We start from the raw sequence: 72,089 nt of genomic DNA on the forward strand, positions 1-72,089 counted from the left end.
ACAACCTCCGCCAGATAAATGACAAACACACACTAGCAACACACACTTGATCACACATGCACCAGTACGATAAACAGACAGAAGGCGGAGGATCCTGGCTACACTTTACTAAACAAGCGGGAGATTATTAACAGGAACCCAAACCGGCTGCGCGCGTGTGCCATCGTGCATAAATGTATTTTGTCCCCCCACACCAAACGTGATCACGACAGGCAGGTTAAAATATCAAAACAAACTCTGAACCAATTATATTAATTTGGGGACAGGTCGAAAAAGCATTAAACATTTATGGAAATTTAGCTAGCTAGTTGCACTTGCTAGCTAATTTGTCCTATTTAGCTAGCTAATTTGTCCTGGGATATAAACATTGAGTTTTATTTTTACCTGAAATGCACAAGATCCTCTACTCCGCTTATTAATCCACACATAAAATGGTCAACCAAATCGTTTCTAGTCATCACTCCACCTTCCAGGAGTTTTATTCTCTTGACTTTATATTGTGATGATCAACTTTCATAAATTAGGTGTATTACCGCTATTGACCTCGTTTGTCTTTCAGTCACCCACGTGGGTATAACCAATGAGGAGATGGCACGTGGGTACCTGCTTCTATAAACCAATGAGGAGATGGGAGAGACAGGACTTGCAGAGCGAACTGCGTCACAAATAGAACTGACTTCTATTTTAGCCCTTAGCAATGCAATAATTGAATCATATAGATTTCTACCTTTATTTTGCAATGCTTGCACACGTGACCTGAGCGGTGTGGTCAGCCTGTAACTCGCAAATAAGTGCTGTGGATACACCAGTCAAAGATGCTTTGGAGAGTCAGTGGTAGGAGCATTCGCTTACCCATGGAATGAGCAGCATAAACGAATAAAGCATTGCATCATATCATCGCATTTGTGGAAAAATGTACCCTTATATAAATGCATTTCATGTAATTCTACGTCATTTTCCATGACTGGAGACTTGGGTATCATCTTTTTTCATACCGCACAAATTATGGAAAGGACAGGCTACTTCGACACTGACAAACTGAAAATCTGAACATCAATAAAAACGACCCTGTCTTGAATTCATCAATAGCCTAGGCCGAGGTTTGTGAAGACACATGTTGTAAGCTACAATATGAGAAGGAAATTATAGTCCTAAAAATGCTTTCCAGTTTCCCAATGATGCACAGCTCACTTTGTGGTGATGGCCAATGCACTTGTGCCAAAACTCTCTCTCTCTCTCTCTTGTTTTACTTTGTAAAATAGTATTTTGAAATGTATCAAATATGCTGGTAGCCTACAGCAGACAGATTAGAGTCTTCTCTCTTCAGCAGGAGCCATTTTCTTTCCAACCTGTGTATTCCCATGATTGTATTCGAAATATTGAGAAAGGCCTGTTTTGTCAACTTGCTGTTTGTTCACTGACAGATTTACTGCACATTCCCAACTGTAGGCTTGTTATTGGGCTACACAGCTAGGCTATTATTTTTTAAAGAAACTATTGATCATCTGTGGCTAAATTATAGGTCTTGTGGTGTAGTAGGCTATTCAGAATGATTTCATTTATTTCTGAACACACAGCACTAATTCTATAACTTTGGCATATGTATTTGTTCTTCCAGAACCCTAAGTGTGCAGCTATGATTCTGTAAGGAAATAAATGATCAAGTGTAACGCTGGAGAGATTAAAGTTGCAGGCTCATGTCTATCAGAGCAGCGAGAGGGAGAGATAACATAGAAAACACATCTCATTCAAGTTCTGTGAGAGATACAGGCACGCTTCTCACACAGCCATGGTCTCAAACCTAGGTTACAACCGCAGACCACTTGTAACCACGCCAGCCCAGGACCTCCACATCTGGCTTCTTCCCCTGCGGGATTGTCTGAGACCAGCCACCCGGACTGATGATGAAACTGTGGATTTGCACAAGCGAATCATTTCTGCACAAATTGTCAGAAACCATCTCAGGGAAGCTCATCTGCCTGCTCGTCGTCCTCACCAGGGTCTTGACCTGACTCCAATTCGTCATTGTAACCGTGTGCAAATGCTCACCTTCGATGGCCACTGGGACGCTGGAGAAGTGTGCTCTTCATGGATGAATCCCGGGTTCAACTGTAATAGGCAGATGGCAGACACCGTGTATGGTGTCATGTGGGTGAGTGGTTTGTTGATGTCAACATTGTGAACAGAGTGCCCCATGGTGGCAGTGGGGTTATGGTATGGGCAGGCTTCCTTTTACGGATGCTGTACCTGTACAGGAACCAAATCAGCGGAAATTCCAGAGCGCCAACTAATTGTACTCGATACAACTCAAACTTTCATTAAAACTCACATGCAAGGTACTCAATTAAAGCCACACTCGTTGTGAATATAGCCAACATGTCAGATTTGTAAAATGCTTTTCGGCGAAAGCATGAGAAGCTATTATCTGATAGCATGCAGCCCCCAGAAACACACAAAGGGGACAAAAACAAAGAAATTAGCGTAGCAGGTGCTACCCAAAATGCAGAAATAAAATATAAAACATTCATTACCTTTGACGAGCTTCTTTGTTGGCACTCCTATATGTCCCATAAACATCACAATTGGGTCTTTTTGTCGATTAAATCGGTCCATATATACAAAAAATGTACATTTATGAACACTGAGAAATCCATGGAAAAAGTCACGTTTCCGAACGCGACGTCATTTTATAAAATTCATAAAGTTGCCTATAAACTTTGACAAAACACTTCAACCTACTTCTGTAATCCAAGTTTAGGTATTAGCAAACGTTAATAAACGATCAAATTGATCACGGAGAGATCTGTATTCAATAGCTAGAAGTTTTCAAAACAAAGTCCATTTTTTCACCGACATTATTTCCGGGTGCGCACCTGAAGACAGGATGTGCTATTCAGCGATCTGACCAAGGATAAAGGGAACTGGAAATCACAACACTGGTGACATCGTGTGGAAGCTGTAGGAATTGCAAGCACAGTTCCATCATTTATGGAAAGCCATAGACAATACCGAGACTGGCGGATGGATTTTTTCTTTGTCGATTTTGTGATCAGGTTTCCTTGCGATTTTGACCACGGAACTCGTTCTGTTATAGTCACAGACACCATTGAACCAGTTCTAGAAACTTCAGAGTGTTTTCTATGCACACATACTAATCACATGCATATACTATATTCCTGGCATGAGTAGCAGGACGTTGAAATGTTGCGCGATTTTTAACAGAATGTTGAAAAAAGTAGCCCGATCTCCAAGAGGTTTTAAGCTATGGATAACGAACACAATTGTATTTTATCGATGGCAATTTGAATGCACAGATACTGTGACGAGATCCTGAGGCCCATTGTTGTGCCATTCATCCACCGCCATCACCTCATGTTTCAGCATGATAATGCATGGCACCATGTCGCAAGAATCTGTACACAATTCCTTGAAGCTGAAAATGTCCCAGTTTTTCATGGCCTGCATATTCACCAGACATGTCACCCATTGAGCACGTTTGGGATGCTCTGGATTGGCGTGTACGACAGGGTGTTCCAGTTCCTGCCAATATCCAGCAACTTGTGTCGAGGAGAATCTTAACAAAATGTAACACTTACAAGAACTTGTGAATTCGATATAGGCTTTTAATACAAACATATCAGAAGCCTAGATGGTCCGCGGAACACACACTTGTCCAGAGCACTGGCTCTGATTTATACACATTCAACATATGAGTCCATCCCACATGCAAATGAAGTTCCCTCAGTCTATCTGCCACCATTATATCCCAATCTGTGCATCCTGCTTGTTCAGCTCGATAACGCCCATATCTGCTTTCAGTCAAGTTATAATGGTGACAGGACCTATTCATGTCCCAAAAATAATACATGCCCATCTTATGCTATGGGCCCCCTTACGTTCAGCCTGGTGTGTTCTTTGGTATGTCTGTCCATATTAGGACTCGTAGACTATGTGTCTCTTCTGACATTCCTTCAGCATCTTCATGTCCTAAAAATATATGGCCTATGTCTATAGTCCATCAGTTGGTCATTTGGCTGACCCCCTCCTGTGTATGTCCCTCTGACCTTGGTTTGTCCAGCTGTCCTATGCTCTGATGGCCTTACTCTGTCCTCCTGTCCTATACAATAGACAATGCATTTTACCAGAATGGCAAATGCACTCTAAGTGTATCTTTCTCTTGTGTTACAGTATTATGTTTCTCCCTATATGTACATCTTTCTCCCACACTTGGCACAGCCATTTAAGAGAAGTGGGACAACATTCCACAGGCCACAATCAACAGCCTGATCAACTCTATGCGAAGGAGATGTGTCGCACTGCCCGAGGCAAATGGTGGTCACACCAGATATTGACTGGTTTTCTGATCCATGTCCCTACCTTTTTTTTAAAGGTATCTGTGACCAAAAGATGCATATATGTATTCCCAGTCATGTGAAATCCATAGATTAGGGCCTAATGAATTTATTTCCTTATGTGAAATGTAACTCAGTAGAATCTTTGAAATTGATGCGCAAAGAATTTTAACAAAGAACAGAAATGTCACAGCAGTGGGTTAGTAATAGATGGTCAGTCGCGGAAAAACTGTCATACTTGAGTAAAAGATACCTGAATAGAAAATGACTCAAGTAAAAGTCAACTAGTAAAATACTACTTAAGTAAAAGTATTTGGGTTAAAATATACTTAAGTATAAAAAGCAGAGTTAATTGTTATAATATACTTAACTATCAAAAGTAAAAATATAAATCATTTTAAATTCCTTATATTAAGCAAATAAGGGGCACACTCAGACATCATTTACAAATGACGCAAGTGTGTTTAGTGAGTCCGCCAGATCAGAGGCAGTCTGAGATTTCCCATTTCCGAGTTTCTAGGTTTTTTGAACATGGCAGAAGTCATGCTAGATTGATAACATGGCCAATGTATTCAACTTTTTCTGGTCCATGGTTTTGCGTGTGAATGTTTATCCTTTAAAGCTCAGAAAAGAGACCCTTTCAGACAATTTTTTTTAAAATCCTTTAAGCCAGACTTGGACCACACATCCTCTCCACCTAATATCAGGCAGGGAAAGCAAAACAGTGATTGCTTTGCGGCGCTACAGTTAGCCATCGATTCCTTCCAAACCACTCGTTGAACTTGCGATTTCCGACTTGTGTAATGTTTATGTCCTATGGCCGGTGAACACTGATACGTGTTATCTATAATTTCTCTTCATATAGTACCAAGGATTGAAAAGCATTTGACAGTAGATTGTCGACGTGATTCATGATGACTGCTTGAGCCTATCACGGCGCAAATAGAGAAGATTACCAATGCCCACCCTTGTATTTTCGCTTGCTGCACCGAGCTAGGCTGAAACACCTGCATTTTGGAGCTGCCTTACTCAGGAAAGAGATCATGTTTGTATGCAGCTTTATTCATTCAATTAATATATATATATATATATATATTACATTGTTTGCAAACTGATATGTGACACGAATTAATACCAAATCAACATGAAAAACAGGCAAAAAGAAAATGGTCATATATATTTTTAAGCTCTGCCCCACCTGCCCTGAATGACAGGTCACCACTGCTTAGAACTATTCCTATTTGGCTATGACTGCAACGTTGTGCAGTTTGGTTTTACTGCTTCTTCACATCGAACTGATAAATGACTCACTTCAGATTGTCTAAGAAAATGACTTTTCTTGGGAGCCAGACTGACATAATTCTGGGACAGATGCATGAGTGCTTCCATGAAATAGGACTCCCGAGAAGGTAGAGGGCTGATGGAGAGAAGAGCTGCCCGTTACACTGAGAGAATAACATGTCATTTTTTCAATTAACCGTATTAAGGCATCCATTTATATTCAGATTTGTTCTTATAGCTACACTGACCTAACATAGAAAGAGAAGAGTATGCCATTTTTTATTTTATATAAACCATATGTACATTGACTTGCTGTTGCTCTGCATGTAAGAATGCATTTGCATCTGTTTACAGATTGCATCTATTAAAAGTGTGGACCAATGTGATTTAATACCAATTATTGATCATCATGGATGCACTTACAAACCAATAGTATGACACCAAAGTAAACATTATTTTATTTGAAATGAGTTCCAATGTAACTCTGGCACAAAACGTTTGTACCACTACAGTCGATATGGTTACAAAACAAACATTTACTGAATAAATGAATGTACTTTAGTACCTCATAACAACAAGACAAGTAAACATAAAAACCCAAAATGGGGGAAGAAGTATATTGCATTAAAAATAAATGAGTAGATTCTATTATACAAAAGTTCTGGCATTTACAAAGGCAGCCTTATTTGTTGCTTGTGTCTATATAAATATAAATCTCTAGATAAAGCGTGGATATACGCTGATATGGTCCCTCTATTTTAGCAGACATGCGACGAGGGGTGGGGCTTCAGCCTGAGTCGATAACCTTCTCTAATCTCCGTGACAACCCCATGCCGCTCCAAGACAACCAGAACAATACTAGTTCTCAACTCGACAATGGAGTCCAAACCCCACCCAAGCTAGTATACATTTCAGTTCAGCTTAACTTTCTTATTACAATGTGGTTCAATGCTAAGGATCCCTTTAGTGTGACCTTAATCCTTATCATTAATTTTATTTACTTTAAGTAAAAGTAGATAAAGTGCATGCAGCACATGCTTGGGGTTCTGAATGCTTCTGAAGCTTGCTACAGTTGAAAGATAGTTACATATGATTCTGTACAGTACGTAGAGGTCTACTGGCTTCCCTTACTAAAGAAAGATGCCTTCTGAGACCCTCAACTAAAACCCAACATCTCTTCATAACATACACTTTGATACAGGGAAAAGAGAGCTTCCGTTAGACTTGATGATTCCTGCCAACTACACCAGACTTCTACTAGTGAGGACTGGCACTACCATTGACTTACAGCGGCCCACCTGGGATATCTAGTTGCTGTCTATAGGTGTCAGGCTGCCTTGGTACAGAGCTATTGCAAGCTGATGCTACAACGTCCACTTAGCTAGGTACTAGCCTATACTTGTCTGAAGCCTTATCACTGATGTTACTATATTACTACTCAGGCCTAGGACAGACAAAAACTAATAAATGGCTACTCAAGCTATAGGATGATGGGCTTGCTAATGCTTCAACATTATCCCCAAGCATGGCGTAACAACATCTACACTCTTCTTCCTAACACGATCCATAATGCTGTACTTCTGTGGACAGGCTGGCTGCTGTAGAACCGATGCTCTGGGTGTACCTGAGAGTTGTGATTGACCAGACCTGATGGGCTTGTGTGTTATTGTAATTATTGTGCACTGAGCTTAGTTACTGCTGATGATTTGACAGGATTGTACAGAGGTGATATTATAGTGCTGAAGGTTAGTGGTTGTGGATGTAGACAATGGGTTTTTGAAATATTTATGTTTGAAAAATCTCTCCTGCTTTTTGTACAGAAACCTCTCTACATCCTTTAAATTGTCTACATAAGTACATGCAACAATTTGGTGATCTACTACTGTTGCTACTAGACAAGACAAGATAACATGTCATCACTAGATCCCCAACATTTACACAACATCAAAGTTATTAGTTCTAAACACAACATGGCAGGATCAACTCACAGCAATTTAACCATTATTTTACATTCTAATATTATTGCTGTAACCCTTCACTTACTGTACTTTATAGAGGCATGAGGCAAGTATACAGGGTGATGTCATGTGACATCCCTAAGAGGGGTCAGAGGTTGATGGCTAGTGTTTACATAACAATGGCGATGTCATAATAAGTGTCCACACACTGCTGGCAGTAAAAAGTCCCTCATCTCTCCAAAACTACAGAAAAATAAAAAGCTGTACAAGTTTGTTCTTTGTTACCTTCTTACTAACTTCTGTCATTTTTTCCCTTTAAAAAAAAAAGTTCCATCTGTGCAATTTCACATTGTAGTATACAAACAATGCTTTATAATATTTGACCGATGTAGCTCCCTAATCCTATGTAGCAGCATGCAAAGACGTGCACAACCTTTAAGGGGGTTTATGAAACATAAAACCTAAGAGATGGTGAAAACAAGGCTTCTGAACCCCACTAATCCCATGGTCTGTCAATCATTAATTGCTCTGAACCAATAGCTCTCTGATAAAGTGGCGAGCTCCCATTGGACTGATCCCGCCCTAGTTAGACTGGTTCAAGAAGCCTTATTTCCCCATCCCTCCTATATATACACACACAGAGGGAATTAGCCAGTTTAACAGAGAAAAGCTGCATCCCAATTGTCAAGTGACTTCTTCTCCTTGTCTCCTCACCCTAACCTTTAATGATGTGAAAAGGCAGGCAGGTGAACGTAGAGGAATTTGTTTTCCATCTCCAGTTCCTTCACATCAGTGCAAACGGAGGATAAAAGATGAGAACAGCAAGCCACTTTAGACAATGGAGAGTAATACTGCTAACATGCAGAGAAGACATTAAAACGAATGTGAGATATTATCATTACAACATTAAAAAACATTTAAGATTACACGTAAAAGGTGAGAAGATAAGGTAAAACAGGCATTAAAATGTGAATCTCAAAAGGTTGCGGGAAAAGTTGTTGTGGGGAAAATAAATACTCCATCAGGAAGAGTCCACCTTATTAGGGGGGTGGGTGACTCCTTCCATTGGTATGTTCAAGAACTCTGCAGCTCCTGAGCGCAGGGCCAGCTTTAGCCTTTTGGGGGCTCTAAGACCGGCAAATTTGTTTCATGGGACCCCTCTTGATGACAGTCAGAAAAATGCATGTTTTAAAGATAATTTCCTGCAGTTCTACACATTTTGCCATGGGACAGAGAGAACATTTAGCAATTTTCAACGAAAAATTCATGCAATTCTAGTTCTGACATGGGGCAGAGACTTTATTGCATTTCTACCCATTTTACCATGAGGTGAATCATTTCCTACAATTCATCACATTTTACCATGGCTTATGCCATGTTATTGATATCTGAGTGAGAGTGACTAACAAAATCAATGAGGGCCCCCTGGAGGTCAGGGACAGTAAGTTGAGTTCCTAAAAAATAAAAAAGTGCTTATGCCTTGAGTGTGTTCAGAGTGTTGTAGAACAGGTGGCTCCTCCACTGGGTTTATGTGGGACACAGCACTGTAGGGACAAGAAGAACACCCAGAAAACAGCTGTCAACCTAAAATGATCTACCACATGGAAGAGAGCAATTAAGAACGGATGGGGGGGGGGGTGAGCAAGAGCGTGTGTCTGAGTAAGAGGAGGGAGTGTGTGTAAGATAGAGGGTAAGTAAAGTAGGTACACCATAATCACAATCACAGCACAGGTACACTTCACTACAGCACAGAGCCAGGGAAGGGGGCTGTCTCTGAGGTGTGTGAGAGCGGGCTCTCCACACATTGCGTGTGTGTGCGTTTCCTGTATGCATGTCATTGTGTGTGTGTGGCTCACAAACCTCCACTTCCACCTTTCTCATACTAGAACTAGCGACAGAGCAGCGCAGCAGAGGCGAGAAACAAGGAGGGTAAAGGTCAAGATGAAAGGCTCCAAAAAACCCTGCAGGCCTTCAGTGAACAAAGAACACATTGGAAGTAGACCCTCCTAATAACATGTGTCCTAACTGGACCCTTGTGTCTTGCAGCATCTTTCTCAGGCACTAGGTCATAGTGAGACTGTCAATCTAGACAAAAGCTCTGTTTTGAACGGGAGCAATGTTTCCTCAAAGTAATTGAGTACCTTTGAGAATGTACACCTTGTGTGGTAATGTGTGGTGTTTTGAACGGGAGTAAGAGTTTTGTAACTGGTAGGGAGGGAGTACCTTTGAGAATGTAGTCTGTTAGGAGGCTGGGTACCTTCTCACTGTCCTCCCGCATGGCATGCAGAACTGCATGGAGGGAAGAGCAAAAAATCAAAAAAATCAAAAAAGATTTGGGATGAGTTACTATCATGGTCATAATAGGACATTTCGGTCTTCACATTACAGCTTTCATCAGTTGGCCTACAGTGACTTAAAAAGTTAACAGACAAAGTGTGGTTTGTAAAATAAATAATACAACGTTGTAATAAACAGGAACATGTCAGTACTCACTCTTGGTGAGGATCTGAAGGTCTTCCACAGAGGGGGAGCCAGAGTTCTTCTCATAGGGGATAACTGTGGTCAGATACTGAGAGCGAGAAACACACGTCACAACCACAGAATGAGAGGAGAGAGAGAACACGACACAGGAGAGAGGGAAGGCAAAGGATGGAGGGGGATACAAAAATAAGAAAAATGTTGAACAGAAAAGAAAAAGAAAAACTGCACCATGATAAAAGAGAAAGTTAAGAATTTTGATGCAAAACTCGTCTGTAGTTCTGCCTGCTTGAACGACAAATAGCTCAGATACACATAAAAACATTAAATGACCCCAGGATTCGATAGAACGTCACTCAGTGATGCACAAATACAATATAACATTCAAAATGGGTGAATCTTAGCTTTCAACTGGAACAACCAGCATTTTAACTACTTTGCAGACAACCATAATATCCATAAAAAATAAAAAATTCCAAGTTTACGCTACAAAACCAACTTAGAGGTTTTAAAAATAGGTTAGATTTGACTCAGAATTCTATGACAGAGTAAGGCAATGTTGGCAGAATAGATGGATGCATATCAATGTATGAAGAATATAATTCACCAATATTTTTCTTGGTAGTCCAACAAATATTGCTCTCAGATTGTAAAAATCACAGCTAGCCTGGTACATTGTTTGTTGTCTCCAGCCATTCGAGATGCGCTGTTTCAGTTTCAATTACTCAATATAGTAATGAACGTGCAGGGACGAGACAGACAGGCAGCTTTTCTCGGCCAGTCAGAATCATGAATCAGCTGGCATAATTTGTATGGATATATACAAAGAAATGTAAATTGAAAAAAGGTCAAACGAAACGAAGTGCAGCTAGTTTGCAGTCTTTCTAGTTTCAGTTTGAAGTGACTCTGTTAGCTGTGTTGTTGGCTCCCCTGAACAACAGTTTCCTGGTGAGAGAGCACATTCTCCATACCAGGCGAAATCACGCCTCATTAGCTCATTGTTACGGATGTATCCAAATAAATGTCACTGGAAAACAGCTTAAACAAATGCAGCTACATTGCTGTTATTCTGGCTGCACTTTTTGACATGATTGTAAGTTACCTGTAGTTGGCTAGCTAGCTAGCAAGCAAGGGATAACATTTAGAAGCACCGACTGGGTCGCGTCCATAGATACAGAACAGAAAGACTGAACGACTGGGTCACGTCTCTGGAAACCGAACCGATAGAGCGAACGACCAGCCGGCTTGGGTAGCAACCCTAGATGTGTGTCGGGACTATATCTTGTGGAAGGATGAAATAGTATGAATAAATTCATCAAAATAAAGTTAATGAAAATATGTCAAATCATTATTTGAATATGTTGGTAATCCGATGCAAAAAAGTGAGAACAGCCTCGAAGCCGGTGTTTGGAGGATATATTGGCACAGTTTTCTGCCCCCGACTTGTCTCGGACCTAACAACACACGTACCAATATATCCTCCAAACACCGGCTTCTAGGGCATTATCACTTAAGTCATTTTATTTTTACGGCGTGCGGCTGGGATCTTTCATCTCAGCACTTTACATTTATATCTCTGTTCAGTGTATGTTTGCTGACGGAATGTAATTTATGTCAGTAGATTTTCTGTATTCCTCAGAGGGGACACTAATTCAGAGAAGTTTAGGCAGTTAGACAAATTCCCTAAATTTGCCGTTGTTCCCCTGTTAATGAAGTGTTCAAGCAATGTCAGTTGAGTTGAATCAAAAGAAGACAGCACATATTGATCATTGACATAAATGCGGAGGCCCGTTCTTTTCATTCTATTTATATGGCAGCACATGCGATCAGGCGCAAAGGAGGGGAGAAAATGTGCTATTCAAACGGTTATTAAACGAGACCTCGTCATTACGCTGGCCAATTATAGTCATCCAAAATTCTATGACTGTCACAATCCTAAACCTTACCATCACCCTTTGTATGAATTGTTGGAAGTCAAGAAACTGATTATTTGAGAGTGAGAGAGTCATTGGTCAACTCTGAGCCAATAATGAGTGAAAGTAAGTTGTGATTGGTTTGTGAGTGGCTGTAGGTGAGGTTTAAGGCCATTGGTTGGTTTTAGCTTGGTGGGAGACAACTGGGCATTAGTAATAGGAGGATGCTTGTTTGCAGGAAATAAGCAGTGCACACTACTGGATGATTCAGCATCCAGTTACAGCCAATCTCAAGGCTAAATGCTCAGTCAACAAGACCGGAAAAGAATAAGGGAAGAAAAGAACAAGTCATAAAAAGAGAAGGATATGAAAGCTGAGAAGGAGCTGCTTAATTTGTGTTTGATGGACAGAGAGAATGAGCCACAGGACGAGAGAGCAGAAAGGAGGGCTTGAGTTAAATTGAAAATGAAAGATGGTAAAATAAAGAGGACATGTGGTAAACACAGCAGCGGCAAAAGCTGTAGAGAAAAGAACTGTAAAGAAAAATGTCAAAAAAGATGAGAAGATAGCTAGAGAGAGAGGGGCACCTGTTTGTCCCCTCCTGTGATGCCGAAAGTTTGACGGAGGCCGTTCTGAATGACAGTGGACAGCCCTTCCATAGTGAAGAGCTAGAGGAAGGGAGAGGAGGGAGAGAACGCAAGAGAGATAAAACTACCAGAGAAAGAATGAGAAACCCTCCAAAAAGACATGAGAGCTCTAGAGAGCAGGAGAATAAGAAGAGGGGTTCAGAACTGGATTCAACCTGCCATCGTTTCTGGTTCCGAAAAGGACAAATTATCCACACGGAAGTCCAACAGTTCAGATTGGACAAAAACAATGGCAAGGTGAATTCAGACCTACAGGGTCGTTTATTTTACTGTCCAGTTTTCAGCTGGTATTTACAAAGACATATGACAAAGCCCAATAATTACAATGTAATGATGTAAATAAATACATTTTCACTATGTAAATAGAAGGCTAATAGTGGACTGTAGAATAAAGCAGAAGGAGAGACAGAAAGAGAGACCCAACAGGGTCTGCAGGGTGAGTGCAGAAGTTAGTACAGGACTACCACAGGGTGTTGTTTTGTACTTCCAGGCATGTCTCTCATGCATTTCTTCTGTTTCCAGTGCATGCATCTAACCTGGTTTGTGCCTGTATAAATGGGCGTGTGCACAATACACAACAGTGGGGTACAAAATTATTGACACCCTTGATAAAGATGAGCATTAATGACGATATAAAATAAATAATTCAAGTACTGAACTATATTGTATGCTCAAAAAATGTGGGAAATTATGTTATTTTATACTAATACAATTGCCCAGAGAAAGATTTTGTTTAGCAAATCAATATTTTTCCTGAAAAAGGTAGGGGTCAAAATGATTGACCACCCAAAGATTCTTATAAAGTAGTCAAAAGTTTAGTATTTGGTTCCATATTCCTAGCAAACGACTACATCAAGTTTGTAACTCTACAGACTTGTTGGATGCATTTGCAGTTTGTTTTGGGTTTATTTTATTCTGATTATTTTGTGCCCAATAGAAATGAATGGTAAATAGACATGCTAAGATATCATTATCATTCATGATTCATTCAGGATTATGCGTAATCATGGTAGCATCTACATTAATGTAGAGGTGTTTAGAAACATATACTATTCTTATTTACTATACAATTGACTCCAAAATGACACATTACATTATTTACCATTAATTTAGGGGCGGTAGGTAGCCTCGAGGTTAGAGCGTTGGACTAGTAACCGAAAGGTTGCAAGATTGAATCCCCGAGCTGACAAGGTACTGTTCCTAGGCCATCATTGAAAATAAGAATTTGTTCTTAACTGACTTGCTTAGTTAAATAAAGTTCAAATATTGATGTAGTCATTGTGTGATAGAAATATGGGACCAAATACTAAACTTGTGACTACTTTATTTCGTCTTTGGGGAGTCATTTTGACCACTACATTTTAGTTAAAAAATTATGACTTGTTAAACAAAATCTACTTCTCTGAGCAATTGTATTAGCTCAGTACTTGCATTATTTATTTTATACAGTCAGTACTGCTCATCTTAATTGAGGGTGTCAATAATTTCAGACGCCACTGTATCTAGGCACGTATGTGCATCACAACGTGTATTATATGCATTTCAAATCATACAATACTATGTGTACGAATCTGTGTCTATCGGTGTCCATCTCGCTCACCGTCCCAGGGACATGTGTCCTGTCTGCCCTCTGAACGCTGCCTGTGGGCCTGATCTTCTTCTTCTTGCGGAGCAGCTCACGGTGCTCCTTCTGCCGATTCTGCACGTCGATGAGCAGTGAGATGAAGCTGTTCTTCACCTCCTTCTCAAAGTCCAGCTCGTCCCTCAGGGCCAGGGCCTGGATCAGCTCCTCACTGTAGCGCCTGATGGCCGTCTCCACCTCCTCCAAGGCCTCGCTCAGCTCTGAGACTGAAAGACGACGCAAGCCTGGGAGGAGGTAGGGATTAGAACATAAACATACTAACACATACTTATATAGAGCTTGACAAATTCCATGAACACATGGCAGGATAACACATCACATACTAACACATACTTACATGGTCAGTCCCAAACGTTTGCATTACAGCTTGATATGTTTTGCATTTAAAGTTACATAACAAGTAAGCAGTAATTGCTGTCCAGTTGTATGTAGTGTCTATTATGTAACAATGCTACTGTGAGCCTGTATCTGCAGTCCAGTTGTATATACACTAAATATACAAAACATTTAAGAACACTTGCTCTTTCCCTGACAGACTGACGAGGTGAATCCAGGTGAAAGCTATGATCCCTATATCCTTCCTGTTTGGCCATGTCCGGGGGTATCATCGGATGGGGCCACAATGTCTCCTGACCCCTCCTGTCTCAGCCTCCAGTATTTATGCTGTAGTAGTTTGTGTGTCGGGGGGCTAGGGTCAGTTTGTTATATCTGTAGTACTTCTCCTGTCTTATCCAGTGTCCTGTGAGAATTTAAGTATGCTCGCTCTAATTCTCTCTTTCTCTCCTTTCTTTCTCTCGTAGGACCTGAGCCCTAGGACCATGCCTCAGGACTACCTGGCATGATGACTCCTTGCTGTCCCCAGTCCACCTGGCCGTGCTGCTGCTCCAGTTTCAACTGTTCTGGCTGCGGCTATGGAACCCTGACCTGTTCACCGGGCGTGCTACCTGTCCCAGACCTGCTGTTTTCAACTCTCTAGAGACAGCAGGAGCGGTAGAGATACTCTTAATGATCGGCTATGAAAAGCCAACTGACATTTACTCCTGAGGTGCTGACTTGCTGCACCCTCGACAACTACTATGATTTTCATTTGACCATGCTGGTCATTTATGAACATTTGAACATCCTGATCATGTTCTGTTATAATCTCCACCCGGCACAGCCAGAAGAGGACTGGCCACTCCTCATAGCCTGGCTCCTCTCTAGGTTTCTTCCTAGGTATTGGCCTTTCTAGGGAGTTTTTCCTAGCCACCATGCTTCTACACCTGCATTGCCTGCTATTTGGGGTTTTAGGCTGGGTGTCGGTACAGCACTTTGAGATATCAGCTGATGTAAGAAAGGCTACATAAATACATTTGATTTTGATTTGATCCCTTATTGATGTCACCTGCTAAATCCACTTCAATCAGTGTAGATGAAGGGGAGGAGACACGTTAAAGAAGGATGTTTAAGCCTTGAGACATGGATTGTGTATGTGTGCCATTCAGAGGGTGAATGGACAAGACAAAATACTTAAGTGCCTTTGAACAGGTATGGTAGCAGGTGTCAAGAACTGCAACACTGCTGCGTTTTTTGGGCTCAACAGTTTCCTGTGTATATCAAGAACGGCCCACCACCCAAAAGACATACAGCCAACTTGACAACTGTGGGAAGCATTGGAGTCAACATGGGCCAGCATCCCTTTTGGAACTTAAAGTTTGGTATACTCAGTATGTATGTATGGGATGGGGTTGTGTAATACAGCTGCAGGGAGCTGTTTATACTTGAGCTGTTAGTGATTTGATGCGAGTTAGGAGTCACTCACGGTCCTCATAGCTGGTGTTGGAGCTGGAGCGTTTGAGGTTGCTGAGATCTTGGGAGAGCAGGGACAGGTCTGACTGGGACGGGCTCTTATCATCCTCTGGGTCTGGAGACTCCTGCATCATCTCCTCAATCTCCTCGATCACCTGCAACACACACACACACACATAGCTTGTGTTAAGAGGGTGGCTTTGTAAGTAGTAGAGTGTGGTGAATTTGAGACGTGATAGAAAGAGAGCGAGTGTGTGTGTGTTGTCTATCAAGTGTGTGTGTGTGTGTGTGTGTACCTGTTCGGCAGTGAAGAGCGGCTCATCGTTGATGCAGGACACAATAATGGAGTGCATGTCCATCTGTTCCCTCAGCTCCTCATCATCAGACAGGTCCAGAGGCATGTTGTCCAGCTTCTGTCCATCAGAGGAAGAGAGAGAGAAGAGGGCGAGAAGAGGGACAAAGAGAGATAGGGAGAGAGCAAAAAGGGAGATGAGAGTCAGCTTGGCTGAGCTAATGAACAGGTGTGCTGAGCGGGGGAATGTGTACAGTGTGGAGGTGCAGACCATGTGTGTAAGTGTTTGCCTATGGGTGTGGGCGTTAGCCTGTGGGTGTGTGTGTGTGTCTTACCCCCTGCTTGCAGAGGTTGAGTGTGGGGAGATGCAGGGAGCGAATGTGAGATGTCTTCCAGTCCACTGGCATCACGTTGCCATAGTTATCTGTCAGAGCATTCCACACCCTGAGGGGGAGAACGAGAGAAAGAACGTGGAAGAGAAATGGTGAGAGGAATGAAGAGAAAGGGGGTGAGAAAGGAGAGAAAAAGAAGGAAGACAGAAAATGTTACACTGCACTTGAAACATTTCCCCAGTGACACAGCATTAGTTGGCAGTAGTGTGTCATCCTCTTTCCTCACCACCCACACACCCCTCTGTCCCTGACGCAGCTCGCCTCTGACTGATAAGAGAGCAGGAATCTGGCATGTTAATAGCCTAGACATTTTTTTTTATGCCAAATGTATTTTTTATGTCAATTCTCTCTCAAAAGGGTTTTGCGCTATACTATAGGAAATACAGAATACATTTTGTACATAGATCACGCTACACAATGGGAGTGATCATGTGTAATGTGAGGATGAGTGTGTGTGTCTGACCAGGACTGCTGCGAGCGATGCGAGGATGGGCACTGTGAACCCAAGTGTCAGAAAGGTTTTGCATCAGAGAGTTTGTCACACACGTGTTCTTCATATAACTCCAGTCTCTCCATCCCTCTCTTACTAACAAAGCATCATTATCATCAACAACACACAGTTCAAGGACAGGTTCTCTAAATTGGGCAATGCTGGCAGGAAATGCTTTGGCCCTGCGGCTGTCACCCTGTAATTCAGGCATTACTATATTTTTAGGCCGTCAACAACAGACACGCACGCACACATGCAAGCCCTGAATAAACAAGAACAAGCACACAAAAGCCTCTATGTGGCCAGTGGCTCTCTGTGCATCTCCATGGGTAGTCCTTCACCAAGGAAAGTTGATCATGAAACTTTTCCCTAAAGCACACCGATATATGAACACACACACATTACTTCCTGTCTCCATGTCATCCTCGCTGTGCGTCTCTGCTTGGAGGTAGGTCATTAGCCAGCTACAGTAGAGCTTGTTAGTAGGCAAGGCACGTCCTCCAAAAAGGGCAGTCAATCATGAAAGGACTCCGCTGCCCTCAGTGCACTGCTCTTTCAGCCCTGCTAAAGGCTTCTCTCCAAACTACCCCCTCCACCTTCCTCTCACCATCCTGAGCTCATTTTACTGTAAAAGAGTGCAGTGTTTCCCCAAGATTATTTGGATGTGACTCAAGAGCAACTGAAGCAACAAAGACGACTGTACATTTCAACTGACAATCTTTGTGTGTGCATCTGACTGTGTGTGTGTGTGCTGAGCGATTAAGCAATGCTTTTTATTTTTAAAGTTGTTTGTGCGGTTTGTTCTTCAGCTGCCCGAAATGTGAGAGAAAATATCCACAGGAACGTATTGTTTACCACTTGGTAGGAGGGACATCCCAGCTTCATTTCATTTGCTCTTCCAACTGCCCAACTCCTGGCAGAACCCTACATCACAGCCACTGACATCGTTACATCGTAGCACAGCAGGAGAGTGGTTTTATCACGGTAGCACATTGAGGTCAATTCACAGCAATTAATCTAAAATAATTAATAGATTTTAAAATAAAAAAAAACACTGTCATAGACAGACAAAATTAATATAGATGAAAGGAGAGTTCCTAACAAGTTCAGGAAGCCAATAAAGTGCTCTGTGAGACGTTCACAGCGATGGGGGCAGACATTTTGATCAAGCGAGACCTTCAGAAAAAATGCACATTTATGTATTTTACAGATATAAGGAAGGTGAAATCTTATAGTTAGTTGTGTTTATAATTTCAATATACTATATTTAGAAAGCAAATAAGTCATTTCAAGCCTTATCGATACAGTTTTGTTGAAAAGGAAATGCATAATATAAAATGTAATTTTCTTATTTGTATCATACTTGTACTGTGTACTTCAGCTTGTGTCCTCAAAAGTCAGTACACCTCAGCCTTTTATAACATTTTTTTTTACCAGAAAGGTGAGATTTTAACCGTCCTGAGTATGCAGCATTACTAGGTATTGTTTATGGCCCTCTCATAATAAATCATTATTTGGGGGATTACATAGATTATATTTTTCATTACAATTAACTGGTTAATGGCTGTGATAGCAAAAAAACTGAGGATGGATCTAGAACATTGTAGTTACTCCACAATACCAACCTAATTGACAGACTGAAAAGGAAGTCTGTAGAGAAAAATAATATTCCAAAACATGCATTCTGTTTGCAACAAGGCACTAAAGTAATGCAACAAAAATGTGGCCAAGCAATTACCTTTGCCCTTAATACAAAGTGTTATGTTTGAGGCAAATCCAATACAACACAATACAGAGTATCACTCTCCATATTTTCAAGCATAGTGGTGGCTGCATCATGCTGTGCGTATGCTTTTAATCGTTAAGGACAGAGGTTTTTCAGGATACATTTTTTTATGGAATAGAGCTAAGTACAGGCAAAATCCTAGAGGAAAACCTGGTTCAGTCTGCTTTCCACCTTTCAGCAGACCAATAACCTAAAACACACTGGAGTTGCTTACCAAGAAGACAGTGAATGTTACCAAGTGGCCTATTTACAGCATTGACTTCAATCTACTTGAAAATCTATGGCAACACTTGAAAATGGTTGACAAGCAATGATCAACAACCAATTTGAAAGAGCTTGAAGAATTATGAAAATAATAAATGGGTAAATGTTGCGCAATCCAGATGTGAAAAGTTTAGAGACTTACCCAGAAAGACTTTTAGCTGTAATTGCTGCCAAAGGTGCTTCTACAAAGTACCGACTCAGGGGTGTGAACACTTATGTAAATGAGATATTTCTGTATTTCATTTTCAATAAACTTGCTACAATTTAAAAAAAAAACATGGTTTCACTTTGTTATTATGGGGTATTATGTGTAGATTGGTAAGAAGAAAAATATATTTGTAATCCATTTTGGATTCAGGCTGTAGTAACAAAATGTGTAATCTATGGTCAAGGGGTATGAGTCATTTCTGAAGGCACTGTATATATTAATGTTAGTTTTATATTGGATGTTCAGTTCTCTCTCTTCAAAGGATTTGAACCAAGCATGCCATGACAATGAAAAATAATGTTATTTGGATTCAGTTAATTAACTAAGGCTATGCACAATACTGCCCCCTTTGGAGGAATTGCGTGCCCATAGTAAACAGAAAAAAATATGTCCAAAATTGCTAATATATGCATATAATAATTATTATTGAATAGAAAACACTTCTAAAACGGTTCGAATTATGTCTGTATGTAAAGCAGAATTCACAGGGCAGCCATTCTACCAAACTCTCTCTCTCATCAGGAAAGTTGTCCCAACTTTGACGTCATCGCCCCCACCCTTCCCAACCAGTAACGGATCTGGGAACAGTTTCTGTGTCTTCAGCGTGATGTGTTGTTTCAATAGGGCGAGTAATGGAGAAAATCCCGCGAGCTTTGGCCCGTTGGCGGGCAAAATACTGTAGTGTCACGAGAATTTAGCTGCGCGTCCTGGCGCAATTGTACATAGGGCATTCATTGTTCTAGCTCGTCGGAGAAGAGTTGCGTTCTTTCGGTTGAATCGCCAATTGTTTTGTACGTTAATAACATCCTAAAGCTTGATTCTGCACTTAGTTTGACCAGTTTAGTCGACATATAATATGTAATTTTGAAGTTTTGATGCGCAACTGTCATTTTGGGTGCATTTCAGCTGAAGCTGTTAGCATATGCTAATACAAAGACACACAAACTGAAACCAAACGATGTATTGGGTAAGTATGACTCATTCCACTACATTCTGATCGAAGACCATCAAAGGTAAGGGAATATTTATGTTGTAATTTTGTATTTCTGTTGACTCCAACATAGCGCAGAAATATTGCTTACGTCTGAGCGCCGCCTCAGATTATTGCCTAGTGAACGAATTCTGTAACGTTAAAAATAAATGTAACACAGCGGTTGCATTAAGAAGCAGTGTATCTTTCTAACTATATGTAGAACATGTATATTTAGTCAAAGTTTATGATGTGTATTGCTGTTATCTGGCGTTATCTGGCGGAGCTATCTATAATTTCTCCGTACATTTCTGTAGCATTTTTTGAACATGGCTCAATGTAAACTGAGATTTATGGATATAAATTGCATATTATTGAAAAAAACATAAATGTACTGTGTAACATGTCCTATTACTGTCATCTGATGAAGATTTTCAAAAGGTTAGTGAATTATTTTTCTTTTAATCCTGTGTTTGTGATTGCATCTTTTGCTTGACAAAATGGCTGCATATCGTCTGTGTGTCTGTGGTGGTTTGACATAAATATGTGCTATGTTTTCGCCGTAAAACATTTTAGAAATCTGACTCGCTGGGTAGATGAACAAGGTGTTTATCTTTCATTTGTGCTATTGGACTTGTTAATGTGTGGAGGTTAAATATTTCTAAGAATATTTTTGCATTCTGTGCGCCACGGTTTGAGTTGAGCGGGGGGGGGGGGGGCGTGGTTCTTCTTGGGGAACCTGTACCGTTAACAAGTTTTAATTGTGATGGCATGCTTGGTTCAATAGCTATTAACTAGAGAAAACCGGATATCCAACATAAAACAAATTTTATCTCGCTGCAAACAACCAAGCTTGGTCTCATAGGCTAGATGTAACATAGTACATGTAAATCCTGGACACTCAAATTAGGTTATGTTTTGTTACATAACACAGAAGGTTACTTAATAACCCTTTTAGCTAACTCTTCCCCTAACCCAGCTAACGTTAGCCACCTAACTAACGTTAGCCACCTAACTAACGTTAGCCACCTAACTAACGTTAGCCACCTAACTAACGTTAGCCACCTAACTAACGTTAGTAATAGCAAATTGTAATTTGTAAAATATAAGTTTTGCACATTTGTAACAGATTGTAGGTTTTGGAAATTCATAACATAAGAATTATTATTCGTAACATATTATACGAAATGGATGATGGACATCCACATACTAAATTGAGTCTCTCAAATTTACATACAGAATAATAAGAAATGCTCTGAGAGCAGGTTGAAGTACCACATACACACCATCGATCTAAACAGTAGGGTAAACAATACTTTCCTGGAGATATTTTGTCTCAACCAGTAGTTTAAATGTAATTCTATTCAAAATTCTGCCTTCTAGGGTACATTTACACGATTTTTCAGAGATTCGTTTCAGGCTGTATATACCCATTAATTGTGTATTACTGCCAGATTAAATCAGACTAAGCTGAAGCGTGCCCTTTCAAAAACAATTACAAAGATTTACCTCTGTGTACCTCTGTCGAGAGCTTCAAGTTCTTGTGTCCAAATCACTAAAGCCTTAAAATGGTCCAAACACACACGCACAGTTGTGAAGAAGGTGTGAAAGTGCCTCTTCCCCCTCTGGAGGTTGAAAAAGTTAGCCATGGGCCCTCAAATCCTCAAAAAGCTCCACATCTTGACTGGCTGCATCACTGCCTGGTATGGTAATAGTACCGCCCTCGATCGCAAGGCGTGGACAGCCCAGTAGATCACTGGGGCCGAGCTCCCTGCCATCCAGGATAAAGGGCCAATTTCAAGTTTTCATAGCAATCGGTAACCGGCATTTTTGGACGCCGATTACATTGCATTCCAAGAGGAACTGTGTGGCAGGCTGACCACCTGTTACGCGAGTGCAGCAAGGAGCCAAGTTAAGTTGCTAGCTAGCATTAAACTTATCTTATAAAAAACAATCAATCTTCACATAATCACTAGTTAACTACACATGGTTTATGATATTACTAGGTTAACCAGCTTGTCCTGCGTTGCATATAATCAATGCGGTGCCTGTTAATTTATCATCGAATCACAGCCTACTTCACCAAACAGGTGATGATTTAACAAAAGCACAATCGTTGCACGAATGTACCTAACCATAAACATCAATGCCTTTCTTAAAATCAATACACAGAAGTATATATTTTTAACCTGCATATTTAGTTAAAAGAAATTCATGTTAGCAGGCAATATTAACTTGGGAAATTGTGTCACTTCTCTTGCGTTCATTGCACGCAGAGTCAGGGTATAATGCAACAGTTTGGGCCACCTGGCTTGTTGCGAACAATTTGCCAGAATCTTACGTAATTATGACACAACATTGAAGGCTGTGCAATGTAACAGCAATATTTAGACTTAGGGTTTGCCACCAGTTCGATAAAATACGGAAGTATGTCACTGAAAGAATAAATGTTTTGTTTTGAAATGACAGTTTCCGGATATGACCATATTAATGACCAAAGGCTCGTATTTATGTGTTTATTATATTATAATTAAGTCTCTGATTTCATATTTGATAGAGCAGTCTCACTGAGCGGTGGTAGGCAGCAGCAGGCTCGTAAGCATTCATTTAAACTTTACTGCATTTGCCAGCAGCTCTTAGCAATGCTTGAGGCACAGCACTGTTTATGACTTAAAGCCTATCAACTCCTGAGATTAGGCTGGCAATACTAAAGTGCCTACTAGAACATCCAATAGTCAAAGGTATATGAAATACAAAAATGGTATAGAGATAAATAGTTGACGCGTCATAATTCCTATAATTAACTACAACCTAAAACTTCTTAACTGCGAATATTGAAGAACTGGGAATACTGAACGACCAGCTTTCATATTTTCTGAGCAAGGAACTTAAATGTTAGCTTTTTTACAAGGCACATATTGCACTTTTACTTTCTTCTCCAACAATGTGTTTTTTCATTATTTAAACCAAATTGAGCACGTTTCATTATTTATTTGAGACTAAATAGATCTTATGTATTATATTAAGTTAAAATAAATGTATTCATTCAGTATTGTTGTAATTGTCATTATCACACACACACACACACACACACACACACACACACATATATATATATATAAAAAAATATATTTTAAAAAGTAATAACATCAGCCGATTATTCTGTATCGGCTTGTTTTGGTCCTCCAATAATCGGTATTGGTTGAAAAATCATAATCTGTCAACCTCTAATCCAGGACATCTATATCAGGCATACCGGTATGGCTCTTGAACGGCTTTCATCCCCAATCAACAAGACTGCTAAATAGCTACACAAACTATCGGAGTTAACTTTCTATCTTTATCGACGTTTTAATTTTGCACTGTGTCTATGCACAATCACCAGGGCCCTACACACGCACTCACACATAATATGCACATTAGTCTACACACACGCACCCACTCACATAGATGCTGCTGCTACTCTGTTTATATCCTGTCACCAGTCACCTTATATCATATCCAACTCCATCACGCCATGTATATAATGGGTATGTATATAATGTTAGTATGCTTACTTTTGCGTTCTTCATATTTCTCGTGTGTTTTTTCTAGTATTACATTGTTATTAATGATTGTATTGTTGAGTTTTGAGTTTGCAAGAAAGTAGTGTCACTGTGCATGTGACATGTGAAACTTTAACTATCAAGTTATTTACAAACTTGGGTAGCTAGCTGCTAGGTAACTTAGCTAGCTACTTTGAAAACACAGCTCAGCTAATGCATTATAACTAACGTTACCTGCTAACAAACAACAAAACACTTAAGCTTATCTTGAAGGCTCTTCTCTTGAAGTCCTTATTTCCTAAGTTATTTTTACAGGTTTACATGCATTCCAAATAACATTGGCTAACTAGCTAACACTAACAACCCTTTTGTAAAATGGCTAGCTAGCTAGCTAGCAGCAGGTTCATATTAGCAATGGTATGCTAACTAACTAGCTTGAGATTGTAGACAAACTATAAATGCTTAACTGATAAAACAAGTAGTAGCTACACAATTCACACTCACTCGTCGTCTTTGAGGAAAGTATCTTCTGTGATAGGTTTAATAGGGGCTATGTTTTCAGTCTTGGTGTTGTAATTTCGAAAGCAAACTGTCAGCTTCTCATCGAAGTCGTGGACAAGGTCCTCCATTGATGTGAAGCTGCATATATCCCCCGAGAAGCTGTCGAGGTCTGAGAAATCATCCACCAGTCCCGAATCAGCCATGTTCGAGTTCAGCTGGTCCAGTCGGTTCGGCGACTCGGAGGCCGCCTTGAATTCATTGAAATCCTGCCAGTCTTCGTCGAAGTGGGCTAACGGCGCCGCCATGACTGATGCAGGGACTCGGTTCGGCTGCGCAAACCCTGGATGGTATTCTATCCTCCGCGATATGGCAATGATGAACCCGGAGACTAGAATGTGGAAGCTCTCTGACTCTGCTGACGTCACGCGTGGTGGGACTCGATTCTCTACGAAGGAAGATCAAAACAAACATGGTTTTGAACGTGTTTCAGAGTTTTTTTAAATTGAGCAATTGTACTATTTCATCTTCGAGTATGTGTGACTGTGGTCAGTAGTGCCCACGATTCTCAGTTAAAATGCACATTTGGCATATTTTCCCTATTGTTGCAAACTGCAGGTAAAGGTCAAACAAGGGAATAATTGTTGGATATTGTATTGACTTGGGTATTTAGGCTTTGAACCATAGACTGGGTTCTTGTATGTAGGCTATGTTATGTAAAAAATTAAAAAATACTGTGGAAAATGTTATTGCAAGCATATAATTTCCCACCTGGGGGCGGTGGTGAGCTAATGTAAAGTGGAATTGAGACATTTGGGTCTATAGATGGAGGTTCTGAAATTAGTCTATGACCTGTATAATAACAGGCCGATAAAATGGCTTCAACACAAATGCATCTCAAATTAGAAATGTATTTCAAACAAGATGGTTTAGTCAAAATAGTCACATTTTTATTGGCAACATCTCTTGTTTACCCCTACATTTGGCATTTGATCCCCTCTGATGCACATTTTGCCTCTTTCCTGCCATGTGGCTTCTCTGAATTACACCAAATGTCATCAAATTTTCAAGTGACTCAATCAACAATACAAAGTTAAACACGGGAAAATTGAGAGCTCTTTTCAGTCTGGGAACTCAAGCTTTCCTCTAAAGTCTGATGAGACGTGTTGTCCCTTCACACTGATCGAAGGTCAGTTTAGCTCTGTACCCCCTCATGATTATATGGGACTGTGGATAGGATTGGCTAGGGTAAACTGATCCTGTATCTGTGCTTAGGGAGTGACTATGTTCCAGCCCCTTGATATTCCGGGCCACAGCTCTTTCAAAACCCTGAATGTTTATTGAAAATATGCATACATAACACTTCTCCTACACAACAATACAAAACAGTACAATCACTTTTGTAATAACACATTAAAAACGCAAACAGGTCCCCATCCCACAATAACTATTTTAATCTGCTACCAAAAACCCTTACTCCCCCCAAAAGCCCTACCACCTCCAGAGAGAAATAGTTATTAGCATCATCAAATCATTAAAATTCCTAGGAACTCAAAAGAACAGAGTAGACACCAAGTTGCATACAGACATAGAATGTCACCAGCAGGTGAATTATAACTTTGTGAAAGCGTTTGTGTTCTTCACTTTTGATTTGCCTCAAATTTTCAGACATGACATAAGGTGTGGATGGAGAGTTCAAGTCCATTCAGTGGTCCAGGAGATGGAAGGGTCAAGAATGGGAGAAACACCATTCCAGACTAACCTTAGACCATGAAATTACACACACACACACACACAACCACTTTTGGGTCTCAAGCGTTTTGGTAAGGGCAGAAATGGCAACCGCAACCAACAGTGGCACAAAAATAGATCCCCCCCTGGTCTTATTCCACAGACATGCAAGTATTGAATCACCGTACAGTCTCTCTTTTTAAAGGCGAGGGGTAGACAGTTTAAACTCTTTAGACTCTTATAAGGTAACACACTCCCAAAGCATAACCCACCACACTCATATTATATTGGCATGAGTGTTAGTGCGCATATTCACTGATTACATGTAAGAAGTGGTGGATATGGTAAACATTTTACCCAAAAGACAAAAAGGCAAAATTAATTATAAGCAGGATTTAAATTTTAAAAAAAGGAGGACACCAGTTGTCTGGTTATATTTTAATATGATAATACAGGGAGGGGTCAACCCAAAAAATGAAAGTAACAAAATATTCAGTTCTTTTTAAACATGTAATATCAGTTCACAGAAAATAGTCATTACATACCCCAAATCTGGAGGAAGAAAGCTCTGTATGGTGCTTTCACCACTGATAAGGAGGTCTGGAGAGAAGGGGTGTTGTGCAGAAGTCGGTTTTGCTCCATATGGGCTGTACGTACGTAAGAGCGCAGCTATATGCCTGTGTGCGTTTGAATGTGGGAGGTTGTTTGGGTCTGTGACTTTAACTTCAATAATGCTGTACTACTGTGTAGGGTTCATGGAATTGTGGCAGGTGATCATATTGAAATTGAGTGTTTTTTTAGGTGCGACTTGGGGTAGACCTCAAAGCGCAGCGTTGTGTATACATGTGGGTTTGTGGAGTGTTTGTGTTAGGGGGTAGAACGCTCTAAAAAAAAAATTTGTCATTCTACACATGGAACATTAAACCTCTGTCTCCAACACTACAATCGTTAATTCCTCCTCGTTTGAAATTACCCTTTTCTCACAACACAGTTTACAGCTCGTTGAAATGCATGTCATTCACTTTTTTTTCTCTCCACAAAGCAGACTTAATTCTGATACCTCAGTGCCTTTCCAATGGTAGGTGGTGGTAAGGAGAAATATAAAAAGCTAAGTCAAATGTAAAAAGAAAAGCCCCAGCTAAAAAAATGATTTTTCAAAAATGGCTCTAAAGTATTCTTTGTTCCACAGATAGATGTTGGTATGGGGCTTTGGATTAATTCTGAATGGGTTTAAAAGCCTCTAAAATTTCACGGGGGTGGGGGGGAGCATGATCTTCTGCTGGTGTGACTAAAAACACAGGTCTGCATGCACCTGCATTCACTCAAACAAACAAACCACACGGAAGCGCACCCAGACACACATTGACACAGAAGGGCACGCACACATACACAAAGAGGAAGGACAGATGCAGTCCTCAGTGTACCGCAAAAGTTGCATGTACAGACCTCTACAGCCAACAGTATGTCCTTCTTAGAGAGATACTCAACACAAGGGTTGCTTCACATGAGACCAGCTACCACTGACCCCTCACCTTTGACAGTTCACCTTTCCCCCCTCCCCACAGGTAGATCTTGTGGAACTATGTGCTGTGCTGTTAACAGCCGAAGTGGGAGGGGGGAGATGGGGGAGTCAGAGGGTGAGACTGTAGCGAGTTTGTTCGTGTTAGACTTTAAACAAGGGATAAAAATAGCTTTTCCTAATTGAGAGCGTATTGTTCACACTGAAGCACTCTACAGCCACTACTCCTAGTTCAAACCTAGGATTCACCTGTTAAATGCTTACTATCGTTAAAAAAAGAAAATCAAAATAAGCATAGCGTTTTACTTTGCCGGTTGGTTGGTTTTGTGCATATTTTCAGCCTTCATCCAACAACTCAAGTGCAAAGAAAAGAGCTAGTCAGAAGGAGAAGATAAAAAACAAATAGAAGGAAGAGTTGCAATATCCCCCCCCTTCCCACAGACACATGATAGAGCGACAGACGCGGTCCAATTAGTGCGGCTGGTCTGTAATGGCTGTCTGGAGAGATCTGTGAGCCAGACAGGAGGTGGGCTTCCAGGGGAAGATTCAGGGGAGAGCCCCTGGTTTGGCTGTGGCCTTGTTTGGGAGAGGGGTGGAGGAAGCCACAGGGAGTACCAGTGGATCGGATTTTCCGGGTCACTGGTTCTGGATGAAGACCTGGTTTTCTAAGAGTGTGTTCATCCTCACATCCACAGTTTTGCCAGGTCATGAGACGCAACTGATTTACTTTTATTTCTGTTTTGTTAGGTCTAGGATTCGTTTTGATGTTTATTTGTTGTCGGTTGGTAAAAGAGAAAAAAAGTCTTCCATTCCAAAGTCACCATCAACTGTCCATGTTGGTGCAGTTCTCTGGGGAAAGATGAGGAACATGAATTACTTGTAACACCTTTTGCTGTTTTACAGCCACTGTGCTAACAAAATGCTAGTGGTAGTTACCGTTGAGCCCATCCACCTCCTGTGTGTCGAGGAAGGGTGCGGGGCCCCAGACACGCACAGTGCCGTCGTCCGAGGCGGAGGCCATGAGGCCTGGGATGACGGGGTTCCAGCTAACGCAGTTGACTGTGCGAGTGTGCCCTGTCAGCTCAGCGATGGGCAGCTCACTGCGGCGGTGCCAGATATACACCTTATGGTCTGAGGGGGTAAAGTGAGGAGGAAGGGTAAGAGAGGGAGAGGAAAGGTGGAGGACGTAAGAGAGGAGAGGAAGAGGGGGAACAATGGTATTAATATAAAAAAAAAAGTGGCAAGGTCAACCTCCCTATTATATGCTGCAAGGCAAAGTCTCTGCATGTGTTTGTGTTTGAGAGATAATTGGAATGAAACCATAGTGAGGGACACAGAGGTGAACATGTTTGTTCTAGGGCTCAATATCAGTCATTTCCCCAATCCTGAGCATAAGGAGTAGTTGATGCCTAAAATGGTTGCTGTTGGGTTTGTGGGTATACCTTCGCTGCCGCTGGCGATGAAGTCTTCATTGTGTCCTCCGAAGCAGGAGTGGATGGTGTAGAAGCCCTGGGTCACACCCTGGTACTTCCGAACCAACACCCGGTCCTGCAGGTCCCAAAGATGCACTCCCTGTAGGGTGGGGGGTAAATGGGAGCAGTTAGACACTAAAGACAACCATTAGCATTGCCACAAACTCCTTAATCTCCCACCCAGACACTAGTCCAATGCCTCCACACACACACTTCAGTGTTCAAGTATGGCACCATATCCCCACTCACCTGAGTTGCTACATTTAGCAAAGCTAATCTTCCGTTCTTGGAAACAGTGAAAGACATGATAGGATGGTCCTCCTGAACTCTGTAAGAGAAATTCACAACAAAGATGATCAATTACTAGTCTGTGTTCTGTTCAATATCTGCATAGGTAAATTCTATATGTAAGATTAGTAATTCAGAGCGCATTAAGTGCTCCAGCATTGCTTAATTTGTATTAATAAAACTAATTATAAAACAATAAACAGCAGGAAACACTGAGTAACTCATGTATCATTTGTTAATATATAAATCATGCATTTATTATTAATACGTCTGTCAACGTGCCCTTTACATATTTTCAGTTATCTACTCATTAATACAGCCCTCACATGTTTCTGTCCGTTAGGTCCTCAAAGTTGTAACCCCGGATCCGCTGGTGTGTGTCAGACGCTAGCACTGTCCTGCCGTCCCCCACACACCAGAGGCACTGCACACGCACGCCCTCCCATGAGTCCAACAGGTTACCGTCCAGGTCCTACCATAACACAATCAATACATAGGTCCAAATGGATATAGTCCAGATTCTGGGAATCAATCAAATCTCACACAGGCCAGTCCATAACGGTATCGCCCATGCCCCTAGAAAATCAGACACACATTTTGGCAATTGCACAAATAGAAACACAGACACATTAGATCCTGACAATCTTTTTGGAGGTCAGCAGGTTCCTGTCTAGTCAGCTAATCAATAAAGGTGTCAAGCTGCAAATCTAAAAGTAGCCTGTCCATATTCAATGCTGTATTAGTCCCTCCCCACTGTCCTGTATCCTCCTCACAGATCACCCTGTACTCTCCCCACTACTCACACGCTGGCAGGACAAACTGGAAGAACCAACTGGTATATCTGGTGGATAGATCTCACACACACCAATACTTACACACTGGTAGAATTGTCCCCTCTGTCCCCCGGTGACGAACCGTTTCCCATCAGGGTTCCAAGCCACACTGGTCAGACTGTCCTCGTGGGACTGGCTCATCTTGGTCCGCAACTCTCCCGTCTACCCAGCAGGGGACAAAAACCACTCAGTCAGTACACAGACACGGAAGAGTTCCCAGCCTGGAGGTCCACTGCACAGCTGTTTTTATCAGTCCCAATAAAATCAGGAACTATCTGGCCAAAAGTTACATGAATTGACGTTTCTATATATCTAATTAACTCCAATCAATCCTCGTCCTGGACAGTTGCAGTGTATGCCTGCACCAATTTCATACCAGCAATAACAGACAGCGTTGCCGGGCGGTGTGTGTGTGGGTTGCAATACCTGGCTGTTCCAGTGTGTGTGGGCACGCAGGGATTGTCCATATAGGGATGTCCCAGTGTGTATGTATGTGTGTATAAGTGTGGGGATTGCCATACCGGGACATTCCAGAGCCAGAGTTCAGAGCAGTCATCAGGCCCGCAGGCGATCAGGTAGGTGTCATCAGGGCTCCAGGCTAGGTAGGACACACCGTAGGCATGGCCCTCTAGGGTCCGCAGCAGCTTCAACTGGTGGCTCTCCTAGACACCACACAGACCAGGCTCTGGGTTAGCGTAAAGCACGAATGGGAAGACAGTGGATCAGGGGTCTGCAAGAGGCTTAGTTGCGGTCAATTTGCAGTGTGCAAATTATAATTATGTTCACTCCAACAAAAATCATCCTGTGGCTGAATCTAGTTGCCTACACCTGCAGTGGCCATATTTACCATTAATGCAGGAGATGACTCATCCTATATGGCATATAGTGGGAATGTACACAGCAGGTGGTGTGGGGGAAATGGGCTCAGCGTGGTACTCACAGGGTCCACCTGCCAGATGATGACGGTAGTGTCTTTGGAGCCGGTGGCCAGCTTGGTGCCGTCGTTGGAGAATTTACAGAACCACACCTCGTTACAATGCTCTGTGAGGATCTGCTGTGTGTAGCACGGAAACTGCTTCCTGTGGGTATGGTCAACCAGGAGAGAGAGAGAGGTCATCCAAGGTCCAAGGTTTAAATAAAAAGGCGAGAGAAAATGGGGAGGATGAGAAGAAAATACAAGAGGATAGTGGAGAAAGAAAGGTATAGAATGAAGAGGACAGTGGAGGATAGAGGCGCTACGGGTGAGAGGGAGTTGGTAAACGATTGAGGGTGATATTTTATGTCCACTAAACTCCTGTAGTGCGCAAAAGTGACAGAAAAAAAACATACCATTCCAAACACACAGGACACTGGCGTACAAAACGAGTTCAGAAAATTGCAGCTCGTTATTGCATTACATGCAATGGTTATACATAGGTTCTGAGCTTTTCCTGACCATGTGGGCCCTGAGTTCCCCCAAGTCAGGTCAAGGGGTCAGGAAAACTCTATAATACACAAAAACCCTATATTAAAAACACATGCTTTTCTTTATATCTGCATAGATTATTGCCACCATCTTTACCGATGTGTACTGTAAAAACCGCAGGAAGAAAAGGGTGGTCAGGTTAAGTTTTTTTTGCACATTTCATCTGTGTTTGGCAGAAACTGTCACCCTGAGTGTGTTGCTGACCGGCTGCAGACGTGGTCCAGGAGCAAGGTGACAGAGTCCAAGCTGCTGTCCAGTTTGGTATTATGGTAGAGGCAGCGGTCCCTCTGCAGCTCCACAGCCTGTCTCAGCAGGGTCTGCAGCCGGCGTGGCGGCAGCATCACCGACGGGGGCAAGTATGCTGGAGAGGGTTGGAGAAAAGGACCAGAGGCAGGAGTTAAACTATAGTCCAGTCTGAAGTACATCCCTAGACCCCTGCGAAGCCATGTGAGTGTGTATAAGGCTAACATGATTTTTGAATGACTACCTCAAATCTCTGTAACCCACACATAGCAGACATTGAATATCCCTTTGAGCATGGTAAAGTTATTAATTACACAACAAATGCGGCACAACAATTCACTTTTGTCCTGAATACAAAGTGTTATGTTTGGGGCAAATCCAATAAAACACGTTAATTGTTAAGGACTGGAGAGTTTCAGGATAAAATAAAACAGCATGGAGCTAAGTACAGGCAAATCCTAGAAGAAAACCTGCTTCAGTCTGCTTTCCACCAGACACTGGGAGATTAATTCACCTTTCAGCAGACCAATAACCTAAAAACACACAGGAGTTGCTTACCAAGAAGCCAGTGAATGTTCCAAAGTGGGCAAGTTACAAATTTGACTTCAATCTACTTGAATTTTATATGGCAACACTTGAAAATGGTTTACTAGCAATGTTCAACAACCAATTTGACAGATCATTAAACATGGGCAACTTTTACACAATCCAGGATGGGAAAACTCTTAGATATACTTAACCAAAAATAATTGGTGCCAAGGTGATTCTAACAAGTATTGACTCAGGGGGTTGAAAACCAAGATGTGTTCTCTTGTCAGAAGAGCCTGGTTAGATGAAAATGTGTTTTCTTGTATGTCGAATAAGTCAGATATTGTTGTTGTGGGAGGAGACCAGAAGGAAGTGCTGATTTTGGAAGTGGGCTGCTCATTCCATTGTTATATGGAGCAGGCCTTTTGTGAAAAGTTCCTTCAATGCAAGTTGGTGGCGATTATATTTGGCAGTTTGGGCCACGTACAATACATGTCAAAGGTTTGGACACCTACTCATTCAAGGGTTTTTCTATATTTTTTTACTATTTTCTACATTGTCTTCACTATTCTACACAGTAGTGAAGACATCAAAACTACAAAATAACACATAAAATCATGTAGTAAGCAAAAAGTGTTAAACAAATCAAAATATATTTTAAGTAGCCTCCCTTTGCCTTGATGAAAGCTTTGCACACTTGGCATTCTCTCAACCAGCTTCATGAGGTAGTCATCTGGAATGCATTTCCATTAACAGTTGTGCCTTGTTATATAGACTTGTTTATAATGTATTATTGACTGTGTGTTTGTTTTACTCCAGGTGTAACTCTGTGTCGTTGTATGTGTCGAACTGCTTTGCTTTATCTTGGCCAGGTCGCAATTGTAAACAAGAACTTGTTCTCAACTTGCCTACCTGGTTAAATAAAGGTGAAATAAATAAAAGTTAATTTGTAGAATTTCTTTCCTTCTTAACGCATTTGAGCCAATTTGGTAAAAGACCAAGTCCATATTATGGCAAGAACAGCTCAAATAAGCAAAGAGAAATGACAATGCATCATTACTTTAGGACATAAAAGGTCAGTCAATGTGGAAAATTTCAAGAACTTTGAAAGTTTCTTCAAGTGTAGTCGCAAAAACCATCAAGCTGAAACTGGCTGTCATGAGAATCACCACAGGAAAGGAAGATGCAGAGTTACCTCTGCTGCAGAGGATAAGTTCATTAGAGTTAACAGCCTCAGAAATTGCAGCCCAAATAAATGCTTCCGAGTTCAAGTCACAGACGCATCTCAGCATCAACTGTTCAGACGAGACTGCATGAATCAGGCCCTCAGCGTCGAATTGATGCAAAGAAACCACTACTAAAAGGACACCAATAATAATAAGATACTTGTTTGGGCCAAGAAACACGAGCAGTGGACATTAGACCAGTGGAAATCTGTCCTTTGGTCTGAGTCCAACTGCCATGTCTTTTTGAGAGGCAGAGTAGGTGAACGGATGATCTCCGCATGCGTGGTTCCCACCGTGAAGCATGGAGGAGGTGGTGTGATGGTGCCTTGCTGGTGACACCGTCTGATTTATTAAGAATTCAAGGCACACTTAACCAGCATGGCTACCACAGCATTCTGCAGCGATAGTCCAACTAAGCTCAAACCAGATGGGATGGTGTATCATTTGCTTTTCATCAAGACAATGACCCAACATACCTCCAGGCTGTGTTAGGGCTATTTGACCAAGAAGGAGAGTGATGATTGCTGCATCAGAGGACCTGGCCTCCACAATCCCCCGAACTCAACCCAATTGAGATGGTTTGGGATGAGATGGGAGTAAAGGAAAAGCAGCCAACAAGTGCTCAGAATATTTGGGAACTCCTTCAAGACTGTTTAGAAAAGCATTCCATGTGAAGCTGGTTGAGAGACTGCCAAGAGTGTGCAAAGCTGTCATCAAAAGGGTGTCTACTTTGAAGAATCTATGTTTCAATTTGTTTAACACTTTTTTGGTTACTACATGATTCCATGTGTGTAATTTCAGTTTTGATGTCTTCTTAAATCCCCGAGCTGACAAGGTAAAAAAAAAAAAAAAAAAGTAATTCTGCAAGGCAGTTAACCCACTGTTCCCCGGGCGTCGAAGACGCGGATATCGATTAAGGCAGAGGGGTTGGGTTAAATGCGGAAGACACATTTCAGTTGAAGGCATTCAGTTGTACAACTGACAAGGTATCACCTTTCCCTATTGCTCTACAATGTAGAAAATAGTAAAAATGAAGAAAAACCCTTGAATGAGTAGGTGTCCAAACTTTTGACTGGTTCTGTACGTAGGCTTATGGTACATGGCCTTCAGATTACAGGCCTACATAAGAGTAGAGCAAAACAACTGGCTAGGTAGTCTGCTCTGTTCCAGCTGTTATGGGCAGCCTAACTGTGTGGAGGAAAAGGTGCTTTTTGTTTCCTTAAGCGTCCTTGCATCAACGACCTTTGAAATATTTGAATATTTTATTACGTAATGTGATTTGTGGATTCAAATATTTTACTATGTAATGTGATTTGTGGATTCAAATAAAGTATTTAAAATGTGAGTGTTCTCACTCTGTAGCTTGTCCAGTAGTCGGCAGCGGGAATTTGTGCCTTTGCCCTCCCACTCAGTCTTGGCGCGCAGGTCCTCTGCATGGCTACACATCAGATACCTACACAACACAATGTGAATCAGACTACAACACACACCTCTGGATACATCACTGTTATGCATAACCCGTAATAACAGTATCACTAACCTGTATTTACTGTAGTAACACTGTATAACCTGGTTATTACTCCAAAGACACAGATTGAACTAGGACAATGTGATGAATGATCAACCACTGATGCAAAGTTGGTTGTTAGTTTGCCCTTATAATCCATGTCTTCAATAACTGCCTAATGGACAGACTGATATACCTACTGAGTATCTTTATGCAGCAATTGGCATTATTGTTTTATTTTCATGCTGATTATTTGGATGCTGTCCACGTTGTACTTGACAGCGTAAAAGTTGATGATTAACATAAGTCATGTAGTCAACGCAAGTCAATCAAGTGATAGATGAACTGAGTATGTGAATCCTGTTTGCGATAGTTGTTTGATGTGATCAGAAGGGACTACAACGGCATACTGACCGTGCACGTGTGTGTGGGGGGGGGGGACTGTTATGTGATGACGTACCCGCTGAGAACATGGATGCGGTCTGTGTTATACTTGAGCGGTGTGAGCTCTCCCCTGAGCACCTGCAACGCCTCGAGAACCTTCCCGTCCTCCAGGTACTCCAGATACTTCTGCTGCAGGAGCAGGAACTTCATACGCTATAGAGAGAGGGAGGGAAAGGGGTAGAGATGGATGGAGAGGGTTGAAGAAGTATGAGAAAATGAGTGGGAGGAGGGGTGTTGATAGATTCAAAACAACCCGACGACTAATCCTGTGCTCCAAAGGAGGCAGGCACTCATACCGACATTGTTTGTGTGACAGGCAGCATTGCCATGGTAAGAGTAAACAAGTGCCTATGGTTGGCCTTGGGGGCACATGGTGGGCGTTGGCTTAACCCCAGAGACCTCACTGTGCTAGTTGTAACTGGCCACTTCCATGCCAAGTTAATACTTGTAACAACAAACAAGAGTGTTAACCAGTCTGGATATTTTGGTCAGTTGTGATAATTCTGGTATTAATAAAGGGGAGTCCGTCTTATCATGGGCCTGCAGTGTCTATCACAGCCCAATAAACGAGGTAACGCACCGTAAAACAGACATGTTTTCAATTATATCTATGACTCTGGTATATAAATTACCATCGTCAAGTGCCAACCATAATCATACGAGCAGCCATTCCAGGTTGACATACACTACATGACCAAAATCATGGGCATTAGAGTTGGTGTTGGGTGATTAGGCCTGGCTCACAGTCGGCGTTCCAATTCATTCCAAAGGTGTTCGACGGGGTTGAGGGCTGGGCTCTGTGCAGGCCAGTCTAGTTATTCCACACCAATTCTGTATGGACCTCGCTCAGTGCACAGGGTTATTGTCATGCAGAAACAGGAAAGGCATAATCATTTAGAATGTCATTGTATGCTGTAACACTAAGATTTCCCTTCACTGAAACCAAGGGGTCTAGCCGAACCATGAAAAACAACCCCAGGGTTATTATTCCTCATTCACCAAACCTTACAGTTGCCACTAGGCATTGGAGCAGGTAGCGTTCTCCTGGCATCTACCAAACCCAGATTCATATGTCGGACTGCCAGACAGTGAGGAGTGATTCATCACTCCAGAGAACGTGTTTCCACTGCTCCAGGGTCCGATGGCGGCAAGCTTTACACCAGTCCAGCCAACGCCTGGCATTGTGATCTTAGACTTGTGTGAGGCTGCTCAGCCATGGTAACCCATATCCTGAAGCTCCCGACAAACAGTTGACGTTGCTTCCAGGGGCAGTCTGGAACTCTGTAGTGTGTGTTGCAACCGAGGAGAGACGATTTTTACTCGCTACGCGCTTCAGCCGTCGAGTTCTTTGAGTGAGTACCCCTTTGTGGATGAGCTGTTGTTGCTCCGAGACATTGTCACTGCCAAATAACAGCAATTTTGCTGTTGACCGGGGCAGCTTTAGCAGGGCAGAAATTTGACAAACTAACTTTATGGAAAGGTGGCATCCTATGACAGTGCTACACTACAATTCACTGAGCTCTTCAGTAAGGCCATTCTACGGACATTTGTCCATGGCTGTGTCATGACTGTCCTGATCAGGTAAGGTTACAGGAGACCACAACCCTACCGATTATCTCTCAACCCCAACAGAGGAGGAGAGATCTAGGGGTCTGAAGATGTGGGGGTTTTATGACCCCTCATACCCCTGGTAAATCTCAGGCCACAGACACATTCCTTTGTCCTGTTACTATGGAGAACCAGCCTCAGAACATTAAAACATGAAATAAATGGACTTTGGAACAATGGTTTCCGTCAGCCACAATGTTGGTCATGACAATAGAAGGAATATGAAAATGTATGTCATTTTTGTTATGTTATTAAAAGGTTAATAGATGACGTTATTACGAAAACATTGTAACGCGAAGGGTTTTTCTAGTATATGTTTGATGTTTATACATTGTAAGTTGTATGGAAAATATCCAAATCAAAGAGAATGTTTTGGGGAAGATGAAATGTTTAGTTAGTTGTCTAAAATTGGATTTGAATAAAATCTAGACCATGCCTCATTAACTTGGTAGGCCCAGAGAATTGCCCTAAAGGTGGTTACACCCACTTCTGACCCAAGGGTATAAAACCTGTGAGTAAAGAATTCACAGGAGACTACGCGACCCAAGCTGCAGCAAAGGTCTAAAAAGTCAACAAACCCAGAACGCAGCGCAAGTTTGAAGACAAAGAAATCCCTTTCTACCCAAGCTACGGATGAGTAGCTGTGTCTAAGCGGGTGAATTCAAGTCGAATCACCTAGCCTCCATCTCCCATCAAATCATGGTATCTAAAGGGTTTCATTCCTATGCTGTGAGCTCTGAGCTGCAGAACTGTCTATCCTCAGAAGACCCCTTCCAGAGCAAAGGGTGAGGGAACAGACTCCTAAGCCAAAAGGACACTGACATTGGGAGGACGACCAGAGAGGTGCGCCGGAGTAGTGCGTCATCGAGCAGCCTGACCGGTCCACGCAGAGAATCCTCGGAGATCATCCCCACGTAATTGCATCATTATATTCTGACCCATAAGAGCTGCAGTTTGGGGCAAGGCTCGTGTTAGAATAGCATAGCTGACAAATTCACCCAAATGTATATTTCTCGTGTACTTTCTTATTTTTCTCTCTCTTTGAAATCCCCATTTTGGGTAACATGCGCCATAGTGTGTTGGCCCGTTATACTAAGTTCTAATCAATAGCCTATAATCTTTTATCATCATTTCAGCTTTTTAGTAAATAAATATTCAACTAAGATCGGTGTGGTACGAACTCCTGTGTCCTAATGAGCTAGCTAGGTCTGATAAGTATAATTTAGTCTAGCTGCAGTCCTCAGTGTTCTTTAGTTGACATATGGACGTGCTGTACCCATGGGAGAGGAAACTCCTATAATTTACAAATCACAGAAGCGCTGAATGATATACAGTACCAGTCAAAAGTTGACACACCAACTCATTCAAGGGTTGTTCTTTATTTTTACTATTTGCTACACTTTAGAATAATAGTGAAGACAACAAAACTGTGAAAAAAAAACATATGGAATCATGCAGAAACCAAGTGTTAAACAAACAAAACTGTTTTTATATTCTTCAAAGTAGCCAGCCTTTGCACTCCTGGCATTATCTTAACCAGCTTCACCTAGAATGCTTTACCAACAGTCTTGAAGGAGTTCTCACATATGCTGAACATCTGTTGGCTTCTTTTTCTTGACTCTGCGGTTCAACTGTGGAGGTCAGGTCATCTGATGCAGCACTCCATCACTCTCCCTTTTGGTCAAATAGCCCTAACACAGCCTGGAGGCGTGTTGGGTTATTGTACTGTTGAAAACAAATGATAGTCCCACTAAGCCCAAAACAGATGGTATGGCGTATTGTTGTGGTAGCCATGCTGGTTAAGTGTGCCTTAAATTCTAAATAAATCACTGACAGTGTCACCAGCAAGGCACCATCACACCACCACCTCCATGCTTCATGGTGGGAACCACATGCGGAGATCATCCATTCACCTACTTTAGTAGGAACCAAAAATCTTAAAGTTGGACTCATCAGACAAAAGGACAGATATCCAACGGTCTAATGTCCTTTGCTTGGATTTCTTGGCCCAAGCAAGTCTCTCCTCCTTATTGGTGTCCTTTAGTAGTGGTTTCTTTGCAGCAATTCGACAGCGAAGGCCTGATTCATGCAGTCTCCTCTGAACAGTTGATATTGAGATGTGTCTGTTACTTGAACTCATTTATTTGGGCTGCAATCTGAGGTACAGTTAACTCTAATGAACTTATCCTCTGCAGCAGAGGTAACTCTGGGGCTTCTTTCCTGTGGCGGTCCTCATGAGAGTCAGTTAAATCACAGTGCTTGATGTTTTTTGAGATTGCACTTGAAGAAACCTGCAAAGGTCTTGAAATGTTCCGCATTGACTGACCTTCTTCGTGTCCTGTCGTCTCTCTTTGCTAATTTGAGCTGTTCTTGCCATAATATGGATTGGTCTTTTACCAAATAGGGCTTGGTCTTTTACCAAATAGGGCTATCTTCTGTATACCACCCCTACACTGTCACAACACAACTGATTGGCTCATAAGCATTAAGGAAAGAAATTCCACAAATTCACTTTAACAAGGCACACCTATTAACTGAAATGAATTCCAGGTGACTACCTCATGAAGCTGGTTAACAGAATGCCAAGAGTGTGCAAAGCTGTCACCAAGGTGGCTACTTTGAAAAATCTCAAATATAAAATACATTTTGATTGGTTTAACACCTTTTGGGTTACTACATGATTCTATGTGTGTTACTTCATAGTTGTTGTCTTCACTAATATTCTACAACGTAGAAAATAGTATAAATAAAGAAAAACGCTTGAATGAGTAGGTGTCCAAACTTTTGACTGGTACTGTATATGAACTCCATTTCAGGGCTCCATCAGAATATGCATGGATATTTTTTGTTGTTGTCAAATAATACTAGTGGTGGCAAAATGTAATTGAGAAACATTCCCTACACTTACCATCTGACAAACAAATTACTAAATGCAGGATATTATACCCCCATGTATGAGGATATCTGTTATAAACATTCCAGTCAGTCCCTTCAAGGCATTCCAGGAAACACTTGAAATTCCACAGCCAGAAAGGATATTCCTCACAAAGGGGGGACTATATACAGACATTGCTCCTGTATGTTGCTCTAGGTAGGAACAATTAGTGTTAAGTGGCTTGCTCAAGGGCATACAGGCACCTAGGTCGGCTTGAGGATTCTAACCAGCGACCTTTTGCAGTTACTAGCCTAACGCTCTTAACCGCTAGGCTCCCTGCCACCAACTTTCTAATCTAGAACAGTCAGGTTTGGGACAGAACCGTTCTAGAACCTGTGTATACCCTTTCACTGCATGGCTGAATGTCTATGAGGTCAGGTTTGGGCTTACCACAATAGCGTTCGGAGAATGCATCAGTGCTCTCAGCTCGTTGAGATCATTCTCAGCCTGGACCAAAACAAAGAGAGGGGCAGGGGGAGACAAATAGTTGGCTCAGCACTTCCTCTCCACAAAAACAGCAAATCAAAACAGTTTACCACTACAAGGCACCACCAGTAACAACACTTTCTCAGTGTAGGAAGTCAAAAACTGTCATTTCCATGGAGTGTGAAGCCATTTTATATCTGTACATTTATGGGATAAAAAATAAAATATGATGTACATTTTTCCCAAGAGCCTTCTGTTTGTAATGAGAGCATTTTGTGTCAATGTAGAAGAGAAAGTTCAGCCAAAGGAGCTAGTTTTATAATCAAATAACACATTCCTAAAGACCCCTTACTAGGAACGTACATATATATTTGTTTCACAGAGTTCCAATCTTTTATTGATTGGCACCTATGTTTATTAATAGCACTGTTCATTTACTCCATATGTAAACTAACGTTGGTGTTGTATATGTGATAGATACTTACACTTAGTAACAGAACCATGTTATCGGTACTGTCTCTAAACTTAAGCGTAGCATTATAGGTGCATGTGTAACTATGGTAACCAGGGACCCACCTTGTCCCACTCCCCCTCCATGACGTGGTTGCGGAACTTCGTGGCTGAGGTATGTTCCAGTCTGCAGCCCGACTCCTGCATCAGCAGGTCCACTGTTTGACTGCGGAGAAGAGAGGGGGGAAACATTACCTCAATGTTTCCTGCAAAGTTAACTGAACATTAGAACAACAAGACAGACAGAATGTAAAGGAACTGAAATGTCAGCCCAAAATCCGATTGATCACAGAGGTGGATTAAACACTGTCTTAAATGTTTGTTTATAGCAAACGTTTGCTTAATGTTGGCCAACAAGACAGACAATGGACCTGATATGTTATACCAGACAGACAAAGGAAAGAATGAGGGAGAAAAAACAAACATAACATCTAAACCAATAAGAGAAGTGGCATTTGTTATCATTCTAGACCAGACAACTGTGAGTGCTATAAGTGTGCTGAAAAGGTGTCTGTGCTAAAATGGAGTGGAGGGAGGGGAGGTGTACTGACGCCAAGGCATGATGACATCATCCTCAGGTATCAAAGAAGAGTGGCGCAGCAGAGTGTTATCAGCTTCACCCTGCTGAGTCCGACATGGTTCTCACTTGCCTTTCCACATTTGAAACGTTGGGTCGTCAGTTCCATAGCAGACAATGCATATTTCCCATATAAAGACGCCGTGTAATGTCAGTCCCACTACCACACAGGCAGTGGCGAGCATTAGGAGCCTGGGTCTATCGAACACTGCATTAAGAGTTCATTATGGTGACAGGGGCCGACTTAGCCATGGAGGGCTCAAAATATCGTTTTCCTGCCGAGTCCTGATGGGTTCAGCTTGCGCCATCTATTATTAGATTCAACCAACGTTTCTAATCTAAAACTGCTGGTTGGACGCGAATTCAAGCTCCGCCATGAAACCATACCCCAATGGGGAAGCCGTTCTGACTACTTCACCAGCCACCAATAAATTATAAAACGGGGTAAATATCACTGACTTAAAGCGCGATGTCCTTATTTGCACTAGTGACATCGTTGACATGAGTGATACAGACTTATTTGCAGACAAATACATATGACAACGTCAGATCACATAAGTAGTTCGAAAGAAACGCAACAGTGCAGTGGTATGATATGGGGGCTGTAGATAGATAATGGTTGTTGTCGTTGAAGACGACCGCCACTCATAAGAACCACTGAGTGGATACAAAATGACCCGTCCGGTTTTCTACTTTACAACAATTTATCACCAAGCAAAACTTATACCGACGTTCCCTTTGTAAACACCAAATGTCAATGTAATAATAAAACCAAAGCATCGAAAGGGATAACATACAACGAAAAACGAATCGCCGCTCTATTGTTGTTCTCCCTACGCACTTTTGCGCAATCCTCTAAATGCAGACATTTCGTTGCAGAAAACTACTTTACGTGGTGCCACAGTATAAATAACAGGCCAAATTTAATCGGCCCTCGTGACAGGCTATGGTTAAATATCTCCTACGGTTATACGTAATTTGTAGTCACACAAGTCATTATGGATGTTTCGCTGGATTACAAAGTGATGTAATGCGATTTCAATCCGTGTAAAAAAAATATATCGCTAGATAACGTCAATACAACCCACAACACGCATAGTTCAACTAACTAGCTAGCCTAGCTACTCACGGAAGAAAGTTGGTTCGAGGTAAATAGAGCCAAACAAATTGTTTTTATTCTGTATAAACGTGATAATAACCCCCATAACGAAGGCTAGGTAACATTTAGTTGCGCTATCTAGCTACCACTCTGTATTGTGCAAGATGGACCCCTTTTCCTCCATCTAACGTTAGCCTGCTAGCTAACTACCCCCTCCCCCATGTTTATCCGTCAACCGCAGAATTCAGTTAAACTGCCCCAATGCAGTTTCGCTCAAAACACGTACAAATATTTAATGTGCTTGTATACTTCAGGAACTTTTCGTTCGAATGACACATCGTGTAAACTTACTTTAGCCCTAACCCGTCGAGATGTTGTCCTATTAATCGAATGACATCTTCCTCAGACTGCGAAAGTCGTTTCTTCTTTTTCATGGAGCCAACCTCCGACCCCGAGGATGTGGAGGCAACACAGGTCCCAGACCCCAGTCCGGCTCCAACACCATTGTTTGTGCTGGTTAGAACCCCATTGGAGTGCGTTCCCACAGCCGAGGATGACTCCCCGTTTTGTGCGCTGTTCAGGCAGGAAAGCTCCGAATCCTGTCCTTGTCCTTCCCCGTTTGATTGCATGTTATTGCCGCTAAGATTGTTGACAGGGGTTATGTTAAAGTGAATAGCAGAGGTGGCTTGGTGATGCGGAGAAGTAGTAGTAAATCCCAAAACAACTCCAGAAAGGCCTGTCGCAACTGTTGAAGCCCCGGGCTCTCCTGCTCCCTCCGCCGCCGAGGCTCGGTGTTTCTTCCGCGGGGGCGGCGACGCTCCGTCGGTGTCCGAGCCGGAGGAGAAGGAAGCGGAGGCCAGAGTTTCCTCACCGAGAGCGGCCGTGATTAGAAGCCGGCGAAGCCCCAGGTGGGAAAGGAGGTCTTAGCTCCCAGGATTCAGCCCTCGTAACCGGCTGAGAACGCACTGACTCTGTGGTAACTAGTCCCCTCAGTCGCTCCGTTTTTGTTGTTGTTTCTCTCAAAACAGCTGCAACCCCCTAATGGAGTCCAGACACACATCATTGGTCCAGACACGCTAACATTACCGGAAATTCATATATTACCCTGCTTCCGGGTAGAATTATATAACCAATAGGTGGCGCATGAGAACCAATTTCGCATATTGATTGTTTTTATGATAACAATAAATACATTGTTTGTGTTTTTATTAGAGGGGTCACTATGGTTTAAATTCTGAGGAAACAGCCAGGATAATCGATCCGTGTACGGCTGAATCTGAAATCTGAATTTAAACAACGAAGACAGATAATCAAATGAATTCATGTTTCTGGCGTAGGCTATTGGTTTAACGGTACACGACACGTCATCCCACCAATAAATTATTGGTAACATCCTACAGTCTCACGGTGTGTTGCAGTGCTTCCAAAACCAAAACAATTGCAAATATGTGATATTCTGAAAACCAACAATTACCATAGTTTTCTGAAAACATTGCGAAGTAATACGACACACATCCGTTTTTAGTCTTCTCAGTGGATCTGTGGATCTGTTACACGTCTTCCTCTTAAAGTTGAATCCGAACTGAATGTTTGAGAGCTTTACAATGGGGTGAAAAACAGTCACATAGTCATAGTCACATCCTCATACTGTCTCATAGTCCCTTCCTGTGAGGCATAATGCTTCAAGGAGAAAATATGCAGTCTGCCAGATTTTCAGTTCGTTGAGTATGGGATGCAAACTGCATACATGGTGCAACAATGTCCCCCAGAGGCCAGAAATAATACTGCAATTTACGGTCATTTCACTGTGCTGAGGATTGCAGAAATACTGTACGGTAGTAGGTTGAAATACAGACAATGGCAACCCATAATTCAGGGCTGTTTTGAGCACCACATTTTTTTTGCATATATATATACACACACTACCGTTCAAAAGTTTGGCGTCACTTAGAAATGTCCTTGTTTTCGAAAGAAAAGCAAAAAAAATTGTCCATTAAAATAACATAAAATTGATCAGAAATACAGTGTAGACATTGTTAATGTTGTAAATTACTATTGTAGATGGAAACGTCTGATTGTAATGGAATATCTACATAGGCGTACAGAGGCCCATTATCAGCAACCATCACGCCTGTGTTCCAATGGCACGTTGTGTTAGATAATCCAAGTATATAATTTTAAAAGGCTAATTAATAATAAAAAAAACCTTTTGCAATTATGTTAGCACAGCTGAAAACTGTTGTCCTGATTAAAGAAGCAATACAACTGGCCTTATTTAGACTAGTTTGTGGGTTCGATTACAGGCCATTTTTAGCAGTAGTGTATATTTCAATATGTATTTTTTGGGGGCTTGCCTAGTTGGCATTAATACGTGTCACATATCAGTTTGCAAACAATGTAAAAAAATAAATAATGTATAATTCAGTTAATAAAGCTGCATGGTCTGTTTTAGCCGAGCTCAGTGCTTTCTGTGGTGGTGGGGCGAGCCAGCAGAAAATAGGAGCATTGCACCATGATTGGCTCAGTGTTCTGTCACTCATGGGGACAGTACGTCATCACCAAGTTTAAGTGCTTAGTAAGGGTAGACATCCAAAATTTCAGCCCTTTAATTCGTGCCATAGAGTTATAATACAATAATATAATAATAATAACAAAAAGTCTATATACAGTGAGTGTAAATGATGTAAGTTAAGGAAATAAATAGGCCATGGTGGCAAAGTAATTACAATATAGCAATTAAACACTGGAATGGTAGATCGGCAGAAGATGAATGTGCAGGTAGAGATACTGGGGTGCAAAGGAGAAAAATAAATAAATACCAGTATGGGGATGAGGTAGGTAGATAGATGGGCTGTTTACAGATTGCCTATGTACAGGTGCAGTGATCTGTAAACTGCTCTGACAGCTGGTGCTTAAAGCTAGTGAGGGAGATGTGAGTCTCCAGCTTCAGAGATTTTTGCAATTTGTTCCAGTCATGGGCAGCAGAGAACTGGAAGGAAAGACAACCAAGGGAGGAATTGGCTTTGGGGGTGACCAGTGAGATATACCTGCTGGAGCGCGTGCTACGAGTGGGTGCTGCTATGGTGATCAGTGAGCTGAGATAAGACGGGGCTTTACCTAGCAGAGACTTGTAGATAACCTGTAGCCAGTGGGTTTGGCGACGAGTATGAAGCGAGGGCCAACCAACGAGAGCGTACAGGTTGAAATGGTGGGTAGTGTATGGGGCTTTGGTGACAAAGCGGATGGCACTGTGATAGACTGCATCCAGTTTGTTGAGTAGAGTGTTGGAGGCTATTTTATAGATGACATCACCAAAGTCGAGGATCGGTAGGATGGTCAGTTTTACGAGGGTATGTTTGGCAGCATGAGTGAAGGATGCTTTGTTGCGATATAGGAAGCCAATTCTAGATTACATTTTTGGATTGGAGATGCTTAATGTGAGTCTGGAAGGAGAGTTTACAGTCTAACCAGACACCCAGGTATTTGTAGTTGTCCACGTATTCTAAGTCAGAGCCGTCCAAGTATACAGAATGGTGTCGTCTGCGTAGAGGTGGATCAGAGAATCACCAGCAGCAAGAGCAAATAGTGTTATATGACATGCATCTTTTTTGACACACAACGACCCAAACAGTGTTCAATGTGCCTCCCCCTAATCATTTGTGCTATTTTCACCTCTTCAGTTCTCCTACTGTTCTAATTTGGTGGTGCACATGTAGCCTATAACAATGTAATCATCTAATATTGTAAGAGCTTTCATTGTCTGTTTATATGCCCCTTTTATTTATCCCACGGTTCTGATTTGTTGTACAGGGAGTACACTGTAAGAACGGCCCATGTTCTGAATTCTGTCTCTGTACATTTCGAAAGTGCTGAAAAAAATAGTTATGTTGACTATTTCTGCCGTCGCTCGCTCATTAATGTCTTAATTGAAATTACGGATAGCTTCTTATCCGCTTGTCATCCCCTTATGCCATAGTTTGTTCATCTCAATTGTCAGTAGAAACCACATTTGTTTAAGCAAGTCAACCATATTAGCTATGTTTTTTTAAAGGCAGTAAATGAGGCTGAATGAACTGTTTTGCTGCCAGACAAGGCTCCGCTGATAGCCAGGTGTAGCAGTGGTAAGGTGTTGGGACTCTTCTGTTGGGACAGCTTTATGTAGGCCTTAACAGTTTGTGGGCACTGATTGTCACATTTGTCACCGTTATAGTGCAAATCATGTATTGTTTAGTGTTGTGGCTTAGCTGGCAAGCAGCCCACAATTTTTTGCTTGCCCCACCAAGACATTACATGTAAAAGAAATCGCCATACAAACCTCGTAAAAAGTTAATGAAAACATTTTTTTATCACATTATAAATACAAAATCTTTCAAGCGGCATTATCTTACAAAACCCGAGCTTGACTGTTTAAAAACAATAAAAGAACATAGATGATAATCATACTGAAGGCAAACTGTCACACTAGTGAGTTTAGTTGATGTCAATATGGACTTAGGGTGTAGTGATATGTTGTTCTATGAAGTAGTTGCCTATATCTAAATATATACACAAAAGCTCATTTTGTACATGTACCCACCCATCAAAAGGTGTGATTTTATATTTTTCACTTGAACTATCAGTTACCATAGAATCCAGAAGTGGCTAGTACAGAATTGAGTGTGTTTTTGTTTTCTTAGCCTGTCGAAACAGTATGCTTGCCTATGCATTAACTGTACACTTGTCTATGATTTTTAAGTTTGATCTGTCATAGCATTTCTAGAGTATGTTACATAAGAATGATGAATCCGTGTGTAATCTCTACTGTCTGTTGTTTCAGCAGGTGTGGGTCAGGATCAGGAATGGTCCACTACTTGGTGAGGAAGGGTAGTAGTAGTGGTGGGACCAGTGCCGTTGCTACTAGTTTTGTCTTTCCCTTTCATGAAGAAGGTTAGTAGCTCCCCCTTCCCCTTGACAAAGATGGGGCCTCTCCTGACGAAGCGGAATCCGTACTCCTTTAGGATGTCATAACAGTCCTCCACCACCTGGGGGAAGCACATCATAGGGTAATGACGGATAACAATGGGACATTATAGGACATAGAAGGAAAACTGTTTATCAAGATTAAAGAGAGGAGAAGATGGGAAAAGACTGAGGTGGGAAAATAAGGGGGAAAGAGAGGAGGGTAGTAGACATGTGAGGAAATGTGTGTTACCTGGATGTTGCCCATCACCCCTGTAGACTCCATTCTGCTGGCTACGTTGACTGTGTTGCCCCAGATGTCATAATGAGGTTTACGAGCACCAATCACTCCAGCCAAAACCGAGCCCTTATTCAGACCTAAGAGGAAGGGACATGTCACTCAAACACACACGCACGCTCGCAGGCACACGCACACACACACACTTACCGATGCGTAGCATGAAGTTGTTGAAGGACTGGTCGTTGAGTTTGGTGAGAGTGACCTTCATGGCCAGAGCAAAGTCTGCCAGGTCAGCTAAGTGCTGCCAACGTTCTAACAATGACTGTTCCTCTATCTGAAGGGGAGAAATAGAGCCTTCATCATTATCATCATCATCAACGCCATTAGTCATGCTGATATACATTGAGCTTGATGATGTATTCTGTGTTGTCAGTTGCTGTGGTTACCGGGCGGTTGCAGTATCCGTTGGTGTTGCTCTCAGGTGTGACTCCAGATGCAGCCATGTAGGTGCTTCCTATAGTCTTAATCTTAGTGATGAAGCGGAACTCATTCCTGCCCAACAGCTGGCAGGGGAGCAAGGAAATGAATTATCCCGTTACTGTACTAAAACACACACACACACACACACACACACACACACACACACACACACACACACACACACACACACACACACACACACACACACACACACACACACACACACACACACACACACACACAGCGAGATATCACTCACACTGTCAAAGTCAGAGATAATCTCATTGAGGATCCTCAGACACTCTATGCCCCCATTGTTGATGCCCTCCTCTGTGTAGAAGTCTGAGAAGTTGGGGATGGAGGCAAACATCACTCCTATCTCATCGTATGACTGGCTGTACAGCTCCTACAGAGGAGAAACAAAATTGACGGGTAAGAAAAACACTCAAGCTCATCATACATCCTTTTACAATTTCCTGTATTTTTTGAATGCCCTTTCTTTGAGTCTCTCTCCCTTTTTGTTTGTATTTTAATTGTCCCTCTCTCACCTCGTCTCTCTTCTTAGAACCAAGGAAGTGTTTGGCTACATGTTCAGGCAGCATGTTGGTGACCAGCGCTTCATTCCAGCGCCTCATCTCAAACACCCTCTCCTTCTGGTCATGCACCTCAATCTTCCACAGGAAAAGCTTCCGCGACTGCCTCTCCACCTGGTGAAAAAGAGGAGGGTGGAGTGAAAGAGAGGGAGTGTTTCAAGCAAGCTCACACAGACTAGTGCTGTCAGGGGGATCTGTAACAACAGCAAGTCTTTCTCAGTTTGTATGATTGACGAGTTCGAGGCTAATGCTCATGGACGTCTGACTCAATGTGAATAGGAGGTGTGATTGTGAGGATGTTCAGGAGGAGGTAACCCACATGTCTGGCAAAGTAGTAGAAGCAGATCATCATGATCATGATCATCACTGTCATAAGGTACTTGGAAGGGACTATAGACATCCTGAGGATGCGAGAGGGAGAGAGAACACATTGAGTATCCACGGCTTCCTACTTTACCTGCCAATATAACTACCTTGTAAGTACATGTTTTTGGCACCACTCGAGGGATTATAGTTCCTCACCTGTAGCTGGTGAATCGTATGAAGTCATACGGGTCGTAGATATCCCTCCAGCTGTAGATGTTGACGGCGCCCGTTGCCACAATGACCAGCAGCATGAGCCCCAGCTTGACCAGGTGGCTCACCTGCACCAGCATGGTGGTCGCCACAAGCGACAGCACCGCCATATAGCTGTAGTGTTTAGGGTTTTCTGCACAACCTCCGTCACCTAGCGACTCCCTGCTGAGGCCAGCACTGGTGTTGAGGAACAGGAAAGGAGGCTGGACACAGCTCAGCTACAATGACAATGTCAAGAGGGGTTGGGGTGAGAAATGTTCAATCCATAAACTAAGGCAATACTCCAGTAGTGGCATGCACTATAACTCCCCTAATGCTATGTTAACATGTAATGTTACAAAAAACGTCAGTGTAACATTTAAACAAAAACAAACTAAAGCAATATTTTAACTCAAGCATAATTTGGGCAACATTGCAGTGGCCGCACATTCTCTATGCTCCACACTCCACTAGACATCTCTGCACCACTGATAATTCCTCTCTTGACATTTGGGAGTCCTGTTCCTGCCTAACAGAAAAAGCAGTAAAGTGTGGAACAGGCTGTCCCTGTTGGGCCTTCCAAATGAGCGTGCAGGCAGTGAGAGACAGCTAACTCTCTGTAATGGACCCCTATGGGGATGGGTAGGTTTTGACTACGTGGGATCAGAAACCTGTATATAATGATGAGATGCTCATGTCTCCGCCCTAACAATGGGAGTTGTTGTTTCAAAGGCGAGAAGACAGCGACAAGCTTAAGTCCAAAATAAGCCCATAGAAACGCATTGGGTTTAGTTTGGACAGATTTTGGTGAGAGGGAAACCTGTCGCTTTGCCTCTTCATCTCTGGTGGTATACAGCTACGACTGAAAGTCATTTTTCCGCAGCAGATTAGGAGAATTAACATAGAAGGTTAAGGTTAGGAAAATGTTTAGGGTTAGCTAAAATGCTCTCCTAACCTGTTACAAAAAATCACTTCCGGTCTTAGCTGTACTCCATCTCGTCACAACCGAATAGGTACTCAGACACAAACCGTTTAGAAGGCACTTTAGATAGCAGCAAGGTAAGAACACACACAAGCTGAAAAAATTGGCTCACCATATCGGCAATCTCGGCCATGGTTAAAACAAAGATGGCTGCCATGGCCCAGGTGTTCCGTGCCCAACGGGTTCGATCGATCCACATCGAGAACGACACGAGCCTCTTCGAGAACATCTTTTACACAGACACAGACAAACATTATTATAATCACCATCATCACTGCCATTATCATCACCACCTCCATCATTATCATCATCAGAGGAGGAGACTCACACGAGGGAAGACGGCAGCCATGGAGCAGATAGTGAGAATGAGCAGCAACCCCTCTCCAATCGCCAGGGTCACATAGTTCACTACCAGCCTGTCAGACAGAGGCACACATTCTAAACTCAGCAAAAAAATAAAACGTCCTCTCACTGAGAAGTGCATTTATTTTCATCAAAATTAACGTGTAAATATTTGTATGAACATAACAAGATTCAACATCTGTGACATGAACTGAACAAGTTCCACAGACATGTGACTAACAGAAATGGAATAATGTGTTCCTGAACAAAGGAGGGGTCAAAATCAAAGGTAACAGTCAGTATCTGGTGTGGCCACCAGCTGCATTAGGTACTGCCGTGCATCTCCTCTTCATGGACTGCACCAGATTTGCCAGTTCTTGCTGTGAGATGTTACCCCACTCTTCCACCAAGGCACCTGCAAGTTCATGGTCATTTCTGGGGGGAATGGCCCAAACTCTCACCCTCCGATACAACAGGTCCCAGACGTGCTCAAATGGGAGATCCGGGCTCTTCGCTGGCCACGGCAGAACGATAACATTCCTGTCTTGCAGGAAAACACGCACAGAACTAGCAGTATGGCTGGTGGCATTGTCATGCTGGAGGGTCATGTCAGGATGAGCCTGCAGGAAGGGTACCACATGAGGGAGGAGGATGTCTTCCCTGTAACACACAGCGTTGAGATTGCCTGCAATGACAACAAGCTCAGTCCGATGATGCTGTGACACACCGCCCCGGACCATGACGGACCCTCCACCTCCAAATCGATCCCGCTCCAGAGTACAGGCCTTGGTGTAATGCTCATTCCTTCGACGATAAACGCGAATCGGACCATCATCCCTGGTGGGACAAATCCGCGACTCGTCAGTGAAGAGCACTTTTTGCCAGTCCTGTCTGGTCCAGCAATGGTGGGTTTGTGCCCATGGACAACGTTGTTGCCAGTGATGTCTGGTGAGGACCTGCCTTACAACAGGCCTACAAGCCCTATTGCGGACAGTCTGAGCACTGATGGAGGGATTGTGCATTCCTGGTGTAATTCAGGGAGTTGTTGTTGCCATCTTGTAACTGTCCCGCAGGTGTGATGTTCAGATGTACCGATCCTGTGCAGGTGTTGTTGCACGTGGTCTGCCACTGCGATGACGATCATCTCTCTATCCTGTCTCTATGCCTCCATGCAGCATGTCTAAGGCACATTCACGCAGATGAGCAGGAACCCTGGGCATTTTTCTTTTGATGTTTTGCAGTGACAGTAGAAATGCCTCTTTAGAGTCCTAACTTTTCATAACTGTGACCTTAATTGCCTACCGCCTGTAAGCTGTTAGTGTCTTATCAACCGTTACACAGGTGCATGTTTATTAATTGTTTATGGTTCATTGAACATTCATAGGAAACAGTGTTTTTAAATTTTTTATGATTTCTTTAAGGGGTGGATCAGTTTAATATTGCGGAAAGATTGTTGCTTCCATCAATGTAATTGTCTGCATCATTTTCAATCCCCCATATATTTTTGGGGTAAATATATATATCCACATACATACACGTATGCATACATATACACATATATACATACACATACCTACATAGATATACATACTTTTAAAAGAATATACCTTTATTATTATTCCCCTCAAACCCTACCACCCTTCCCCCAATTGGAGTAAACTAATAAACACTTTGGCTTCTACCTTCAATTTATACATCTTATACACATTTTACAGACACAGTCTATTTTACAATAGTTATTTTTTGTTTGTCTTTAGTCCTTCCTCTATTTCTGATGTCCATCCAGTTTGATTTCTATTTGTAACTATGCTATTTCACAAAAAGTTCTGAACCTATTTACATTTTACAGACCCTGTATGTTTTACATGGTTTATCTTGTTATTAGTCCCACCCTTCAGCTCCATTCAACCCTTCCCATCTATCGCTCAACATCATCCATTTTGGATTTCTATTTGCCATATATTTTTCAACTGATCTGTGATGCTTCACAAAAGTACTGAACCTTTCTATTCTCATAGTTTCTACAACAGACTGTAAATTAAAAATAAACATTTTTGCTAAAATAATTATTATATTATTGATTGATTGACTATGGCTTTTCAAATCACCCAGTATTGCTTTTTGCAGCGTTAGTTTTAGGCAAATGTTGCAATTCTTCAGCCATTCCTGTACCTGTGACCAAAAACGAGCTACATATGGACAATACCAAAATAAATGATCTAATGCCTCCTCACAGCAGAATCTGCAGAGCTGGGAAGATTGTATCCCCCATATATATAACATTCTATTGGTTGCAAGAATTTTGTATAGTAATTTAAATGGAAATATTTGACGTTTTGAATCTGGCCTGTTCTGCGTATCAATTCATAAACCATGTGCCATGGAATGGGTACATTGAAAATCTCTTCCCAACTATTTTGCAATTTATATGGCACAGCTGTCAGTTTTTTGGTCCTTAAATGAAATTGTTATATGTTTTTATTTATCACACTTTTCTTTACCCAGTTATGCTCTTTAATACAGGGCCGACATACAAGTTCCTTACTTTTTCCTCCTTCTTACTTGCCTCTTCCATTTTTGTGGTAATGCTGCAATTAATTGGTTGTAATTTTGGGTCGAGCAGACATTTCCATATGTCTGTGTTAGCTGCATGGGTGACATAACTCCACCAGTCATATTTATTGTATCATTCACTAAAATTAGACCTTTTTTTAAAATGTATTTGAAAAATACGTTTTTTTTAGTCCATTAGTATATTTGAGTTTAAACACAATATTTGTTTTATTATTTGTTCTGTCTTTTCGGGTGGATTAAACTGAAGTTGAAACCAACTTTTTAAGGCTTATTTAAAAAATAACAATATTTTGTAGATTATTTCCTTTTCAAACAACAGAAATTGAGCAGGTGTAATCTGAATAAAGGGGAAAAGGCCATTCTTGAACATAGGATGAGACATTCCTACCAATTTACTAGAGAACCAGTTTGGTTTTAAGTATAACTTTTGTATGACTAATGCCTTTAGTGAGAGGTCTAATGCTTTAATGTTTAATCATTTCTGCCCCCGAATTCATATTCGTTATATAATAGACCATTTTAGTTTTGTCTGGCTTGCCGTTCCAAATAAAATTGAATATTTTTTGTTCATATAATTTAAAGAGCAGGTCACTTGGTGTAGGCAAATCCATAAACTGTGATATGACTAAAGAGTTAATCAGGGTGATTTTTCTAAAAATAGACAGGTATTGTCCTTTCTATGGTAGCAATATCTTATCTATTTTTGATAACTTTCTATAAACATTTATTGGAGTGAGAACATTTCTTTCTTTTGGGATTTGTATACCGAGTATGTCCACATCTCCGTCAGACCATTTAATTGGTAAACTACACGGTAATGTAAAATTGGCATTTTTTTGTGATCCAATACATATCATAATTTAATTTTAATCCAGAGAGGATAGCAAATGTTTCTAGATCCTCTATGAGGCCGTGGAGAGATTCCTAATTGTGGTTTTAAAAGAACATGAATCATCAGCGTACAATGACACCTTAGTTTTTAAGCCACGGATTTCTAATCCCTTAATATTATTGTATAATCTAATTTTAACTGCTAACATTTCGATGGCAATAAAAAATAGATATGCCGATAGAGACAACCCTGTTTTACTCCTCTAGATAGTTTTAAACTTTCTGAGATGTAGCCATTATTTAATATTTTACACCTAGGGTTACTATACATAACTTAACTAACCCATTTTATAAGAGATTCCCCAAAATTGAAATATTCTAGGCATTTATACATAAACTCCAGTCATACTTTATCAAAAGCCTTTTCAAAATCAGCTATGAAAACCAGGCCTGGTGTCCCCGATATTTCATAGTATTCTATTGTTTCCAGTACTTGTCTTATATGATCTCCAATGTATCGTCCATGTAAACGGAATAAAATCTGACAATACTTTTTTAATTCTATGCGCCAAGCATTTTGCTAGGATTTTTGCATCACAACACAGAAGTGTAAGAGGTCTCCAATTTTTTTAAATGGACTGGATATTTATAAATACCACTTGGGTCCTGTTTCAGTAATAATGATATCAGAACTTGTTGCGTGTCTGATAATCTACCATTTATATAGGAGTAGTTAAAACATGCTAATAATGGTCCTCTGAGTATATCAAAAAAAGTTTGGTATACTTCCACTGGTATGCCATCCAGCCATGGAGTTTTCCCAGCCTTAAAGGCCCCAGTTACATCAAGAAGTTCCTCCTATGTAATTTGTCCTCTGCATGTACAGATGTTAATTTTACATTATTATTAGGAAAAAAATCCATACAATTATTTTCAGTTAGTGGAGATGGAGGAGACTGAAACGAAAACATTTTCTTAAAATACAGTGCCTTGCGAAAGTATTCGGCCCCCTTGAACTTTGCGACCTTTTGCCACATTTCAGGCTTCAAACATAAAGATATAAAACGGTATTTTTTTGTGAAGAATCAACAACAAGTGGGACACAATCATGAAGTGGAACGACATTTATTGGATATTTCAAACTTTTTTAACAAATCAAAAACTGAAAAATTGGGCGTGCAAAATTATTCAGCCCCTTTACTTTCAGTGCAGCAAACTCTCTCCAGAAGTTCAGTGAGGATCTCTGAATGATCCAATGTTGACCTAAATGACTAATGATGATAAATACAATCCACCCGTGTGTAATCAAGTCTCCGTATAAATGCACCTGCACTGTGATAGTCTCAGAGGTCCGTTAAAAGCGCAGAGAGCATCATGAAGAACAAGGAACACACCAGGCAGGTCCAAGATACTGTAGTGAAGAAGTTTAAAGCCGGATTTGGATACAAAAAGATTTCCCAAGCTTTAAACATCCCAAGGAGCACTGTGCAAGCGATAATATTGAAATGGAAGGAGTATCAGACCACTGCAAATCTACCAAGACCTGGCCGTCCCTCTAAACTTTCAGCTCATACAAGGAGAAGACTGATCAGAGATGCAGGCAAGAGGCCCATGATCACTCTGGATGAACTGCAGAGATCTACAGCTGAGGTGGGAGACTCTGTCCATAGGACAACAATCAGTCGTATATTGCACAAATCTGGCCTTTATGGAAGTGGCAAGAAGAAAGCCATTTCTTAAAGATATCCATAAAAAGTGTTGTTTAAAGTTTGCCACAAGCCACCTGGGAGACACACCAAACATGTGGAAGAAGGTGCTCTGGTCAGATGAAACCAAAATTGAACTTTTTGGCAACAATGCAAAACGTTATGTTTGGCGTAAAAGCAACACAGCTCATCACCCTGAACACACCATACCCACCGTCAAACATGGTGGTGGCAGCATCATGGTTTGGCCTGCTTTTCTTCAGCAGGGACAGGGAAGATGGTTAACATTGATGGGAAGATGGATGGAGCCAAATACAGGACCATTCTGGAAGAAAACCTGATGGAGTCTGCAAAAGACCTGAGACTGGGACGGAGATTTGTCTTCCAACAAGACAATGATCCAAAACATAAAGCAAAATCTACAATGGAATGGTTCAAAAATAAACATATCCAGGTGTTAGAATGGCCAAGTCAAAGTCCAGACCTGAATCCAATCGAGAATCTGTGGAAAGAACTGAAAACTGCTGTTCACAAATGCTCTCCATCCAACCTCACTGAGCTCGAGCTGTTTTGCAAGGAGGAATGGGAAAAAATGTCAGTCTCTCGATGTGCAAAACTGATAGAGACATACCCCAAGCGACGTACAGCTGTAATCGCAGCAAAAGGTGGCACTACAAAGTATTAACTTAAAGGGGCTGAATAATTTTGCACGCCCAATTTTTCAGTTTTTGATTTGTTAAAAAAGTTTGAAATATCCAATAAATGTCGTACAGTTTTATATCTTTATGTTTGAAGCCTGAAATGTGGCAAAAGGTCGCAAAGTTCAAGGGTGCCGAATACTTTCGCAAGGCACTGTAACCATGGACTAGTCTTTGTGTCTCTGAACAACTGGTTATCAATATATAGTTTATCGACGACAAGAGCTACTATTTTCCTTGAAAATTGGATACAGAACTTTACGCAGTACTGCAATTTTGTGAAACCGTGTTTAAACCCTTTACAATGAAGAACTGTGAAGATATTTGGATTTTTACAAATGATGTTTTAAAGACAGGGTCCTGAAAAAGGGACGTTTATGTTTATGTAGTAGTACAGTATATTTATTATTTTGTGTTGAATATAATGTGTGAACTCACATTGGGTCTATGAGGACCTCCATGCCTGCAGAGAAAAAGAGGACCAGGCAGCTGCAGCAGAAAGCTACACCACTCTGTCTTTCCTTCTCTGCAGAGTAACGCTCTTCCAACTCCCCATCCACAAACTGCAGGGACACAGGTTTGGTCCGACGCTCCTTCGCACTGATAGAAAGAGAGAGAGAGAGATCAAACGAGTGAGAGATGGATGAGTACATACTTTTCCCTCTTCTTTGCTTTGTCCCCCCAGCCTGTCCTCCCTTTCCCCTTCTCCTCCTCTCTTACGTCTCTTCGTTCTCTCTCTCCAGCAGCTCCAGGTGGAGTAGTCTGTTCAGCTCCTGTTCACTCTCCCTGGCATCTACTTTCTTTTTTATTTGACGCTGAGGGCTCGTCACCTAGGCAACACAGGTCAGAGGTCATGGAGAGGCTCATAGTGAAATTCATACAATTAGTCAAATCTAATCAAAATCTTAAACGAAAATATGGAAGTTAGGGGTTAGGTGTACCTGTGTTTTTGCTTCCTGTTTGCGCTCTGTGGGCGTGCCCCGGACAGAACCGACGCTCCCATTGGTCTCTCTGGTGCTAATCAACTGGGGAGAGATTCTATTCTGAAAAATGACGAGTGGGGAGAGACAGAGAGAGAGCAATATAAGACATTTAATGTACAGAACCAGGCCAGAAAGAGCGAGGAATATAAAATTAAATTTATAGAACCAGGCCAGACAGAGAGGTCATCACTTACTACCCTGTTGAGTCCGTTGACCTGGGTGGTTTCCTTGGAGAACACCACCAGGTAGGTATCTATGCCTTTCTCCAGCAGGTACTCACACCTCTCCCCTCCGTTTCCTGGCTCCAGGTCAAACTCTCCATGCAGACACTCCATGGTGCTCTGGGAGATGTGGACACGCCTGGAGAACATGCACACCCATAGACACACACTGTCTATGTACCCTCTTGGCAATGAAAGTGACACTCAGAGACATTACTAGTGACCTCTCCCTGGGCCAGTGGTCATGCTGTACATTTCTTACCCAGGTATCCCTCCTGACTCCATCTTGTTGGCCACAGTGACATCAGTGGACCAGACATCAAACTGCCACCTCCTCTGTCCCAGCACCCCTCCCAGCACAGTGCCTGTGTGCACCCCCACACGCATGTCAACCTCTGTCTTAGTCTTCTCACGCACATACCTGAGTTTGGACGGAAAAGGGGTTCATTCAATTCAGTTATTCTAAATGCTATCCTTTTCTAAATTGCACATCCCTCATGCTCACTCTTCCACCCTCCTCTCCCACCTATCCCACCCTTCTTCCCCCCTTCCTCCTCCTTTTCCTTCCTCTCCTCCTTCCCCTCACTTACGAGATGGCCTCCACCATGGCCAGGCCCATCATGATGGAACAGGCTGCGTGGTCATCACGGTAATCAGGCAGGCCACAGATACAGTAGTAACAGTCTCCCAGGATCTTGATACGCAACTGGTGGTGTTGCTGTATGGAGGGAGGGAGGGTGGATATAGAGAGAGAGAGGTGAGTAGAGACACAATGACAGGAATGATATGAATGTCAGTATGTTATGAGTTGTGTGTGTTTGCGAGAGAAATAAACAGTGTATTTTAAAGACAGCAGAAGTATCCTTATGGAAGAGATAGGTGAGTCGGATGAATGTGAAAGTCACCTAAGATAACGTATTGTTGTGAGAGATTAGGAGAGAACAACACAAGGCGGCAGAGAAACACGACCATGAGACAAAGCAAGGTATAGAGCAGGGTTCTCCAACTGGCGGCCGGCGGGCCGAATTTGGTCCGTGGGTGTTTTTATTTGGCTCCCCAAGTTTTATGAGCAATTTTTAAAATTTTATTTTTATTGTTGAACAGAAAAGAGTGTACAAACACCAGGAAATCCACTCCAAGTGATTTTCATTTTGGAAATCTATTCCCAGTTATTCCCTATAGAGAAGACACGTGATCGTATACAAATGTAATAATTTAAAATTATTATGGTTTAGTCAAATATTATATCTGTTTGGGCATTTTACGGTCAATTTGCAATTTAAAAAGATTTGTAATTATGCGCCGGCTCCCCGACCATCCACTCAAGAAAAAAAATCGGACCGTGGCTGAATCTAGTTGACGATTCCTGGTATAGAGAGAAACTCACAGCAGCTAGCTTGTCAAAGCGGGCGAACAGTTCGTTGAGCAGCTTGACCAGCTCTTGTGCACTACACGCTGAGGAGAGCTGTGTAAAACCCACTATATCAGCAAATAGGATACTGTAAGAGAGAGGGAGGGAGAGAGAGAGAGAAGAGGGGGAGAGAAAGGGGAAGGCAGAGAAAACTAAATTGCTTAATAGGTTCACTCAATTTCCATGTGTTAAAGTACAGATGATTATCATGAGTATTTCTGAATGATAGCACATCTTCACGTTCGCATTACGTTATATTAACATTGTCGAACCTGACGTTCTCATGACGGTACATGTACATGGTGTTGAACTGCTGCACTTCGTTCTGGTTAGCCTGTTTCTTCATGCCCTCTAGCATCTCTTCTGCTATGTGTTTGGGCAAGATGGACAGCAACAACTCCTCCTGCACACACAAAGACAGACGTGTTTGTGTGTGTGTGTGTGTGTGTGTGTGTGTGTGTGTGTGTGTGTGTGCACGTGCCTGCGCACAGCGCGTACTGCATGTTTGAGACAGGAGTATAATTTCTGTGAGCATCCTCTCAGGGCCGCGTCGTCATGGCAATGTGGAGCAGTCAGATGTGTCTCCACTGCCTCTTTGCCACTCTGGGAATTCTGTCTTCCTAACTTATTTCTCTCTCTCCCTCTCTCTCTCCAGGGCCCATACTGTTTGCTCTACAAATAGTAGCAGTCAGGGAAAAGCATAACAGAGGATGGAAGGGACACAATAATAATTGGCTCATCAGCTGCAGTGAATTAGGGTCGACTCAGTTAATTTGACAGTAATGACAGAGAGGATTGTGTGAGGGGACAGGAGACAGAGGAGAGAGAAGGGGGAGATGACAGAGAGAGAATGGAAAGCAGTAAAGGGAGAGAGGAAAAGGCAAGAGAAGAAAGAAAGAGGGAAGTGATGGAAAGAGACATTAGCCCTGGTCCCACACTTCTGCATACCTCAGTACGTATGTGACCTCCTTAACAATGCCTCTACTGTAAAGATAACAACAGTCTGTCTAATCAGCCCATTAGACCAGAGCCAGAGACAACACACTGCAATTAGAGCAGTCCTGGGTTATCCAGCACACTGCTAACAGCTAGAGGTGACAGCACACTGCTAACAGCTGGAGTTGACAGCACACTGCTAACAGCTGGAGGTGACAGCACACTGCTAACAGCTAGAGGTGACAGCACACTGCTGACAGCTACAGGAGACAGCCAGTAACAGGTCACTCGGGCATCAGGGCACACACATACACACAAACGCACGGATGCAGACGCCCGCGCACACACATCTACCTGCTGGGTGCTCTGCTCCTCCAGGGTGAGTTTGACCTCCAGGGACTGGCGTGCCTCCAGGAAGGCCGTTCGGTACTTCCTGTCGGCCATGTAGTATGATATCACGCCCACAGTGACCGCACACAGGTACAACACCCAGTTAGCCAGGAGCTGGGGGAAGGGATGAACATAACGTGGCTGAAAACGAAGTCCTGACTGACTGAGGTTGTGAGGGATGCAGAGGGAGCGTTGCGTTCCTAAGTGACAACTCTCACTGAGTACAGTGAGCAGGTTCAACAACATTTTACAAAATTACACTCAGCTCGAAGGGTGTCCCACAGATCCCTGCACAGCTGGCTTGCATAACCTGACACACAAAGGCAACTTAATGGTGATTACCTGAGTTTGGAGTGTGTGTGATGTTTCAGGTCCTCTCACCTGTATCATGCCCTATCTCACCAGCCAGTGTTGCGCCTGTCCTCTTTCCCACAGAGCAAATTGTCCAGTGTTGATTTTGCAGTGTAACATTTCTAGTGTTGATTCAGGAGTTACGGTAAGTCAAATTAAATGGAAGTGTATGTTTCACATGCTTTGGAGACAACAGTTGTAGACTAACAGTGAAAAGCTTACTTACGGGCCCTTCCCAACAATGCAGATGAAGACATAATATTCAAAAAATATATAAATAATAACACAAGGAATAAATACACAATGATTAACGAGTCGATGTGCAGGGGTACGAGGTAATTGCGGTGCATACTGTTTGTACACATAAGCAGGGATAAAGTGACTAGGCAACAGGATAGATAATAAATAATAACAGCAGCGTATGTGATGAGTCAAAAGAGTTAGTGCAGAAAGGGTCAATGCAGGTAGCCAGGGTATTTAACTACTTATCAGTCTTATGGCTTGGGGGTTGAAGCTGTTCAGGGTCCTGCTGTAAGAGTGAAATGAACACTCAGTGAAGTAAATTAACCCCCAGTGTTATTTAAAAAAAAATATTGATTAATCACATGCTACACAAAGACAAATTACATACATTTTTCTAAACTAATTCAAACAGTTTGCTATATTTACTGCACCGTTACTGGAAAAAAAGTTCCAGTTTAAATGGTTTAGTTAGTCTTCTTACTAACTTCACCCAACCCTGACAGTCATTCTGAATGCAGGTTGAGGGTGAATAAAAATTCCAACTGTTGGATATCCTAACGCTGGCTGTATTCCAATTGGTATAACACATCACTTTGCAAGCCAGCATAATGTGACTTGCAGGCCTGGTGTGGCCTGAAAACCAGGAGTTGCCAAACACTACACTGTTAGGATGAAACTAGGCCCTCAAAGTAAGTCTTAATCATATAAGTATTGTATTGTCATGAATGGCATAATGATGGCATTTGCATATGTACTCACTTGGTGAAAGCCACAGACCTTTGAAATAAAATAATTAAATAACAATGTCTCTGTCACTAACAATTACAGTCATGGGTGGTAAACTCTACAATTCCCTTGAAAAGATGCCCTGGAAAATCTGAAATTAGGCGATACACCATAGTGTTAAAACAACACACCAAAATGATTTACTCTAACACTACAGGTGTTCATTTTGTACACTGAAAAAGCATAACAGCGACAGCACTAAGCAAAGTAAGTCAATTTGACTCTAAATCAACTGTTATGTTTTACACTGTAGGTGTTGCATATTACTCTACAGTAGAGTTATGAAAACACCACAATCAAGTTCATTTGAAAACTTTAAGAGTTGAATGTGGAACACTGCAGCAGAGTTACATCTTTAACACTTTCAAGAGTGTTATTTTAACACCAGTTCAGTGGGATTCATATGTTCACTGAAAATAGTGTAAATGTAATACTTTCCGAGTTAAATGTACACCCTGATTTTGCTGAGCACTCACCTACCAGCACCCCTTCCCTTTTTGACCACCTTTGTTCCACCCACCCCATCCCAATCTTTACCCACATCCACCTCTCCTTTACCTGTCTGAGCAGTATGGTTCCCTGCAGGCTGTCCTGGTGCCTTTGAGCGATGGTGACCCCCAGCACCAGGGTATGGATCCCACAGGACAGAGCTGTGAGCAGCAGGAGAGGGACCAGGGTCAGGGGCAGCGTCAGGAAGCAGGAGAAGCTGAAGAAAACCTGCCAGCCCGCTGTGTCACTGGCTTGGGGGGAAAGCTGGTAGTTCAGCCCCAGGTAGCACAGCACGTGCACGGCTATCATCAACCAGAGTATGTATGGTATCGCAACGCGCACAACAGGCGTCGCGGGGAGTTTGCGCAGTCGGCAAAGCGTGTAGAGTACAATATCCGCAGCAAGTCCAACTGCCGCGACCACGATCATTGCACGTTTGTCTGTCGTGTACACCACTGCGCACATGACAATGACATAGCAGTTGAAAAGCGCCGCAAACACCACCAGCACGAGAAGAGTCTCCTGTCGCTGTCGTCGGAAGTAGACCTGGTAGAGCCGCTCGAGGGACTCGGGCGCAAAGGCGAGGCGCATGATGCGCGGCAGGCACACGCAGCAGCCGGTGTTGCGCACGGTCACCTCGTGCGTACGACCTGCCCCGTGCCCGTTGACCGATGAGACTGTGGCCGAACATTCTCCAGTATCCTCTGCAGACTGCTCAGTGTCCGTGTAAACCCGGTTTAGAGACATATTGGATCCAGAGTAAGAGTTCCAGTCTCAGTGACGGTAATCCGTAATCCTATGTTTCTCCAAAGCGCACTAGATCCTTGAGTGCGCAAGCAGATAGGGAGTGTTTAGCTTCAGATATTCAGTAAGATGTCACGAAAGGAAAACCCTGTCATTGCTTTTAAGGGGAATTAATGACGTGATGACATAGCCTAACCACAGTAGGCTAACTAAAAGTGTCACCCGTGAATCGCATCAGACCCTCATTTTAACGACGTCCACCATATCGTGTGAAGACTTGGTCTGACTAACACCACCAAGTTTGACATAACCTCCCCTTACCGTTGTGAAAAAATATGTCTATGTTTTCCGATTCAACATTATGTCAGCTCTGTAAAATAATAACATTCGCGATGCTTGAAGATTTCTCCCTTGCCTACCAGATCACACAGTCACTATCTCTGCGCCACTGTCCACCGTTTCCATGGCAAACTTCGCAATCTCACAGTGTAGAGCAGCATGCAATACAATCATATTGGTTTTCCTTTTATAAAGACTGATACTCGGTGATCTCAAAAAGACATAACTTGTTTCTTGTCTTGATTCACTTTGCCTTGGATGGATAACAACCGATAGTTATCCAATTACGCATAACGCTGACACCTCATATCCAACTCTACAGTATGAAAACAAAATAATGATAATACTTTGAAATATGTAAAATACACAATATCATTATTCATTCGTTCTAAAGTAGGCCAAAGTCATCTAAAAGCATTAGACATATCCATTTGAAATAGATAAAACGCAATATATTCAATATAATCTAAAACAATTACAATTTTAGTGCAAATGTGGTATTTAAAGACTTGACAACAGGTTTGTTAAATAAACTCAAATAGTTGTGACAACTGTCATCACCTAAATGTTCTAATTAGTCAAGATTGAGGTAAATATCCAACAGATCCCATAAGTACTCACGACTGGTTTTAGATCAAGGGTGGCAAAAAATGGTCAATTGCATCATTGCTTTTAATCCGCTTGGAATCAGAAGGATTCTTTAAACTGTTTTCTATCCAGCAAACAGACCAATCTCTCTCGCTCTCCCTCTCTTTCTCTCTGCCCTCCCCTCTCTCTCCCTGATGTTGCTAACGCAGTTGAAACCAAACTAATTACTGGATTGTTATTGTGTCTTGGGGGAGGAATGGAGGATGGAGCAGGGAGGTAAGGAATGGAGAGAAGAAGGAAGGGAGGCGGTGGTAGTTCTCATACTTATTGTGGGTTTAGTTAGGGAAGTAAGTTATGAATCCTGCATCCTCATAATGACCATAATAATAATCATAGACAAAGGATACACACCTTGATTTATCCTTCATGTTTATTATGATTTCTAGGTCATGAACTGGCCATGGTCAGCAAATAATGTCGGTGCACTCTGTAAAGTCTCAGTAAAGTACAAATGGGTGTGTACACACACACGCACGCACGCACACACACACACACACACACACACACACACACACACACACACACACACACACACACACACACACACACACACACACACACACACACACACACACACACACACACACACACACACACACACACACACACACACACACATAGCATCAACAGAAATAACAAAGTCTGCTGCTGTAAGCCACTGTCTCTGTCTCCCAGTCCACATAGTTTTTCCTAGTACTGTTGCCACCAGTACTCCCAATGTCCCCAGTCTCACCAGTGCAGCTGTTCCTAGCACTGCTGCTCCCAGTGCCCCTGCTTAAAGTGCAGCTGCCACGGTTACAGTTTCCATGCGGATTCCTCCCATCAGGCTGGCCCCTGTGAGGACCTCACCCCTCATTTGTATGGAACGGACTCTTTGGTGCACCCAGTATGAAGGACACCACTGCAACAAGGGTTACATTTATTAATTATGCTGGTCCCAGTATGACAGTTCTTTGTGCTAGACCCTGCAAGCTTAGCACCGCCCCTACTACTACAGAGGTTCTAAATTCGCGGTCCCCGGTGACATCCCTGCAGCCATGGCTCCCCTAACAGCCCCCCTGCATGCTGCCCCTCGAACCCAGCAAAGAGCATGCTAGGTGAATGAGTCTCAGGGCAGATGAGAATGACCATCACCCTCACTCCCCCTTTTTGGTCCAAAACTCACCACAGCCACTGTTCCCAGAGCAGCTTCTGGCAGCCATGCAGCTGTCGTCCCCATCCACAGCACTGACCCCAGCATCACAGTCACATCTGACCAGGACCCACTGGCGCTCCCCGCACCTACCCCCCTTTTGAAGTATTGAAACCAAACCATATGATTTGAATGAAAAGTATTTTAAAAAATAACATGAAAATGTGACTGTAAGGAGCACATAATTTCAAATAGACTACATGTCGTACTAAACAGCATATAAACAGTCTAAATAGGTCAGGATTCAGACAGGTAGCCTAAGAAGGAACAAAATGAATTATTTTGGATAAATTATTAGCCTATTATTTTAATTATTACAAGGCTATAGCCTACAAGGAAATTAATTGTGAAGTATTTGCGACACACTAGGCTGGCAGGAGCATTAAGAGCTCAGTATTATAGTCTATAAATTGCGCATATAGGCTGCGACTTACTTAGAATTAAATAAAATGATCTAACAAAAAACACCTTATTAGTCTCAGCCTACAGTGCCTTTGAAATCACGTTTAGAAACACAAGTTTGACCAGAGTCTGTGGCTTCAGACTCGTGTGATGGTGCCTGGAGAGTAGGCCAGCAGCGGAAAATACCCTCTCCATGCTTCCAGAGCCACTGGGGATGCTAAGCACCCATCAGGCCACTCTTGTCAGGCTGAGCAGGGATACAGACTTGTTTTTTTTGGTATTTTTCTATAGGAAGTGTCACACCCTGACCTTAGTGTTCTTTGTTTTCCTTGTTATTTTGGTTAGGTCAGGGTGTGACATGGGTGATGTATGTGTTTTGTCTTGTCTAGGGGTTTTGTATGTTTATAGGGCTGTTTCCTTTCTAGGTAGTTTGTATGTCTATGGCGCTTTGGTCCGATCCTTCGTCCACAGAAGAAAGCCGTTACAGAACCACCCACCACAAAAGGACCAAGCAGCGTGATAATGGGCATCAGCACCGATGTCAGGATTTCTGGACATGGGAGCAAGATCTGGACTGTGTCACTACTTGAGAGGAGATAGACAGGTGGGCGGTCGACCCAGGGAGAGTGTTGCAGCCCGCCTGGGATTCTCTGGAGCAGTGGGAGGAGGGATACCAGCGAATGGAATCAGCACGGCGGCGCGGTAGGAAGCCCGAGAGGCAGCCCCAAAAATGTATTGGAGGGGCACACAGGGAGTGTGGTGAAGCCAGGTAGGAGACATGCACCAACTTCCTGTGCTTACCAGAGAGCGAGAGAGATGGTACACTTAGCTAGCTACCCACTTCGCTGACAGCAAACAGCTCGCCCACACGACGCCGTACAAGTGGTCTGCAATTGTGAGGGCGGTTGGACATACTCCCAAATTCTCTACAACAGCGTTGGAGGTGGCTTGTGGTAGAGAAATGAACATTCAATTCTCTGGAAACAGCTCTGGTGGACAGTCCTGCAGTTAGCATGCCAATTGCACGCTCCCTCAAAACTTGAGACATCTGTGGCATTGTGTTATGTGACAAAACTGCACATTTTAGAATGGCCATTTGTTGTCCCCAGCACAAGGTGCACCTGTGTAATGATTATGCTGTTTAATCAGCTTCTTGATATGCCACACCAAATTTGTGTACAAAATCGGAGAGAAATTAGCTTTTTGTGTGTATGGAAAATTTCTGGTGTCTTTTATTTCAGCTCGTGAAGCATGGGACCAACACTTTTTACATGTGTTTATATTTTTGTTCAGTGTGTGTTACCTTGATTTTGCACCTCAGGGTTTTTTGTTTCTGAAAATATTTTGTGATCTCCATGACAGTAGCTAAAACAAGGGGCTATAGAAGCACACAAGTAGCATACAAATGCATGCTGGGCCGGGCATGCCCTGAGCTGGTGAAGTGAATACTATTGGCGGTACTGGAGCGAAATTGGAGTGGGAGAGAAGGCCAACACTCTAGCCTTTGGGAAACTCCCTCCACGCTCAAATTGGGGAAACTCCGCTCCAGGTCCGCCCCTCTCACATAGGTCTACTCTGATCTGTACCCACTGTGAATACCAACCACTTATATTGTCCACCAGGTGTCAGTAAAGGACAACAGTAGAACAACCAACACTTAAATGCACTGAGGGACTATCATTGAGCTGAAAAAGTGAATAGATAGTGTATCACTATGGAGTGCAGTGATATGTTTGGTAAACTTGTTGAACAGGCCAGAACACCAAACGGTCAGTAACCCCACTCTTCCTTCCTTGTCAAGACTAGACACTATGTCTCTTGAAAAGGAAACTGAAACCACAATGCACCCTGTCATTAAATGTACACTCTTCAGGAATGGAGGAAGCAGAGTGATGGCATTTTGAAGTTGGCAAGCCAGTGGGGTTGGTGGATCTTGAGATTAGGATGCCACACTCCTTAATTTGTGAATACCCTCAAAGACTGGGCAAACATAAAACATGTTAAAAATTACATTTTAACATGAAAATAACAATTGATTTACGTTGATACATTTTTAGTTCTTAAGTAATGATTCAAAATGAGAGTTCATCAGAGCGGCCAGCACGCAGGATCTTTCAACATGATGGCAAATCCAGCCCTCTGATTTTGTAACGGTTCCGTAACCACAGATGCTGGGAGAAGGGAAGGAAGTACAGGGTGAGTATTTAATAATACATAGAGAAGAAACTAAACAAGAACAGCATCTGGACAAGAGAAACAAAACAACATCAATGCAGACACAGGGATGAAACTGAGGAAGTTACAGATATAGGGGAGGGAATCAATGACGTGATGAGTCCAGGTGAGTTCGATGAAGTGCTGGTGCGCGTAAAGATGGTGACAGGTGTGCTTAATGATACGCCAGAGAGGGGGAGCGGGGGCAGACGTGACAGTACCCCCCCTGCCTCCCAGGGGCGCCACCTGGCGTCTGACGAGCCGGTTGAGGCGTGGCGTGGGAGCCTGCTGAGCCAACCGAGATTTGTGAGCCTCTCGTGCCAGCTGAGGCATCCCCGGTTGCTTCGACAGTGGCACCCAGACCCGAAGTCACCAACAAAAAAACAAAAAAGTCCCTGATGCTTCCAATTGTGGTGTCTGCATTCTGTAACGGTTCCGTAACCACATACGCTGGAGACTGGAAGCAAGTATAGGGTGAGGATCTAATAATAAATAGACAAGAAACTAAACAAGAACAGCATCTGGACAAGAGAAAAAAACAACATCAATGCAGACACGGGGATGAAACTGAGGAAGTGACAGATATAAGGGAGGCAAACAATGACTGTGATGGAGTCCAGGTGAGTCCGATGAAGTGCTGGTGCGCGTAACGATGGTGACAGGTGTGCGTAATGATGAACAGCTTTGCGGCCTCGAGCTCCAGAGAGGGGGAGTGGGAGCAGACATGACAGATTTGGGTGTGCCGACACTCACACATGATGCTTTTTATCTAACAGAATGTAACATCTCTGTCTAACCTGTGTATATTTAACCTCCTCGCTCATGTTCCCATGTGACTCCCCAAAGCTGGTGCACTACATCCATGACCGGGGACTGAAGCTGGTTGTCTACTGGGACATGGGCACACACACACACGTGTGGGGTTGACCCTGGTACCCCCCTGGACAAGATCACTATAGATGCTCAGACTTTTGATGACTGGAAAGTGGACATGCTGAAGTTTGATGGCTGTTACCCCAACGCTACAGAGCAGGAACAGGAGCAGGGTGAGAGGGGGATGAAGAAGGGAGGAGAGATGGATGGAGAGTGGGAAATAAAGTTGGATGGATGGATTAGAGATACAAAGACTTTGGAGAGTTGGGGAGGGACATGTTGAAACAAGAGATAAGTGGTTTACTCAACTCTCAGCTTTTTGCTTGCTTGAACACGTTTCTATCTTTCCTTCTTTCTTTCTTTCTTTCTTTCTTTCTTTCTTTCTTTCTTTCTTTCTTTCTTTCTTTCTTTCTTTCTTTGCCATGTCTAAGGCTCTGAATTCTACCAGACGCCTCATTGGTTACTGCTGCAGTTGGCCCGCCTACCAGGGTGGACTCCTTCCCTAGGTAAATACAATATCACTAATAAGGATGGGTTATCAAACCCTATCGTTAGTCAATCCATATTATGTACAAACAATATGAAGTAGTTGACATTTTCTTCCGCAGGCGAACTACAACCAGCTAGAAGAGATCTACAACATGTGGCGTAACTATGGCAACATAAAGGACTCATGGGCTTATTGTGCTGAGCATCACTGATTGGTTCTTCAACAAGCAAGATGTCCCTACAGCCTATTCTCTCTCTCTCTCCACACCATAGACACATGTCGGTGTGAGAGTGGTGAAAGGGTTTGCTGTCCCTTTTTTTTTGTTTATTTCTGTCTTTCTATATATATTTTTGGCGTAGGTAGGTTAAGTGAGATATTTTAGTGGTTGTCATGATGGAGACCAGGCAGTAAATTATCCGGTTTAGTTAGGTTTAATAACTCTTCAATCAGACAATTAACATGGTGTCACGAATTCTGCCGAAGTCGTTGCCTCTCCTTGTTCGGGTGGTGCTCGGTGTTCGATGTCACCGGTCTTCTAGCCATCATTGATCCTTTTTTCATTTTCCATTGGTTTTGTCTTGTCTTCCCACACACCTGTTTTCAATCCCATTCATTACCTGTTGTGTATTTAACCCTCTGTTTCCCCTCATGTCTTTGTCAGAGATTGTCGGGTCCTCGTACCCATGTTTGTTTGTTTATGTACATTTTAGTGTTATGGAGCATACTCTGTGAACTTTATTAAAAGACTCCATTTTACAATCTGTTTGACTCTCCTGCGCCTGACTTCCCTGCCACCTATACACCTATGCCTGACACATGGAGTCCCCCGAGCTACTGGTCCTCATTGCTAGTGTCGTAACTTGACTAATTTATTAAATTTGAAGACTGTTGTATTATCAAATCAATTCTCTATCTACAATTATTCTGTGATTAAATTAATCACGGAATAGTAATTAACTAGGAAGTTGGGGCACCATCGGAAAATGTTGTTTATAGAGTTACAATTTCCCAACTATAACTCTTCAGATATTTTATTATCTTATCGATTACAGTCTTCTATTAATGTATTATTACCTCATTAGTCTCATTCCTGAATGTCGCAAACCCTTGGATATCTGCACGAATCGTGCCATAAATCATGAATCAGCGATATACAAATTGGCTTAATTATTTATTTACTAACTAACAAATCAATTACATGAACACACCTAGAGTAGGTCATACATTGGTTACTAACATGTGGCAAAGAAAGGTCCCTAGTGGACGAAACCGATATGACGGCTTGGTAGACAAAGGAAAGGGGTGGGGACAGCTCAAGAGCGGTAAATTCAGATTTTATAACGATACTCATGGAAATGCTAATACTTTGGACATGAGCAATCGCTCATTCGAAAATAAATGGCAATTTACATATTTACTAGTGTAATCCTTTGTTGTCCCTCTCTGCGAACACCGGTCCGTCTACTGGATAGATTGTAAAGTCTGTTGTCCACCAGAGATCAAAGTCTTTCGTAGTTGTAGTTTTCTCAGCTGGCTCTGGATAGTGTCTGTTGTAATAGATACGTCAGACGTACTATTCGGTCGTTCGACCGGTAGCGTTTACCAGACTAAAGTACAGCTGCAGCCTGAATAATTGTTCTTTAGTTTGTAGATTTCTTAGTCATTTCAATGTAGAAATGATCTCCATGTTCTCTGGTCTTATCCTTTGGAGTTGCTAACCATTTCAACATGTGTAACGGTTTTCTTGGTGTGGTGGAGAGGCAGACCAAAACGCAGCGTGGTTTCTATTCATGGTTCTTTAATGAAGAAAACTATACATGAACAGACTAACAAAAACAAGAAATGTGAAAACCTAAAACAGCCCTATCTGGTGCAAACACAGAGACAGGAACAATCACCCACAAACACACAGTGAAACCCAGGCTACCTAAGTATGATTCTCAATCAGAGACAACTAATGACACCTGCCTCTGATTGAGAACCATACTAGGCCTGTCACACCCTGACCATAGTTTACTTTGTATGTTTCTATGTTTTGTTGGTCAGGGTGTGATCTGAGTGGGCATTCTATGTTGGATGTCTTCTTTGTCTATTTCTATGTCTGGCCTGATATGGTTCTCAATCAGAGGCAGGTGTTAGTCATTGTTTCTGATTGGGAACCATATTTAGGTAGCCTGGGTTTCACTGTGTGTTTGTGGGTGATTGTTCCTGTCTCTGTGTTTATTGACACCAGATAGGCTGTATAGATTTTCACGTTCCGTTTTGTTGTTTTTGTATTGTTTGTTTTCTTCTATATTAAACATGTCTCAAGAATACCACGCTGCATTTTGGTCCGCTTCTCCTTCACAACACAAGAATCGTTACAAGGACGAAACATTGAAATGCCCAAATCATAGAAAAACAAACATAGACTGCCCACCCCAACTCACGCCCTGACCACACTAAATAAAGACAAAACAAAGGAAATAAAGGTCAGAACGTGACAGTACCCCCCCCCCCCCCACAAAGGTGCGGACTCCGGC

General features: G+C 42.3%; 2 protein-coding genes and 1 pseudogene across 4 annotated transcripts; all 3 read right to left on the reverse strand.

Moving 5' to 3' along the window:
- Positions 1–6,066: 6,066 nt before the first annotated feature.
- fez2b (fasciculation and elongation protein zeta 2b) lies at positions 6,067–24,920 on the reverse strand. Of its 2 annotated transcripts, XM_064991177.1 has the most exons (9): positions 24,511–24,920; positions 16,687–16,795; positions 16,356–16,472; positions 16,073–16,214; positions 14,230–14,495; positions 12,570–12,650; positions 10,085–10,160; positions 9,815–9,880; positions 6,067–9,135 (listed from the first exon to the last, which is right to left on the reverse strand). In XM_064991177.1, exons 1-9 carry the CDS (start codon positions 24,810–24,812, stop codon positions 9,119–9,121), a joined length of 1,176 nt encoding a protein of 391 aa, XP_064847249.1. In that variant the 5' UTR covers positions 24,813–24,920; the 3' UTR covers positions 6,067–9,118. The 2 variants fall into 2 exon arrangements, with proteins under 2 accessions (XP_064847249.1, XP_064847248.1); XM_064991176.1 differs by lacking the exon at positions 12,570–12,650 and having other exon boundaries at positions 24,511–24,908.
- Positions 24,921–25,432: 512 nt separating this feature from the next.
- On the reverse strand, positions 25,433–43,991 carry LOC135557673 (WD repeat-containing protein 26-like). Of its 2 annotated transcripts, none has more exons than XM_064991179.1 (14): positions 43,267–43,991; positions 41,306–41,405; positions 40,694–40,750; positions 35,777–35,913; positions 35,165–35,262; positions 32,017–32,173; positions 31,288–31,426; positions 30,869–31,009; positions 30,390–30,509; positions 29,841–29,986; positions 29,476–29,554; positions 29,197–29,326; positions 28,691–28,885; positions 25,433–28,603 (listed from the first exon to the last, which is right to left on the reverse strand). In XM_064991179.1, the coding sequence occupies exons 1-14, from the start codon at positions 43,542–43,544 to the stop codon at positions 28,578–28,580; spliced, it is 1,803 nt and encodes a 600-aa protein (XP_064847251.1). In that variant the 5' UTR covers positions 43,545–43,991; the 3' UTR covers positions 25,433–28,577. The 2 variants fall into 2 exon arrangements, with proteins under 2 accessions (XP_064847251.1, XP_064847250.1); XM_064991178.1 differs by having other exon boundaries at positions 31,999–32,173.
- A 3,756-nt stretch (positions 43,992–47,747) lies between these two features.
- LOC135557292 (adenylate cyclase type 3-like) lies at positions 47,748–63,412 on the reverse strand (annotated as a pseudogene).
- Positions 63,413–72,089: the final 8,677 nt, after the last annotated feature.

The sequence above is a fragment of the Oncorhynchus masou genome, chromosome 16 (assembly GCF_036934945.1).
Source record: "Oncorhynchus masou masou isolate Uvic2021 chromosome 16, UVic_Omas_1.1, whole genome shotgun sequence".
Taxonomy (NCBI): Eukaryota; Metazoa; Chordata; class Actinopteri; order Salmoniformes; family Salmonidae; genus Oncorhynchus; species Oncorhynchus masou.

Bases quoted from the DNA above. Each gene is read 5' to 3' on its own strand.
- fez2b (XM_064991177.1), bottom strand. From the start codon at position 24,812: ATGGCGGCGCCGTTAGCCCACTTCGACGAAGACTGGCAGGATTTCAAT. The intron at 16,796-24,510 runs GTGAGTGTGAAT...TCTCCCCCTCAG, and splicing joins ACTTTCCTCAAAGACGACGA to GGTGTGGAATGCTCTGACAG. The intron at 12,651-14,229 runs GTGAGCGAGATG...CCCTTCCTCTAG, and splicing joins GGACACATGTCCCTGGGACG to CTCTTCACTATGGAAGGGCT.
- LOC135557673 (XM_064991178.1), bottom strand. From the start codon at position 43,544: ATGCAATCAAACGGGGAAGGACAAGGACAGGATTCGGAGCTTTCCTGC. The intron at 31,010-31,287 runs GTGAGTACCACG...TGTGGTGTCTAG, and splicing joins TCATCTGGCAGGTGGACCCT to GAGAGCCACCAGTTGAAGCT. The intron at 30,510-30,868 runs GTATGGCAATCC...CCTGCTGGGTAG, and splicing joins TCTGGCTCTGGAATGTCCCG to ACGGGAGAGTTGCGGACCAA.